Source organism: Manis javanica, chromosome 6 (genome assembly GCF_040802235.1).
Source record: "Manis javanica isolate MJ-LG chromosome 6, MJ_LKY, whole genome shotgun sequence".
NCBI classification, from domain to species: domain Eukaryota; kingdom Metazoa; phylum Chordata; class Mammalia; order Pholidota; family Manidae; genus Manis; species Manis javanica.
In genome coordinates, this window is record NC_133161.1 from 24,903,272 (window position 1) to 24,975,360 (window position 72,089).

Sequence of the window (72,089 nt, forward strand, 5' to 3'; positions counted from 1 at the left end):
CTTTCCATCTGTTTGTGTCTTCTTTAATTTCTTTGATCAATGTGTTATAGTTTTCAAAGTACAGTCCTCTCATCTCTTTCAACCAGGCAGTTGTTCAGTTCTTTTAGAATTCTTTCACTTTTCCCTGTCAGTACCCATTCTTGAAGCAATCCTTACCACAAAACATGCAATTAAGGAGAGCATGCAATTAAACCTTTAGTTATAGAACATATAATGCCCCTGTCTTTTTCTATGGACAGAGTATCTTACTTAAGAATGGTAACAGAGGAGGGGGTGTCATCACCAAAGAGATTTCAATTTCCATAGAACCCACTAGCCCATCTTCCTTCATACTATGACTCAATCTCTAGCTTAAATATGTGCTTTCTTAGGGAATCCACAAACTATCTTTTTTTTATTCCAAAAACTATATTTATCCTGAGATAAATAGCTAGAGCTTCTTCAAAAATATTTATTTTCCCTTTGTTCCAGTTCTCCCAGGCCACTGGCTCTTGATTTGACTTTCCTCTTGTTTCTCTGGGTTCAGCCCGGCTCTCCTACCTGTTCTGTGGCTTCTAAGCTGGAGTCCTTTAGCTCTGTCTCTGCCGAGGCACTGCTTGGTTTTTAGGGAGCCCTCATAAGAAGTGCTCCTCCTGGCCACCCCACTGAAAAAATCCATGCTTTTATGGAATTAGGCTTTCTGGTACCACCACCATTTACATAAAGGGTACTTATTTGTCTACAGTAACAAGTATCATGCATAATTAAAATAAAAGATCACTTGTGTTTACAGTGGTCTGGACTACAAAATTGGAGACAGATCGATTTGTGAAGATAATATTACTAACGTGTGACAGTATATTATGGTATTATATTGTAAAACATGGACTTGGAAGATGGAAACACCTTCATGTATGCCAATCTGGAGATGGTCCCTGATACCTCCAATCCTTAGTTTCTTAAACTGTGAAATAGGGATAACAGTATTTATCTCTCAGAGCCATTAGTGTATTTTCCATGCCACATGTCTGACACAAAATAGCCTTTAAGCAGATCAGAAAAGGATAACAGTATCCTCAGCACAAAGAGAATATTACAGTAATACATTTAAAAGAAGTAAACATATTTGTCCCTAAACACAAAGGTACCTAGAACACACTTCCTGATTTAGTCAAAAAGATTGAGAGATACAGGTTATCTTGACTAAAAAAAAAATTCTGGGAATAGATATGTAAGCAGATAGCCAATAACAATATTTTGGAAATATGAAAGACAACCCTTCACATAATTAGACACTCTGGGACTATGGGTTCCTACTGATGAGTTATCTGATTGAAAAGCATGGCCACAATATTTTATAGCAACTTCCTTCAAGAAGGGCAGAAGAATTGGCCCAAGTTCCAAATCTTTGGCCTCGAGAAGCACTACAGCTTCTACTCTGTTGGAATGCTGACCTGAGAGTGCCATTAAGGATGGCAGTCTGGCCTATTGAATATGAAAGGCTTCACGGGGAACTGAGGATGCCTCAGGAGACATTCAGCACCAAGTGTCAAAATTGTGAAGGACCATTCAGCCCAACCATCCTTCTGCTCAACAGAAACACAGGAATACACCCAGTGAAATTTACCTGCCCAGCCAAGCCATGAAATCATGAGAAATAAAAGTGATGTTTCAAACCACTAAATGCTAAGACAGTTTTTTATGCAGCAATAGATAACTGAATCACAGTTGATAAATAAATTTAAAAATAATTGAGAACCTTTTCCCATGAAAGGGTCTAAGTAAAGCAGAATATATAGCATCTTTGCAGCATTTTTTAGTAGTAGGTGTGGTTAGAGAGCCCTTGCTTATGGAAATCTTATAACTACAAAATAAAAAAGGTTATCATAGGACTATAAAGTAAAATAAAGTGATTAATACCTACAGATTTATGCATTTAATGTGTCTCTTCTTAGAAGTCATCCCATGTGTAGCAGTATCACCAGTAAAGCAATCCTTATTGGCCTCGACAGCTAAATAGCATTGTGTCCCTTTGGGATCTATTATAGTTCCATTTAAAAACTGTAAGGTGCTTATAAGCAGTTCTCAGTTGAATTTTTTTTTTTTTGGTGACTTTAAAAAATCTGAGAAAGAGAGAGACAGCAATATATAAATAGACACACAGACATAAATCACTCAAAGCTGGTCTCAGAATGTCTCTAATCGTATAATCCCTGGAATGCAATTAGGAAAAATAGTCATTCTTAAAAGAGAAAAGAAGCTGAGATAAAGCTCAATGCTCTACAGCTATTAGAACTGGTGGCGTCATCTGCTCCTTCTTAGCTGCTCCGATCCTACCTATAATCCTTAATAACATTATAAGAATGGTAGGAGGCAGAGGACCAAAATAAATTCAGTCTAGTTTAAAATATTCAAATTAATGATGGCATTAAATACAGAAGATGTTTAAAATGCATTTTACTATGTAAAGGCTTTTGGTTATTTTCTAAACCTGTAAATTTGAGTTGACCTTAGTTAATTATTTCCACAGTTTTTCTTGTTCAAACTGATTAGGAGACTTCACCAACATGGAGGGTATCAACAACACTATAGCCCATGATTTCTGTCTATGTAAATTGAGTAAATTCACTCATTTTGATGTATGGTGTATGAATTTTGACAAGTGCATAAAGTCCTGTTATCTACTGTTACAGCCAAGATGCAAAGAGTCCCCTCATGTTGTTCCTTTGTAGTCAACCCTCTCCTACTCCCAGCCCAGCAGCACTGTTCTATTCTCTATTCCTATAGTTTTGCCTTTTACAGAAAAAGACTATGAATTTTAATTACATGGCATTTATCACGTAGAGATGATAGGTCTTTAATGAGATAAAACAGATCTTTCCCAAGTGCTGAGCTGCCTTTGGAGGAAACATTTTCCTTTGTAGCTCCAGCAAGCTGTGATTTTTTAGTTTGGGGTTGAAAATCCTTTACCAGGGATTATTCATGAAGATAAAAGAATCCTCTAACTCTGAAACACAAGATTTTGGGGGGCTGAAAAGAACTGTTAAAAGCTACTGGAAGCAAAGGCCATTGAGCTGTTGCTTTACCATAGGCCAGCTAGCTGCTCAGTGTGAATTCTACCTTTCCTCATTTAAAGAACAAAAAGGCTATGAAAAATGTCATAATAAGAGTAAGCACAATAAAAATACCAGTGGATTATTTACTATGTGTTCACTCATGGATTCAACAATAATTTAGTAAAGCATTTACTACAGTGGCAAGGACTTTTCTAATTGGAAGCAATGAATTTGGGAAACAAGACCTCTTTCCTCATGCATTTTATATTCTGGTGGAAGAACATAAGACAATAAGAAAGCAAGATTCTTTTATATACTATTATATAGATTTGAGAACCTCTAAAAGCTCACAAATGCAAGTATTTGAGGACAATTGGTTTATCTGGGTAATGAACTTAGGAACACCAGTAGGTGACTGGGGAAGTGGATTAGGGACATACCCATAAATAATGAGATCAAAGAGCTAAATCCCTCTTGGAAATTCTAGGAGAATGCATAAATGGTCTACAGATTTATTCTAAACTAAAGGTGAGAGAGCTAGTGTTTTTACCCACTTCTACCTATTTTTCTTTCATTGCTTTTCTCTGTGTTCTTAAGAGTGAAGAATTTCTGATCTATCTTCCTGTCCATTATTTTTTTCTGGTATCTCAAATCTACCATTGGACCCATTTAGCAATTTTCATTTCAACTGTAGAATTGTACTTTCCAACTCTAGAATTTCCATTTTTTAATTTATGTATCTCCTTTGAGTTTCCCTATTTACTAAGCCATTGTAAATGTATTTTTTCTATAATTTTCAAACACGGTGTTATTCAGTACTTTAAGCACAATTAGAACAATTGCTTTGATTTCCTTGGCTCAATCCAATATTCATTGCGCTTACTCAAGGTTAGTTTATATTGACTTTTCTTAGTATCTCACCATTTATTTTGCAGTATTTATTCTATTTTGTATGTTAGTGGTCAGCTAATGATTTGGGCAAATACTGAATTCAAAAACCTCAAGTCCTGCATGCCTGCTGGGGAGCTCACTTTAACTTCAGACAGTGCTCCAATCCTCCGGGACTTTGCCTGTACACCAGGTTCTCTCAGTTCTCCCTACGTAGGTGTGGCATTTGCTATCAGTCAGTCAGGTTTGGATGGCTTCTGTGTGGACCTCTCATTTCTAAGCTCGCCTGAAACTTCTGGCAAGTCTGTCATTTGTCCTAACTGTGACTGCAACTTCTAGTTGGCAGACAGGAGAGTTAGCAAATTTTGCTGATAATGTCACCAATATAAGTTTCCACTTATTGCCCCAAACGGAGTCCACCCTCTCTGCACATGATTGCTGATTTCCATGGCCAGGTCCACCCTGGGAACTTTGAGGGGGTTGATAAGAGTCATGCCAAGAAAGAATGCCACAGACTTCACCACTCTTACCAAAATTGCTGGCAGGTTTTATAAATGCAAGACTTTAATTTGTTTGGTCATTTCTGGAGAACATACTCTGGCTGTTTTCAATCATTTTGCCAGAACTTAGATTTTTTAATTTTCAGGAGAGAATGTGCCTTTTTTATGTTATTATACAACTTATGTACTAGAAGCACAGAGTAAAAAAAACTAAAATAGAACATAAACTGGTGGCAAATATTTATTCCCATATTTATTTGTTTCTTTTCTGATAGTCATCCATTAACTTAGTATATTTGAATTATGTTCCAATTTTGTATTCCTTTCTGCACCGAGAATACATACCTGTGAAATGCACCTTATAGACCTCTTATATTCTTTGCTACATTAAATTTCTCTGAAAGCTTTTAGTTTGTAAGCTGTTTTTTTGAAAATAAAATTTCATTACACTAATCCTCTATTTATAGTCATCCTTATTGAGTCACATCTTTTATTCCTTGTGCCTTCTTTAAGCCATTTGCCTTCAAACAGCAAAATTAGTATTTCCCTTAAATTTACTAGATTACTTCCAATGGCAGCGTTTATGCAAATCAAATAATTACTAGCATATCTGAATTGAACAAAGATAATTTAGGGCAATTATGAATCAACTGAGACCAGAAGAAGGGAGACGTAATTGGGAAGCAAAGCAATCTGGCAAGGTGAATATATCTTGAAGTATCCGGAGGCACATTAATTAAAATAGGGCATGCATGTTCTTTTCCTCATAGTGCAGAGTGAACTAACAAAACTAGTAAGCATATATGTGTGTATATATGCATATTTATATATTGTGCATATATATTTATATATGTATTGTATCAGCAGGCTTATCAAATAAAAAATTGTAGAACTAAGAAAACACATGTGTGTGTTAACAAGACTTATCAAAGAAAAAATTGCAAAAAATTTGAAAAAGGTACTGCCAAACCCTCCTATATATTAAAACTTGTAAAAACAATACTAAGGTATGGGAGAATTTTAAAAAAGGAAAGTCACAGTGAAAGGTACTTAAGAAGGTAAGATGGCATCAAGTGTTTAGGCTAAAATGAAAAATAAAAAAGTTGGTTGGATGAATTACAATATTCCTAAACTGACCAAAATAACACAATTGCAGAATCAAGTTCTCACAAGAGAAATGGAAAGTATAAATGGATATGGAAAGTCAGCCTAAGTTGATTTCAGCCTAAACTGACAGCATAAATGCCACCATGTGGGTGTACAGGTCTAGTGAACATCCAATAAGCTTAATGTAGAAACGGAAACTAGACTATGAATGGAGAAAATGAAGGAGACAGTAGGTTAAAATCTTAAAACTAGAAAAGGAAAAAAACTGTATTAAGTATTTTTAATAGGGCAGTGCATCATTTTTCCAGAATACATTAGGCCAGAATTACTTTCAGAAGCTTTGAAAGAAACTAATTTTTGACAGCCTTTTTGAGCAACCAGACCTAGTCTTATTCTAACAGTTAGGATCTAACTCTTCAATAAATAAAAATTTCAAACCAAGAAAAAAAAATTATGTCTAGGTAACTTTGCCCCACAAAGTTTAACAATGGTTATTTTCCATATATTTTTTGAAGTTACATTATTATAAAGTATAGCATCTTATTCACCTGACTTAATCAGCATAATATCATTAATATAGTTGATCTATGTACTATTCCTGCACAATGACAAGATGGTCTAGATTAAGGGTTGGCAAACATTTGCTGCAAAGGGCTAGACAGTAAATATTTTGGATTTTGCAGGCGAAGAGCTTATGCTACAAAAAGAGGTGGCAGGCCATAGTCCGCTGAGCCCTGATCTAGATCTCTTTGAAATACACTATGACAGAGCGCAAGAAAATCAATACAGTCCATCACAAAGAGTAAATATACTGTTGTCATGAATACAAACTGTTCCTGACTCTTTCCTGATCAGAGTAGAAAAGAATGTATTCCCTAAAAAAGTTAACTGCATACCATTTCTCAGAACCATGCTAATCTGCTCTAACAAAGATACCACACCTGGCATGGCAGCTGCAATTGAGAGAGTACATGGTCATCTACTTGCACTCTCCAAGATCCATCTGATTTATGTGGGGACCAGAATGATGTATTAAATGGAGGTGTAACTGGAGGTATGATGGTACCTACCATCCCCACATTCTTTAGAGATCCTTAAGGATGGCACTTATCTCCTTCATGTTTCCCCCTACAATATTATCTTTATTATCTTGACTGGGGAGGGGGTGTAGTTTCAGAGGTTTCCCCTTGACCTTCCCAATCATGGTAGCCCACATCCTATAACAACTTAGGCTGACTCCTGATACCAAGTGTATCCATCCCAATCACATATTCTGGATCAGGCATATTGATACAGTGAACACTCTATAAGCTTAAGAGAGGCCAGGATTCCATCAAATAGCTGGACTTCACATGCTCCCATTCCAACAGGTGACCATGACAACACTTTGGTTCTCTAGGTATCAACTTGGACCCTGTGTCTAATGGTCCTTGAGTATTTCTTTCCTCAGTGTACAGTTACCCAAGTTAATGGCCAGAGATATCTTTGAGGAAGGACTGGGGAAATCATTTGTAATTACTGTGGTGCTGCAGGCTCCTTTTTCTTGGTGATGAAGTCTTCCCATTCAGTGGGTTCCAAGTATCAACAGTGTCACAGGAAAGGGATGGTGACATGCCAGTGGGATGTCCCCCCTCGGGCTTCTGATATTTCATCATTGATACCTCCCTGTAGTGCATGCGTAGGTGTACCTTTGTTGGCTGACCATATCTTTTTCCTTTTGACAACTGGTGCTCTATCAATCATCTTCACAACTCTCTGTGGGCCAGGCCCCTTGGCTAGCACTCGGTCCTTTTGTTTCTCTACAATGATTGTAGCCAACAAAGCTCTGGTCAGTGAGGCACTGACTCCCGGCCCCTCCAGGGTCTGAGTCCTACAATCCTCCTTACTTTCATTCAGCCTCATTATGTCATAGCCTCTGTTACAATCAGCCCTAGCTTATGAAGAAAAGCCAACAGGGAACATTTTAGTGATACTGAAGCCAGCCCTTCTCACTGATTTTCTAACAATCTTGTTTTTCTCAAATCCTAACACACACACCAAACCTCTGCCAGTTAAACAGTGTAGGTCTATACCACTGGCTTTCTCTCCCCCACAATAGTATACTGCCTGAAGAGCTGCCCATTAGAATTTCCTTCCTTCAAAGCCACATTTGGAATGGATCTGAACTGCAGCTACTTACCTCTGTCTGATGCTAACATGTAATACACACCCATTGTAAACCAGGTTTCCCTATATTTCTATGTCAACCTGTCACAGCTCACTTATGACAACATAGTATAGACTGAAGGATGTTAGAAATACAGCAGGAATAAGTATTGTGGGAGACTGAAACACATATGCATGTCTTTTTTTTTACTTACAAAGAGGCCATCATTGTATTATTTATACATTGTGAGTAAATCCAAAGAATCCTGACATGCATATATGCTCTCTGGGACTACTTTTGACAGCATGACCTTGATAAGAAGACAGGGTAGAACTGGAAAACAGAAACCTCATGAGGATTAAAATAGACTCACTTTAATTTAGGGAGCTGGTTGTATATATTATGGAAACATTGAGAAATCTAGCAAGGGACACATGAGTATATCCATTAATAAATTCAATTATTTGAACTATCACTGAAATTACGTTTTTCATCCATTTGAAGGAATATCATACAGGCTTGCTTATTATAAGTGAAGTGAAATATATAACAATATTTCAAGACTATAGATTTTGTATGCCTCATCTCATAGAGCAATGACTTAAAAAGCTCGGTTTCTAAATAATTCCATAGGAAAAAACATTTATTTTTAATGTCAGATCTACTTTATAGATATCTGATTCTAGTTATCAGTATATATTTGGCTTTGGATAAACTTCCAAACTTAGATAATTTGACTTTTTCTTGACCAAATCATTCTGAAAAAGCTCATGTCAGTTGACTAACGGAAAGAAAAAATACATAAAACTATTCATCTCAAACTGCTATTCCACGTGTCTTGGTTATTTGCATACTACTTTAAATTCCAATTTAGCATCCCATTTGCAAAACTGGCTATTTGGACCTTTTTACATTCAAACCTGTTGTAAGCTATTATTAATACATTTACAGCGCACTAGCTAGCAATGGCACCTTGATAAATTGTAATCGGCATTAGCTAATTTTCTTTTGTAAGAGCTGTAACTTCTACAAACTTATGGATATTGATCATTAACACAATGATCCATGTCACAAGCAGCTCCATTTATCACGACCTCATTTTCATTAATGACATTAGTAAACACTTTAATTCACTTCCTCAAGTCAACAGTATGTGTTAGAGCTTTGTAAATTCATGGTTTTGGGGGGAAGTGAGAAGTATTTTACTTAATCTAATGGCTACACAAAGGCATATAAATTATATAAGCATCATTCACAGCATATTACCATGTATGCTGGATATTTAAAGAAGCAGTTTCAACCTTTAAAATTGATGACTCCTTCTTACTGGTACCTGCAAATATGTCATAAATTCAGCATGTTTTCCAAATGTAAATGGACTATAAAGCATACATGTCACATCCTGAAATAATCCTTTCCAAACCAGGTGTGAATGAACCCATCTTGAGAATGACTGTTTTTTTCCGTAGAAAGTGCTCTCATTAGTGGGTAGTACAGGTATGTTGAATCACTTCAACACACACATCTCAGATGTCTGTAGAAAGGGAGGCTTCCGTTTAGAGTATTAGAATAGGTAATTGTATTTCCCTTTACCACTGGAGAGAATGAAGAAAGAGGATATTGTTTATGATGAGAAACAAATTAAGAGGGTACATCTAGGCACACTTCTGAACCATCATTTTTTTTCCTAGCAATGATTATTATGTGGTATGCTGTTAAGAAACCATGGATGAAAATACTAAGCTATGATAGCTCCATAACTAAAATATGGTTTATACCAAAAAGGTAGCATAGTTACAAAGAGAGGCTTTAAAATGAGTATGTTCACATGCATTCATTTTTGTAGACATCTTTATTTTACCTGTCTTCCATCTAGAATATTTATGGAAATTTAGTTCATGGTTCACTACACCTTGAAATTGCTTAAATGCCACACTGACCTGACAGAATCCAAGATAGGAAAAGCAGAAACAGAAGAGAAATGTCTGATATATAAAGCAATATGCTGAATGTCTGACTACAAAATTCTTTATAGCCTCCCTATTCAGATAACACTGGTACAAGCAGTGGTGACAGTAATTTCCATTTCTTCATATACTCTAAAATTTGATGCAAAAGTAACTACTATTAATGATAAAAATAAGTAAACAATAGAATTTTCTATTGTTTTTCACCCATGTTGATGTATACTGTATTGAACAGGCTAGGTAGAAAGTCAGCTAAATGCATGACTCAGACTACCTTAGTTCAACTACTACTTATCACACTTGGAGCAAATTGCTTATCCTCTGTTGACTTAAAAAGCAGTACCTCTGATGATGAAACCATCTGTATATGCAAAGCACTTGATGTGTTACTAAATATTCATTTAGATATGGATATAGAGAACAGACTGAGGCAGGAGCTAAGGGGTGAGCAAAATAGGGGCAGGTGGGGTAAAAGGTAGGTACAAATTCCCAGGTAAAAAATGAGTAAGTCATGTAATGCATAGCATTATACAGTTAAATACAGTAGTGTATATTTCAAAGTAGGTAGGAGAGCAAATCTTGAAAGCTCACATCACAAGAAAAAACTTTTTCTAACTATACTGTGATGGATGTTATAACTATACTGTGGTGATCTTTTTGGAATACATACAAAATTTGAATCATTTCACCTAAATCTAATATAATGTTATGTCAATTATACCTCAATAAAAATTTAAAAACTATATCCTTAGGAACCAAGACTTCAGTAAATGTTGTCATTTTTTATTTTATTGGATTTATCAATTATTTAGTATATTATGTATGTATGCTCTGGAAAGAGAAATATCACATACACAAGGTTTTTATATAGTGATATTCCAGGGTCTTCTAGTGGCTTACTTATTCATAATGTGTCTTCTCTGATTCACAAAACCAAACTTTATTTTACGTTTAGAGAAAAACTATATATTGTAACCTTTTTATGAAATGCATAGTCCTAAGGCTATCCAATAATTACTAAACCACATTAGTGTGTGTTTTCTGAGGATTTAGACATAGTGATGTAAACATAGGAAAAACTATTTTATTCATGAATATGTTCAATAGCTTAAAATTAAGTAGTTTCTTGAAAGAATAAACACAAATCACTACATGTGATCACTATTTCTCAGAGATATTGAGCATCTATTGACTTTACAATGTTTTGCTTTTACATATTTAGAGTTTCCAGAATTGTGTTTAATTTATCTACTAGGATTTGGCAAACATAATTGACACTGGCTTTCAGTTATTTTTCTGGAAAATAAAATGATTTATCTCACTAACAATGTAATTTCTTTTGCCATAATATTCTGTCAGAGAACAATAATGAGATTCACATTTGGCTCTCTTCTAATCTCCATGTTACAATCTGCTGGACTTTACCATTTAAAACCTCACAGTGAATACCATTTATTTGAAAATATTAATTTCAGGTAACAATTGTATTTCCACATTTACACTGGACATTTATCTTTGGGTTGGCAATATAAACCATTACATTAAGTAATGGCTCCTTACTACAGCTTCACTTTGGCCAGCTACCTTTCCTTTTGCACATGAAGGGTTGTGGCTAGCTGTGTGTGTGTGTCTGTGTGTGTGTACACATGCTCTCAGTGTATCACTTTGGCATTCTGCCTTGACATTCCTTGATGGTATGGCATGCAAGGCAGTTAAAGCATTAACTAAACCACTCCAGGTACTCAAAAGTACTCATTTTGGGAGTGGCAAACTTTTTATTAAAAAATATACTAAGACTTTATATCACCATATTTGTAAGTATATTTTATGCAAGGAAAAATAAAATGGTTAATGTGATGCAATACTGCCCATATTCTCTGAATATCTACAGCAAGTTCTCAAAAATTGCTCACATTCTCAAAAATTCGCCATATATTACAATTTTTCTCAATTTGTCTTGCTATTTTTTTCCATGTGGCAGAGATTTAAATATTGCTTTCTTTCCCTCCTCCCTTCTTGCTTTAAAAAAACTGGGCTTTATCCAGCATTTATTCTGTAGCTCGTCCTCAGAATTATTTTCCACTGGCAACAGGCACCTCTCTACTCCAGCTCATGTTAGCCACATTTGATTACTATGATAATACAATAAAAAAATTTAAGCCAGTGATTTTCATACGTTATCTCACTTAATTCTCATCATGATTGTCAGAGACAGGTACTATTAGTGACTTTTATAAAAGAAGGAAGTGAAGTACAGTAATTTGCCTAAAGTCAAATTCACTTAAATTTTGTATGTTCTTGCTACACAGATGAAACTTGGTCTCATGTTCATAGGTTGCTTACTTTATTTATGGAAGACTATTAATATATCTAACCTTTAACCAAAACTAAAAGCTGTTCATTTAAAACCCTCATTTTTTTTTAAGTAATGGGTTTGGAATTATTTATCTTTGCAGTAATTGTCAAAATCTCTTTCATTCCTAATGACAAAAACTTGTTCTCAATTTAACAAAATATATCATGCTCTTTATTGCCAGTAAATCACAATTAACACACTGAAGTAAAGATGGAATTGACATAGCCTAGGCGAAAGAGGTGGCAACTGAATTATTTACATGCTTTTTTCTAAGTAAAATTAAACAAACAAATATACTGAGACAAGTTTTGCCTAAATCACAGTGGCTATTATTTTGTGATTGATTTATGATATAATTCATGACTGAAGCTATCTATATTGTGACTGAAGAGAAACACAGCAGATTGCGGGAGTGAAGGAATCCACCCACACGCATCGCCTCCTGCCGGCTTCTAACTCCCTGTTGGCCTGTTCATCGACATTACCTCGAGCAGCTGCCAGGCAAGTGTATTTCCACAGGGAATTTGTCCTCTGCTTGTGTTTTATGTTTTGCCTGCTGCTTTTACTGGGTTGGCAGCCATGCTAGACACTGATTTTCAGTTATTTATTTTTTTTTATGACAACTGAAAAAGAAGTTGTAAACTGTCAGTTCTAATCCATCACTGTATTATCATGAGCCACTCTAGCCATAGCCCTCATCTAATCCATTCGCTATAGCCTTCAGGCAGTATTTATATTACAAAAAAAAAAAAAGGCAGCCCAAGATCTATTGGATATTTAATCCTTTTCAAAAGCCCCAGGGAAAGACTAGTGAGATGTCTGGCATCCTTTAAACACCATATGCCAATTTGGATGTTCTAATTATTTTATGATGTTGGTAAATAGTTGTTATTTGTATTGGCTTATAGTCAGTGGTGATAGTAATAGGTATGACGAGAAAGAGAAATTACACCTAAAAAAGAGCTAATTAGCCCAATGTGTGAAAGCAATTAGATTTTCTGGTTTTGAAAAAGAACCATGTGATAGCTTAAAAAAGATACTGTGCTATACCACAGAGAGCTGGAAAGGAAATGGTGGCTCAATCTGAGTTTCCAAACTATGGAAAGTACTGTGCAGTACAGTTTACCCAGGGATTCTAGTAGGATAGATGAAAATTAGTCAAACTATATTAAAATCTTTAAAATAAAAAGTACAACTTGCACCCTAATACACTGGCTAATAAATCCTGTTCCTCAAAACACTTACAAATGTGTTCAGCTCTACAAATACCAGGGTCATGCTGCCACACTGCGATTAGTGCTAGAATCATGCGACTCCATGCAGTATTACGTGGTCAAACTGCCTGTGTAGATGGCCCCAGTTCTTTAACCATCACTTTATTGATATTGTTTCTCATGTGCCTTTGCTATTCCTCCCACTGAGTGCAAGGAGTATGCTTCTCCACACCTTGACTGAGTTCAGCCATCTGACTTACTGTGTCCAGTGAAATGTTATCAGGTAGCAAAAGTGTGTGTGCACTTGGACTATGTCCCTTGTGACTCTGACATCTTCATAAGAAGGCCCTCTTTGGATAGTGTCTGCTCCTCAGCCAGGATCACAGAATGAGCACAGAGAGAACACATGCAGAGGACATCTGATTTCCGACTTTAGGAGAAGCTCACTCAGATACATTCTTGAAAACAATCTAGCCAGGGCCAGCTGACCCTTGTTAATCCACAGCCTCATAAGCCAAATGAATTAATGTGACTGAAATTTTGTAGTTTACATTGGGACGTTATTGTGGCAATCAATAACTGGTTCACTGCCTTTCCATGATTTCTGTTTATTACTTGAGTAGCTATAATCTTAATATCTAGTTCACAATTACTAAGTATTAAATAAACCAACATATGACATGAAAGTTCCAGAGTGCATGTGTTCTAGAAGAAAATCTCTAATTATGATCTAGCAGTAACATTAGAACAATATTGAAACTATTGATTTTATGTGTTCTGCTTCAATTATTAAAGATAATTTATGTACATGTGTATGTTTTTAAAATATCCTATAAGGATGTATAGCCAGGGTATTGTGTTCCAAGTTTACTTGAAGATATTTTTCTTTCTCTTGCTATTGTTTAGTTTACAGTTAGCTTCACTGGCTCCTTTTTGTATTTGACTTTAGAATGTGCATTTTGGGTCCTGTATAAGAAGTCTCTTCTTGAGTTCTTGGGAATTGTACCAGATTATCTTCTAGAAGGTATTTAGATTTACTTTCACAATTTGATCAACAACCCTCCTGAAGTTGATTTTTGAAAATTTTAGGTAGGGGTCACCCTTAATGTTTGTTTCCAAATAGCCCCATGACAAATTATTTTAAAAAATTTATGTTGCACTGCTCAGATATGTCACCTCTGCTTTAAAGTGGTCCCTGTATATGCAGGTATTTGGGGATTCTCTGTACTCTTCAACGATTTGCTCATCTTTGAGCCAGTAAGATTCTGAATTACTGTATATTTATGACTTGTTCTTATACAGATCCATTCAGTAAACAGGACAAATTTACTATGAAGAATTGTTAACAAAGAGGGTGAGCAGGGTTCTGAGGGTCCAGAAATAACAAATACAGAAAGCAGTTACAACTTGCAGGCTAAAAAAGAGTGGGGGAAAAAAAGGTGGGCGGTGATAAAAAAATGATAGGTTGCAAGTTGACCCCTGCTGGTTCTCAAGGGCTGCTGTGGTGAGTGCTGAGGGGCCTCTTGCACTCCAATCATTAGCTGCCATGTAGGGAAAAAGGGCAGCAAGGACCAAACCACTCCCCACCACCATCAACCCTCTCCACCAGCAGGCAGGGGGGGCACCTTCTTTTGTTCTGGGCTGCGGTGTCCTTTCAGGACCGACCATCATCAAAGTTTAATATCAAGCTAGCTGGCAAGGAGAAATATTTACAGACACCAGCTCCAGTATCACAAATCAGAGTAAAAATGGGTAGAGTTGGAGCTGAGAGATAATAAATTGATAACAGTTTTGATAGCTAGCAGATTAATTCCTCCATTCTTGTTCTTATTCATGCTTGTTTTGGATGTATTTGGACTTTTACATTTTCATATACATTTTTCAAAGACTGCTAATGTTCAAGTTTTTTAAAACTTTAAAATTTTAAGAACTCTTCGAAAATACTGACCAATTTGGACAGAACTGATATATATGCAAACCTGAATCTTCCAATTAATGAACATGATGTCCCTTTTACATCTTTGATTTCTCTCAAATTATGTAATTTTGTATTTAGATACATTTTGTATGCTTTGTTAGATTTCTTATTTTTAGTTATAATCTTCTATAGTTAAAATCTGAGATTGTTTTTTATATGTAGAAATATAACCTACTATGGCAACCTGTTTAATCAATTTCATTTATCTAAGACTGTTTTGTGCTTTTCCAAGTCCACAGTCATATCAGCTAGAGATGATGGCAGGTTTAGCCTTCCTTTCTATTTACTAATTGTGATTATATGTTTTTCTTGCTCTGTTGCACTGGCTAAGAATGGTACAGTGTTACATGTACAAAATAACAGTAGATACCCGTATCTTGTTCCTTATTTCAATTTGCAGCATTTTAAAATTAACTATGATTCCTTCTAATTGCACCTTTTATCAGATTGAACAAATTTCCTTTTGACTCCAAATGTGCTAAAGACTTTTATCCCAAATAGTCCTTATTTGATTAGTTTCCTTGGTTTATGAAAATGGCCATCTCTTTTATCATTTAATATAGTGAATTGAATTGATTTTCAAATATTAAACAAGCCTTCTATTTCTGGAATAAAGCCAATTTATTAAATTTTATTTATTAATATGTAATTATTTATCTTACATATAGTTATAATTTACCAAAACATCATTTTTTTAATCTAAATTAATGAAATTGACCTGTTATTTCATATTTTATATTTTTTTGAGATTAAAATATACTTAGTAAATAGCAGAGTTCTTAGTTGTATAATCTGATGATTTTTAACAAATGCATATACCTGTGTAATCGAAACATCAACCAAGATATTGAAAGTTTCTTTGTGAATTTTCCATGACAATGTTCCCTACTCCACCCAGAAGTAATCACTATTTTGATTTTTAGACCATAGATCAGTTTTCTGTTATGTTTCATATAAATAGAGTATAATATATGTACTCTTTTATATTTGCCTTCTTTCACTCAGCATACCTTTTTTAATAGTGTTGCATGTTGTTGTATACATTAGTTGTTCATTCTATTGTATTGCTGAACGGCAACCCATTGCATGAATGTAACAAAATTTGTCTATCTATTCTCTTGTAGGGTTGACTATTTACCTATTAATCTATTGCACTGTGAGTAATATCTCATTGGACATTACTATGTAAGTCTATGAAATTTGAGCAATGGGTCAGCAACTACAATTTTTTATCATATAGAAGCTGTACGTCCACCTTTATTTTTTTTTAAGTGTATCTGTGTACTAACATGACAGTAGCATTTTAATCTACCAACAGCAATACTTGACAGCTGTATTTACTTGGCATCCTAGTACTTCATGATATTTGGCTTTCAATTTTACCCAACCTAGGAGTTCTGCAACAGTATTTCATTTTGGTTTCAATTTGGACTTTTCTAATGGCTAATAATATTGAACATAATCATATATTCCTGTACCTACATCCTCATAGAAACTGCATATTCAAATCCTTTTCCCATTTTAACTGAAACATTTTTATTATGTTTTTGATTTGTAGGAATCATTATATATTCTTATTTTCTTAAGTATGTTGTGAAGATTTTCTCTCAGTCTGTGACTCAATTTTTCATTTTTTAATAGTATCTTTGATTTTCTAAGTCCAGGTTATCATTTATTTTCCTTTATGTTAAATACTTTGTTTTCCTTCAGTCCATACATCTTTGCACTACTCCTTGGTCACTAAGACATTCTCCTATCATTTCTTCCAAGACTGTTAAATTTTATCTTTCATATAAATTGTGTTTCTTTTGCTTGGAGTTCTTTGAGCTTCATGAATCCATGTTTATAATTTTCCTCAAATTTGGATAATTTATAATGGTTGTACTTTAATGTTCCTCAAAAACAATTTCGTGACTCCAATTACACACACACACACATATATTAAACAGTCATACAGTTTACTGTTTTTTTTCCAATATTTTTTCCTGTGATTCATTTTCTATTGTTGTTCTGTATTGTCAAATTCACTAATATTTGCTTCTGCAATATCCAATCTGGTATTAATTTTATACAGTATATTTTATATCTTAGGTATTATAGTTCTCATCTCCAGAATTTGTGTCTTTCTTACATCTCCTAGTAATCTCCTTAAAATACTCAATATTTTTTCTAGATCAGCATACAGGAGACTACAATTCATAAACTGAACACAGCCTTAAGCTTTTTTCTTAAAGTTTTACTGAGACACAACCCTATTTATTTGTTTATACAGTCTGTAATTGCTTTCACGTTACAATGGCAAAGTTGAGCAGTTGTGATACACTGGCCTATAAAGGTTTATTTTAAATCTGGCTTTTGACAGAAAAAGGGCTGATTCCTGCTTTTAATTCTTGAACATACAAAATACTGTTATAAAATAGGTTCAATATCCTCTTCTGCCAATTCTATTTTCTGTGTCATTTTTGGTGTGGTTTGATTATTCTTATTGTGGGTCAAATTGTCTTGCTTCTCTGCATGCACGTCAATTACTGAATGGATGCTACACATTTAAGATTTTACTGTTTGGTGCCAGTCCTTTTGTATTCTTATACTTTTGAAATTTGTTCTGGGAAACGGTTTAGTTATTTGTGAACAGTTTTATTCAGGCTTGTTTCTTCAGTTTTGTTTCTTTTAAGCTTTGCTTTGTGGGTCATAGTATCATTGAATCCAAGTCTACTTAGGCAAAACATTTCTGAGTGGTCTACCTGATAATTTTGAATATGAAGATTTCCATTCTGGCTGGTAGAAATAGGAACTATCCCTACTCCCTGAGAAGAACGTATATTTTTCCTATTTCTTTTCTTTTTTTTTTTTTTTTTGATAGTTCCTGGGTTTTAGACTTTCACTGATACTTGTGGGAAGTCTGTTGTTCTTCTGAAGATAATCTACCTTTGTTCTGGTGGCTTTTAAGACAACCCTTTGTCTTTCATTTAATCAAGGTATGTCTAGGGGTGCTTTTGAAGATCAGATTCCTTGTGCGCTTGTGATTCTTAACACTGTGATCTGATGTCACTTACTGGATTCAGATTATCTCAGCTATTACTACTTTGAATACTCTTATGTCCTTTGGAACAAGATTTTTAATACTTTCTGTGATAGGGACATCCTTGACAGCCTTATGAATCTCTAAACCCATGCACTAGCCTACCCCTGACCTGATTTTTCATTTCCTCCTGTGCTCTTTGCAATTTTGCTTTATTCTTTCCATTTTTTCCTTATTAATTGTACATGTTTTGTAAATTGTTGTCAAGTAAATGTATTCAATAAAAAAATTTTGTTAATTTTTATGGCTTACCACATTTACATTATCACACTAACGTCTTCATGAATATTAATTTGAGTATCAATTAAGTGTCAATGTAAATGTATAAATTAACAAATTCTCTACATTTGAGCATTTAGCCAGGTAAACCGAAGTTTATTCTTTTGTTCATAAGCGTACAAGGGTACACCTCAGAGACACTGCAGGCTCAGTACCAGACCATAATAAAGCAGCTATTGCAATAAATGAGTCAAATGAATTTTCTTCATTTCCCAGTGCATATAAAAGTTCTATTTACACTATACTGTAGTCCATGAAGTGTGAATAGCACTATGCCTACAAAACCAACAGCATACCTTACTTTAAAAATAATTTTTTGCTAAAAATGCTACCATCATCTGAGCTCTCAGCTCTAATCTTTGGCTGGTAAAGCGTCTTGCCTCTGATCAGGGTGGTCGCTGCTGCTTCACCTTGTACTTTTCTGTTATGGAGATGGCTGCCTTCCTTAAACCTCAGGAGCCAACCTTTGCTAGCTCCAATTTTTCTTCAGTTTCCTCTTCTCTCTCGGCCTTTACTGAATTGAGGAGAGTTAGGGCTTTCTCTGGATTAGACTTTGGCTTAAGGGAATGTTGTGGCTGGTCTCATCTTCTATCCAGACCAGTAAAACTTACTCCATATGAGCAATAAGACTGTTTCACTTTCTTGCCATTCACGCATTTACTGGAGTAGTACTTTTAATTTCCTTCAAGGACTTTTCCTCTGCTTTCACACTGTGCTGTTTGGCTCAGGAGGTCTAGCTTTCAGCCTGTCTCAGCTTTTGACATGCCTTCCTCATGAAACTCAGTCATTTCTAGCTTTTAATGTAAAGTAAGACATGTGCAACTGCTTCTTTCACTTCAACACTTAGAGGCCATTGTAAGGTTATTAATTGGCCTAATTTCAATATTGCTGTGTCTCAGGTAGAGGGAGGCTGGAGAAGTGGGAGAGAGACAGGGGAATGACCAATTGACGGAGCAGTTTGATACATACAACATTTATCATCAAGATCACTCTTATATGGTTGCCCCCAAACAAAAACAATAGTAACATAAAAGATCACCGATCACAGATATACCATAACACATACAACAATAATGAAAAAGTTCAAAATACTGAAAGAATTTCCATAACATGTCAGAGATATGCAGTGAGCAAACCTCATGAGGTGATAGACCAGCTCAACTCAAGGCTAATGCCATCTTCCAAGTTGTAAAACCAGTTTCAGCAAAGTGCAACAAAGCAAAGTGCAATAAAATGAGGCATATCTGTATGAAATGCTACCGAGTACTAGAATAATTTAACCATTCAATTCTGTTTAATATATTCAAAATCTGATCTTTCTTTAGCCGAAATAGATGCTACTTCAAAAGACTATTATTAGAGGCAATTCTAAACATTGACTTTTTTTTTTTAGAATTGCTCTAGTAGTCACTGCATTCACAGATTAGTAACAAGTGGAGAGCTAGCATCTAGAAATATATTACAGGAAATAAATCAAACATATTTAAAGAAAAAAATGATGTTAGGAAAGAGTTGCATAGCTTTGTACCTCTTATACATAGAAATATGTGTAAGACAACACAGGAAGGAGAGGCTATAACTAGGAAATAGAGGAAATATATCTTTAGCTTGATCTTGGCAGATTTTCTTTTATGACATTCAGAGGAGAGCCAACATGATTACATAGATACCTATAACACAGAGAAAAGTCAAGCTGAGAAAAAGGGTCCATAGCAATTGGAAGATTATCACTAACTAGTCATATCATTCATCTTTCAATCACAAAAATGCTGGAAGTTTCAGAATGCAGTTATGTTGGAAAAGGAAATCTGAGGTAAGGTTCAATGATGAATTATAAAAATTATTTTCTCAAGTTTGTGAGTGGAAATTTGGGAGAATTGTAATAGCTGTTTGAGGGAATACAAATTTTGAAAACTGTCTATTTCCATCTAGGCTTTTATTCTTAAAATCATATTTATTATGCACACTCTGTGCTTTGAATGCCTTATTGGTCATTTGGTTTGATCACTGTTAACTTCTTCCTCTGCATATCTTCCCCGAAGAAAAAAAATTCCATGACACACAGGAATAGAGCAAATGATATAATGAAAACTCATTATCAATCAAGAGTATGGTGATTACCAACATTCTACCATTCATTTATTTATAGTCCTATGCTACTGAATTTTCTAAATAATTCAAAGCAATTTTTCATATATTATTTTACCTATAAATGTTTTGAATATATTTCTAATAGAGAGTTTACTTTTCTGAGGATTTCATAGACATTCATATAATAAAACTAATCAACTCACATACTTCAAATATGTATAATTAATTTTATGTCAAGAATACTAAAGCTCAACTCTAAGCATGCATTAAAATATAAGCATCCTTTGAATTTGCTATTACTAATGTTTTTAATTTTGCTTTTTGCTTATAAACATAGATTTATTTTTATATCAACTATTTAGCAATCTTGCTATATTCTCTAATGATTTTTAATGGTTTATCTATTGAATATTCTGAAATTTCTGTGTATAATGATAGTTTCATTTTTTCTCTCATCTTTATATGTTATCCTTTTTAACCTGACAATCCACTGCCTAGGACAGATTTCCAATAAAATACTGACTAAAAGTTAACTAATAGAAAACTGACATTTTCCTAAATTTAGTGGGAAAATCTCAATATTTCATCAGTATGCTATTTGTTGTAGGTTTTTCCTACACGCACTTTATCAAACTAAAAAAAAATGTTCTGTTCTGTTCTATACATTTTTTTAATTTGTTAGTTTGTGTGTTTAAGAATGTATTTAATGTTGTCAAAAAATGTTCATTTATTAAAAATGTTTTCTTTCTTGTTATCTTGAAGTTGTAAATAAATATATTGACAATGTAAACAAATCAGGCATTCCTAAAATAAATCTCATTTTGTCATAATGTATAACTGTTTTTTATAAATTAATGAACTCGATTTACTTTTGCATCTATACTTGTGAGAGATACTGTCTTGTTTGTTTTCATTTGTTTTTCTTGTAATGTCCTTTTCAGGTTTTTATATTAAAATTATGCTGGACTCATGAAATCAATTTAGAAGAGTTCCATTTTTTTTTCAATTCTTTAGACTATTTTTTAATGATTTTTCTGAAATATATGGAAAATTTGAACAGTGAAACTATTTAGGACTACAGTTTTCTCTACAAGAACTGTGTCATTACAGATTTAGTTTATTTTATAGATACAGGACATTTAGTACTTTCTCCTTTATACTTTTCTCAGCTTTTGATGGAGTTTCCAAGGAGTCTCCAATTTCTCAAACTATCAAAATTCATACAATATTTAGGGGGCTTTACAAATTTACTCAATTTTCTTATTTCATAACAACAAAATGGAAAGTTTTAAAATATCTGTATCTTTCCTTATACTTTCTACTTTCAATTTATATCATCTGATGTCAGAATAGCTACCCTTGCTTTCTTCTGTTGCTTTTTGCAGGCATATTTTTTTCAATCTATTGTTTTCAATCTTCTTGTGTTCTTACGTCTAAAGAACATATCTTAGAAAAGCAATTGTGTGAGGCTGAAGGAGTTGATGATGTAATGAGAGCAAAAGGTAGAAAATATATATGTATTTTTTTTTCAGTAACATTCTTTGTTTTTTGCCTGAAGATTCAGAGTATTCTTTTTTATCTTTAAAGACTACTAATTTTATCAGGGTAAATCTCCAGATGGCCACTGTAGGCCAGTTTTCTAAACATTAGAAATTTCTAAAAATTTGAATATGAAAATGTAGGTACTTTATCTTTGGAATGGTCTCTTGGAGTATAGTTTTCAGGATTTTGTTTTTCTTTCTTTGCAGGGATTCAATGTATAAGTATGGCCTTTCCTTGCCTGTCTTCTATATTTATCATTTCCTCTCTGATGGTGTTTACCTCTTTATTTCTTCTTGTTTGTATTCTGCCTTTACTAAATGACATATGTTTTCAGTCGAATCTACAAATTCAACTGTATAGTTTAGTCTTCATTTGTGATTTTATATTTTTCTCCAATGTCTTTCATTAGTTTGCCAAACCTTATTTCCAATTTTATTTATTACACATTTCTGATAGAGCTTTTGAATGTCTCACTAGAAGCAGTTTATTTGAATATAGATACACACAAATGATTGCTTAAGAATATTTAATGAATACTGGTATGTTCCTTTGACTTTTTTGGGAAGAGGAAGACATTAACTAAAACCTTGTAGTTCTCATTTTATGTTTTCTTCTTGTAGTTCACGTGTTTTACAAGCAATTTTCTGTCCATTGGGAAAGTAATCATATTTTACTGAATCAGCAATACCAAATGGATGAGAGGTTCTGACTGCTTATTAAATTGATGAGTTCCAGTTCACTCCCTTCTGTTGTTACAGCAAAGTGCAGATTCTATAATGGCAGCTTTATTCTGGGGGTTGGTGGAATCACTGTGTCTTCTACTTCTGTGGTTCTCCTCTCCTCCTGTTCCTTTTCCTCTAGAAGACTTATTTTTCTCTTGCTTCCTTCCCTTCCATTCACCACCAACCATCTAAGGAATGCCTCTGAAGTTTTCTCTTTTCTGCCCCATAAGTGATGAATTTCTAACATTGTCATTCCACTCAAGGCACTTTTTTGAGTTCAAGATTCAGACCTGTTTTCAATAGTGTCTACTTGGAGTAGGCTTTGCTCTTTCTGATGGTATATTCATTTGTGTCCCAGTAGAATTTTGCAGCCACAACTCTCTCCTACAGTTAGCTTTTCTAGTTGTGGATATTTGTTTCTTTACTTAAGTGTAAACTGAAGTGTGTGTGTGTGTGTGTGTGTGTGTGTGTGTGTGTGTGTAGTGTGTGTGCATGGATTATGCATAGTTTTATTTGTTTCAGCTTGTTAATCTATATATTTTTTGAAATACCTGTGAAAGACTTGGATATAAGGACATTCATTTTCCTTCACAGTCATCTAAAGCTTAATTTTCTAAGAAATTGAAAGAGAGTGAAATAAATCAAAATGGAATAGAAATAAAAATGACTGAGTTATATTCACATAAAAAGTAAATGGTATTGCAAATGCTTGCATGTGAGCAATAAAATATAATCTCTATTTACTAAATTTTGATATATAGTCTTGTAGAGGTGTGGTTTAAAAAAACAGAAAAAAAATAGAAAAGATAAAAACACTGCACTAGAATACGTCTGGGATTTTTTAAAGGCCAGATCATAATGAAGGAATTTCCAATGGGGAGAGGTAGAAAGAGAAGCAATGAATCAAGTTTGGGTGCATAACACAGAAATGCACTTTGCACTAACAAGTATAAGTCATGAGAAAAGCAGCATATTGGGGTAAAATGGAGTTGCCCTTCTTTAAACAATGTCTTGAATGTTACACCTAGCTGATCATCATAAAAATTCTAGAGAGAGCAAGTCCATCAAATAAAAACAAATCTTAGATTATGTGTTCACATTAGAATTTTTTGCTTCCAAAGTCTCATTTTTACTTTGAATATATTAAGATGTAAATTTATTTCATCATCAAAACAGAGTTTGCAACCTTGAACAGCCAAAACAATCCGGGGAAGGAAGAATAAAGTGGGGGGGATTATGTTCCCCGACTTCAAGCTCTACTACAAAGCCACAGTAATCAAGACAATTTGGTACAGGCACAAGAACAGACCCATAGACCAATGGAACAGACTAGAGAGCCCAGATATAAACCCAAGCATATATGGTCAATTAATATATGATAAAGGAGCCACAGATATACAATGGGGAAATAACAGCCTCTTCAACAACTGGTGTTGGCAAAACTGGACAGCTACATGCAAGAGAATAAAACTGGATTATTGTTTAACCCCATACACAAAAGTAAACTCAAAATTGATCAAAGACCTGAATGTAAGTCATGAAACCATAAAACTCTTAGAAGACAACATAAGGCAAAAGTCTCTTAAACATAAACATGAGCAACTTTTTCCTGAATGCATCTCCTTGGGCAAGGGAAACAAAAGCAAAAATGAACAAATGGTACTACATCATACTAAAAAGCTTCTGTACAGCAAAGGAAAGAACAAAAAGGCATCCTACAGTATGGGAAAATATATTTGTAAATGACATATCCAACAAGGGTTAACATCCAAAATAAATAAAGAACTCACAGACATCAACACCCAAAAAGCAAATAACCCTATTAAAAAATGGGTGAAGAATATGAACAGACAATTCTCCAAAGAAGAAATTCAGATGGCCAACAGGAAAGTGAAAAGATGCTCCACATTGCTAATTATCAGGGAAATGCACATTAAAACCACAATGAGATATCACCTCATGCCAGTTAGGATGGCCAGCACAGGAAAGACTAAGAACAACAAATGCTGGTGAGAATGTGGGGAAAGGGGAACCCTCCTACACTGCTGGTGGGAATGTAAACTAGTTCAACCATTGTGGAATGCAGTATGAAGGTTCCTCAACAAACTAAAAATAGAAATACCATTTGACCCAGGAATTCTACTCCTAGGAATTTACCCTAAGAATGCAGGATTCCAGTTTCAAAAAGACATATGCACCCCTATGTTTAATGCAGCACTATTTACAATAGCCAAGAAATGGAAGCAACCTAACTGTCCATCAGTAGATGAATGCAGAAAGAAGATGTGGTGCATATACACAATGGAGTATTATTCAGCCATAAGAATAAATCAAATCCTACCATTTGCAAGAACATGGACGGAGCTAGAGGGTATTATGCTCAGTGAAATTAACCAGGTGGAGAAAGACAAGTACCAAATGATTTCACTCATCTGTGGAGCATAAGAACAATGTAAAACTGAAGGAACAAAACAGCAGCAGACTCACAGAACCCAAGAATGAACTAACAGTTGCCAAAGGGAAAGGGACTGGGGAGGGGGGGTGGGAAGGGAGGGAGAAGGGGAATAAAGCACATTATGATTAGCACTCGTAACATAGGAGGGGGAGCACAGGAAGGCAGTATAGCACAGAGAAGACAAGTAGTGACTCTACAGCATCTTACTATGTTGATGGACAGTGACTGTAATGGGGTATGTGGTAGGGACTGGATAAAAGGGGGAATCTAGTAACCACAATGTTGCTCATATGACTGTATGTTAATGATACCAAAATAAAAATAAATAAATAAATAAATAAATAAATAAATAAAAGGAGAGGTAGAATGACATAGATAAGACAGTATGATTTACCCAAATTAAAAGTAGATGCACATAATGCAGCGATACATAGAAAACAGAAGATCATATTAAACACTTTAGAAGAGTTGCTTATGGAAGGAGAGAAACAGAAATGGAATACAAGGATCAAAAGGAAGAATAAGACAATGAATGAATCAATCTATTAATGATGACAATGTGCCAAGAGCTAGCTTATGAATAACTCAACATGCTGTCCTTAGGGTCCAGAAAACAATGAAAGGAACGTAATTTTGAAAATCTTTTAATGCCAGACCTGCAGTGGAGGACCCCAGCAGCACCCCAGTGCCAGGGTGGTCAGCTCAGCCCACATCCTTCCATGCTCAGGGTCTTCACATCCAGATGCAACAGAAGACAGGAGACATGCTTCCAGGGAAAGTGCATTCCAGAACAGGACGACGGCATCAAAGGGGGCTGCCTTCTCCTCTCCTGACCATGGCCCCTTTTCCCGACCTTGTGATGAGAGTTGTTATGAGGCCAGGGGCAGGCTGAGCTTCAGTGTCACCATCTGTAAAGTGTTCTAATGCCAGCACCTCCCTCAGAAGGCTGTTGTAAGGCATCAGTATATAAACGTCTGCTCTGCTTTCAGCAAAACGCCTGGCTTATAAAAAGTTCTTGTCATTGTGATCTTAATCATAGTAATGTTTGCTAAAAATAATAATAAAAGAAAGTAATAATAATAAAAAAATAAGAGTTTGCTCTGTATGACAGAAAATTCTTTACATGCCCTGGAACTTTCTATATGTAAAGCTTTCCTTACTCTATTTCTCTCAATTGTTCTTTTTATTTAGTCCCATGATCCTGAATTAAAGTAGTTAACTTGCATATGTGATGGCATTCAAATTACATAAGCACCCATAGAAAGGAGAAATTCATATAGCTGAGAGTCATACAAAGCATCTTTACTCTGTAATTTTATTCTTTAGAGTCTAAATAGCAGTGTGCAAATAACATAGAACTCCAAGATTAAGTTTCTTAATTAGACCTACTGGATAGCTAATCCATAGTTAAATGTTTTCTGCTGTTGCTTATTATGAAGTTAAAATGCAAGTATGCATTTTTAAGAAATCTAAGTTACTAGCTGAGAAAATTATCTCACTACTTTGTTATATTATTTAGGGAACCTGTAAGATTCTAACCCTAGGTGTGAGTAAAATTACAATAACTACAATTTCTTGAACACTTTGCATGCATCATGTGCTATGTTACGCATTAGTAGTCTGTTCTTAATTCCTATAATGATACTCTGAGGTATCGTTGTCCCCACTTTATATGTGAAGTAACTAGAATTTCAACGTGTTAAATTATTTGCCAAAGCTATGCAGCCTGGGAGATAAAGACAAGCTCACAGTCTCAACTTCCCTTCTGCCCTCACTCTTTCCAGGTGGGCATTCAGCCCATTCCTCCTTCCCCAAACTGGGACCTTGTCTGTTCCCCTCAGCGAATGAGTCCCTAACTTCATCTTCACCCTCCTGGTAGTAAATCTGCAGAACTAAACGTATTCCATAGAATAAACCCTACTGGTTCACTTTAAGTATACGTACCATCTTTAAGGAAGCTAGTGGTTTGTGTGTCATTTTTAAGATCTATTTTCATTGAGCATGAATTCAGCCATAATGTGAAAACCTGATCTTTGGGGTGAAAAGCAGTAACTGCCAGAATGAGTGTCCTTCAAGCAGTCATTTGCATCGCCCTGACGAGCTACCACTTTGTAGTGCTCTCTTATGGTATCAAAAACTCTGCCACGCCAAAAGAACAAAAGAAAAAAGTTTTCAAAATAAAGAGCTTTAACCAAGAAGGAACGGGGGTGAGAGGGCTGCCCAGCATATTTTCGGAAGGGAAAAGTCTGTGTCTTGCACCTATATTCTTGGAAGATGTATCAAAAAATCACTATATGATGAAATATTCAAGAAGCTTAACAAACCACAAGGAGTAAACCACACGCATGCATATTATAATCAAGTTGCTAAAAATCATAATAAAGAAAAAACTTAAAGCAAGTACATAAGAAAATTTCTTAGATATAAGAGAATAAAGAATAATGACTTATCTTAAAAAATGGAAATTGACAACAGTAGGAATTGAACCTATAACTTCTATCCTCTACACTAGGTCCTAACCAAGTAATCTAATGAGCACCTGGCCAGTATCACTAAAATACCTAGATTTATCTTAAAGTTCTGGATTTTGTTCTCATACTTATACAAATCTGAAATGGAATAATGTGTGTAGGAGAGGGCCTGTAGATACAGTGGTCTCAGTGGATCTGAAATGTGGCATAAAATTTCTTCATCAATTCTGTTTATATTTCATTATCTCTGTAAGTCTAATAAGGTAATAGTATTTTTAAGAAAACCAAAACCCAAGAATGTAACAAAACTTTGCCAACACTAAGCAGAAAACATTACAGAAGTTAGATATATAATCATAGAACATTTTTTAAAAATGCGTAAGTCTGAAGAAATAATATTTAAAATACTCAGTTCTACCCTCCAGAAGTGAATAACACTACTAAATGGGGCCTGTTTTCCTCCAAACTTCTCAAAAATACAGTTAAACTGAATTCACAGTTGAATTGAATTTACGTATCTGCAAGATGATGCAGCTTTAATATTTGTAAGTCTGAGTTCATGCTATTCAAAGAATGCTTCTGAGATAATATATCTTCATTTAATTTTCTAAAGCAAATATTTATTCATCTAGAGCTGAGCACACTGTTTAATATTCAGCACAATTACACAATTCAACAAGTAACTTTTGAAATTTAAAAAAAACCTATATAGCTTGTAAATGGAAAAAGCAAAATTAAATCCAAATCTCTCGGATTCCAGATCCAGTGTTCATAATCACTAATGCTATACTTTCCTCTAACTAAATTGTACCTGGAAGACACTATTAATGATCCTGGAAATAGCAACAAACGATTGATATTATCAATGATGTAAATGTCATGGATGGTGAAAGGTACACTGGAAGTAATTTTATTTTATGTATGTAAAAGTAAAGATTTATATATATATCTTTATATATACTGCCTGGCTTATAATGAATTGTTGTCATTGTGATCTTAATCATAGAATTTCCAAGAAAAATGGGTATTGTTACCTCTGGTGTATTCAGAACTTGATTTTTTTTAACTAGCAATATAGGAATTTTGTAAGGCTGAACTGGCTACTTAGTAAGTAAACATGAGAGCAAAATATATTCTTCTCTATTTCCCCTGTCACTGTTTGAACACAGTTTTTTTCTTTTTTCTTTTTTTTTTTTTTCCAGTAAATCAGCTAGCAACACTGATTAGCAAGCGTTAACAATTGTGGTGAGATTTTAACCTTTCTAAAGGAAGACAATATGTACTCTGACATTTGACTTTTCTCTACAGTAAGAGAGAAAAACAATCATCTCTTAAATTTGTACAAGTTTCCTAGAACGATATTTGTTTCAATTTTAAAATGCATACAGTGCATTTTCAAAATTACTTTCACTGACTCTTTACTGCATACTTTTGAGGTAGACAATTTGTTCTAATTTTGTGAGCATATATTCAAATTCAGATGCAGAAATTCTTTTGTGAAGTTATCCAGAGGATATAGGCTAGAACAATGTGTGCAACTGAACAATATTATCTCTACTTCACAGATGACAGAACTGAGACAGAAAAGGAAAATGACATGTTCAGTGTCACAGAATGAGACACTGGCAAAACTGGGATTAAAACTCACTGTCCAGGATTTCTAAGACTGAATGTGGGCAGAACTTCTCCCATATTTGAGTAGACACAGTTAGCATTGCAAACTCCAAAACAAACACGAACTTATTTATAATACTGGTGTGGAAATAAGACAAACATCGATTAGAAATAACCATGATAAGATTTTTATCATGACAGAAATAGATTGGAATGTGACATGTATTCCATGGCATATCTAATTTGGGTAAAATGAAGTGTACTGTAAGTAAAAATATATCTGTATTATATTTTCACCTTTTCATTTAATTAAAGCACATCCTATTTAGTCTGGACCATATTTCTAATGTTCAATGGCTCAGATTTAAAAGTGAAAATATCATATGGTTCCACCTTATATATGAATAGAAGAAAAATCATGTAATGAGTTTATTTTCTCCCAAAAATGAAGTTTTAAATTCAGAGCTTTCACATTAATCCCCAACCCCCAAACTCTAATGACTACGTATCTCATTTACATAACAATGCATGGTCTGACCTGACGGTAGTGCAAAGTTCAAATCCTCTACACTACTGCTGCTGTAAATGGTCTCACAAGGATTTCAGGACCCCTGGGGGCTCTGGGGACCGTTTGTGAAGTCAATGTGGTCAAAGCTCTTTTCATACTACTTAGATATTTATGCTTATTTTACTCTCGTTCTCTCATGAGTATCTCTAGAAACTGCATCACAATTTATGACATCATTGCTTTGAGCTTGTGAATTCTGCCTTAATATTTTTTCAATTCTAATTTCTAATATAATAAATACTGATAGATATTGCTATGCAAACAAAAATTCTTTGAAGTACTTGACAATTTTAAGACTAGAAAGGACACTTTAGATAAAAAATTGAGGTACTACTTTTCTAAAGGAAATCAGAAATTAGCAACAGAAATAGACATGCAAATGATTGAAGGGAATTATAATGCATGCTAATACAGCATTACATAGAGAGTTCAATGTGGATACTGAGGGGCTTGCTAATTCTGAAAACCAGGGAAATTTATTAAAAGAATACTTGACCCTGACCATTTTGACTGTTGAGAAAAGCTGGGTACTAGCCTATAGGGAATTCACTGTGTTTATGTGGCCATTTCCATGATAGGAGCTGGCATGGCAAGGTTTGGGGACTTGGGGCAGAGTTCTGATGTGGCAACTTCCTGACGTGGTAGCTTCCTAGTTATTGTAGTGTGGAGACATAATGTATAAAAAGTTTCCATTACAGAAGATGACTTTATAAATGTAAAAGAGGGAATGACCCCCTGGTGGTCACTTTTGAGGTGCAGCTTGCTTTGAGGATGCTTCTGGAAAGTTTCTTTATATTTATATAGGTTTTCAAACAATTTTGTAATCTGTTGGATAACCTGAAATAAATTCGTTTCCCTATAAACTAGCCACAATGTATACACTTGTCTTCATCCAATAAACCACATCTTTTCAGTTAGGAGAGACATATTTCCACGGCAGAAAGGACGGAAATTCATTAAGGAACCATTGTGTTCAGGAAATGGTGAAAAATCTAGACTAAGGTAAATAAATCTCTGGGAATAGTGAGGGAAATAGATTAAGGATGATAAATCTACAGCAGTTTTTTTTATTTGCATCTTCCAGGCACCAAAGGACAATGCCAAACTTGAATCACATTTTTGGCCAGGTTTTTTTTTTTTTAATAAGAAAATGAACCAGCCAAATCAACAAGAACAGTCCATTAATTGCAGCTTCTCAGAGAATTCTACCACTGTTTTCAATGAACAGGTGAAGAAACAAGTTTCTCCACTGAGATAGTTTCAGGAAGGCAGACTTTCCCACACATACCCTCTCAAAGCCTCTCAGTGAGACTGCAGGACTCGTGGGTGCCCCGCATGTGGGAAAGTGTTTCTTTACAGCCCAAACCTGCCTGGGGATAAAGCCTGAATTCCAATTTCCACTGGTTATTATTCTCACAAAGGATGATTTAGCATTTGTGTTAAGTTCTTATTGCTATACTTTATACTTCAATTAACAAGAATGTCTGTGTTCTCTGACTTGTGATCAATATTTCCTTGTTAAAAATAAATGTTTGTTGAATTCTATGTGAAATATGCCAGGTGAATTACAGACATCAACTGTCCTGCAGTTTATAATCTATTTAGTGTTATGCACTACTCGTGTCTAAAGAAATATCACATATATCAAAAGATTCATTTTGAAAGTAAATGCTGTCTACTAGCTTATGCAAATACAACAGGCAAAAAGTAAAGGTAGAATTTAATTGGATGCAATTAATTAGGGATGACTATCTTGTGAAATAGAAGATCAAATGTGTTTATAAAAAGGCAATAAATGTAACGTATTTTCAAAAAATTATTTTCCAGGATCCTCAACTATTATGTGGTTGTTAAAATTCTGTTTTCCTAGTACCTCAAGCTAGTGTAGGGATGCCTGGTTGCTAACAGAAGAGATTCTGTTTCATTCCATTGCTTTCTTAATGTACTTTGAGGTATTTAACATTTTTTCTCATTTGTTGGTCTGTGTGATTATTTACTTCTGAAATTACTTCAAACATATGAACATAAAAAAATGATTGATTTAAAACACAGAATTTGGCAAGTGATTATGCATAATGTGTCCTAATTACTTGCAGTGGAGCTTTTATTCTATGAATTTTTCATAAGGATAAAAAATGCATGGTAAGTAATTGATGATTTTTTTTTCACTTTAACAGTGAATATGTTTGTAACCTATAGATTAAGACAATTGTCTGGTTGACTGAAATTATAATACATTTTTAAATATTACATAAACACATCATTAAAGCTCCTAGGATCTCCAAAGTAAATCATATGAATTTAATTCAAACAACTAAATTATTTTTACAGATGGGCTGTTAAAAATCCCAATGATATTGGAAGGTTTCTATTCTATATGCACATATTATAAATTTTCCCCCATATATATGTATTTTTAAGAGTAATATGGAATTTTAAGTACTGGCCAACTGAAATCACATCTCTCTTTGGTCCAGAACTATAATTCATTTTTTTCATCTCATGAATTAGTGGTATCAAACTAGGAAGAATTAGAAGAGAAAAAAAGGGAAAAAAAGAGAGAAGAGGGAAAGAAAGAAGTTGCAGTGACCAGAAAGATATGCCAAGTCCATCATAGCAGGTTTTAAACGATATAATTAAAAATTACTATTATTTTCTCAATATAAAGGTTGCATTTATTACTTTTACTTTTATTTAGAACATGTTATACCCAACAAAGTCAATGTTTGAAGTCCACAACCACCTTGACTTATAAGCAGCATATGTTTAGCATTAGAGGACATTTAAGTTTAAAAAATACAATTTTAAATAAATATCTAATTGTTAACTGTTCCAATAAGCTCTATGAAATGTCTTCTAGGGATGTCATAATAAATTATCACAAACTGGGTGGCTTAAAACAACAAAAATATATTTACTCATTCTGGATGCCCAGAGTCTATAAGTCTATAAGATTATAAATCAACGACACTTCAATTTAAAAAAAGAAAAGTAGTGCATGTTTGTAGCTGATTAATTCTATTAGTCTATTTCCTGCCTGTGGAATGCCAGTAATCTGACAGCTTTCCTTCAGTTGCCCTCTCTCTGCGCCTTCAGTATAAACTGTAAGTGTGTCTGCTAATACAACATTCTCAAAAAACATGGTCTTCTGTGGATGCCAAGGGGATTGATGCCATTGCACAATAAAGTTCTTCACAGATTCTCCCTGGATAACCCCATCTCGATTCCTGGCTTCTCCTGGGATGGTTGACTGATCCATGAAACACAGGACTAATCGCTTGAGCATAAGATTGTCCAGCCACACCCTTGCCCTGCTTCCAGACTGCACCAACTGGCTGAGAATTTTTCAAATCTTCATGTGCTCATTTCTTTATACTCAACGGTTCCTTCCTCCATTTACCTCCTTCCTCTCACAGTTTACTATAAACATCAAGGAGAAATCACACTGCACCTTCCACACTTCGCCTGAAATCTCCTCAGCTAAATATCCAAGTTCAATGATTGCAAATTCTACTTTACACAAAACAGAACTCACTTCAGCCATTTTTGCCACTTTGCAACAAGGATTACCTTTCTTCCAGGGTCCAATAGCATGACATAGCATTTCTTATTCCCTTTAATTTCATATTTCCATCAACATCTGCTTATGACAATATATGTGTTCTCTAATACAACAGAGGCTTTCTCTACCATCTTCTTCACTTCCTTCGGAGTTTTCAGTAGAAACGCCATAAAGATTTGTATTTATCTTCAAGGCAATATACAGTTTTTCTATCACATGCCTCAAATCTCTTCTGGCTTCTACTATTATCCAATTTCAGAGTCACTGAAAATAACGTCAACTGATTGTTCATATTAATTACAATGTACAAAATACCTTCAGAGCAACACTGAGATTAGCATTTGATTAAATAACTGGGTAATATATAGTCTAGCCAAGTCAATCCATAAAATTAACCATCACATTGACCATGTCACAAAATAAAATATAAATTCTGCTATTTTAAAATCTTATCCTTAACTAATAAAGGAATCTCTTCTAGAAAAGGAGTGACAATAAATATGACTTTTCATCAACCCACTTTCATGCCTTCAGCAAAAGTATCTCTCGCACTGGATCTCTACTCTATCTAACGTATTCTTTGTGTTGCCAGTGTATTTTCAAAGTCACCACGATTTTGACCAGAACTGACATTTACTATTACCTACCTATTCAGATGAAAAATAAATTAACAAATGGTGGCTACTATTTGGAACCAGTTTTAATCACAAAATTAGCAATTACAAAAAATTCTAATGTCAACCTAATGGAGTATACATTTTTGAGAATATTCGAGAATGTGTGACTTGCTTTGATAATGTTTTGATACCATATATTAACTAAAGAAGGTAGAAAATAAAGAAGTACAGAATGTAAATAGAGTCTATATAACCAATACATTTACATACAAATGAAGAAAATAAACTAGACAAATGCTGAAATTCTGAGTACGCTCTGGTGAGACCACAGAGGAAGTAATATTTCGGAGAGAGGAGATCACTTATGAGAAGAATCAAATGAGTGGAAAAGCACCATGAATGTTAGATAGAAAGGGAGCGGCTATTTAAGAGTAAAAGAGTGAATTCAGGATAGAGGTAGAAAGTGACTGGGAAGGGTAGCTGATAAATTTGGGGGAGAAGGAATTGGTTCAGGAAGAAAACTAAGAAGCTACTGGAAATCTGCAGGAGAGAAACACAAAATAAATAAGCGGAGAGACTCAGATGAAGACAGACCCCTCAAGTCACTATATTATTTACCTAGGAATCAATATAAAGTGTTTTGAGCTGCAGCTCCCAAGAAGATCTGTATGACCAAATCAGCCATTTCTGTGACCTGCCCTGTTGGCCAGTTGTAAACTTAGAGTATGAAAGAACTGTTACATCTGCTTCCAAAAGTTTATCCATTAATAGAGATTTGTTATTGGATCAAAACCCACAATGACACATTAGCATCATAGCTTTATATTACAGTGAAAATAAAGTGTACCTGCAATTATTCAGTCCATTGTTGTAGCTTTCAATTTTGCAATGCCCCACATTCAACAAGAAACACTCACTGGTAATACTCAATTATTTTATCAAGTCCAACACAGTCTGTTCCCATAGTTAGAGCCGAGTTTTGATATGTTCCAAACTCATAACATATCACCATATTTATCACCTCAAAAATTGTAAGGCATAATAGCAACATGAATTGAGTAACTTTTTCCATCTCTAGGATTCTATATTTAAAAGAAATTGGCATTAGCATATGTATTAGTCTGCTTGCATTGCTGTAACTGAGTAACACAGACTAGGTAGCTTAAACAACAGAAGTTTACTTTCTCACAGTCCTGGGGGCTGGATGTCCAAGATCAAGCCACCAGCAGTGTTGGTTTCTGGTGAGACCTCTCCTTGGCTTGCAGACTGACCTTGCCATGTCCTCACTTGGGCTTTCCTCTGTGTACATACACTCCTGGTGTCTCCTCCCTTTTACACGGCCACGAGGCCTACAGGAATAGGGCCCCATCTTATGAACTCATTTAACATTAATTAACTTCTTAAAAGCTTTATCTCCAAATACAGTCTTGTCAGGGGCTAGGGCTTCAACATATTAATTTTGTGGGGGGGGTGGGATGCATGCACATTAAAGTCCCTGACAACATGAATAATATAACAGATAGTGATTTTATATTAGTGGCACATGACTATAATAAGTTATGATAATAAGCTCTTTACATTAGCAGCAAAATTAGTCTCTTGCTGATAGTCAGTATTAACAGATTTTTCCCACAGCAATGGGTCTATTTCTTCTAAAGACATTCTGTAAGCCTGTGGATTATTAAGCAAAACTCCCTCTATTAGAAACATGATGCAAAAAATATTCCATACTAAAAATTCCCTAGTACAAAATTGTATTCCAGTTCTATACTAAATGAAATTACAGTGGCCCCTCTTATCTGTGGTTTCTGTTATCCTCAGTCAACTACAGTCCAGAAGCAGATGATCCTTCTTCTGACATATGGTCAAAGACCAATAGCAGTCTAACACTAGAATGAATAAAGAAAAAAAGAAAGACTCATTTCAGACCTAAATACCTTCAGACTGAAAGTGAAGGGATGGAAAAAGACATTTCATGCAAATAATAGCGAGAAAAAAGCAGGAGTAGCAGTACTTATATCAGATAAAATAGACTTCAAAACAGAGAAAGTAACAAGAGACAGAGAAGGACATTATACATAATGAAAAAGGAATCAGTCCAACAGGTGGATATAACCATTATAAATATCTGTGCATCCAATATAGAAGCACCTACGTATGTGAAACAAATACTAACAGAACTAAAGGGAGAAACAGACAGACCTCAATCATATTAGGAGACTTAACATCTCACTTACAAGAATGGACAGATCATCCAAACAAAAAATAAATAAGGAGACAGAGGCACCAAACACCACATTAGATCAGACAAATGTAACAGATATCTATACAACATTCTATCCAAAAGCAGGACACACATTTTTCTCAAGCGCACATGGAATATCCTCCAGAACAGATCACATACTACATCACAAAAGAGCCTCTATAAATTATAAAAGATTGAAATTATATCAAGCAGCTACTCAGACCACAATGTATAAAACTAGAAATAACTTACACCAAGAAAAAAAAAAGCCTACAAACACATGGAGGCTAAAACAACATGCTTCTAAATAATAAATGAATCAATGAACAAATTAAAACAGAAATCAAACAATAGATGGAGACAAATGAAAACAGAAATTCAGCATCTCAAAATCTGTGGAATGCTGTGAAGGTAGTTCTCAGAGGGAAGTTCATAGAAATACAGGCCTACCTCATGAAATAAGAACAATTCAAAATAAACAGTCTAAACTAAAAACAAAAGAAACTAGAAAAAGAGAAAATGAATTCCAAAATTAGTAGAAGGAAGGACATAATAAAGATCAGATCAGAAATAAGTAAAATAGAGAATAAAACAAAAGAAAAAAGATCAATGAAACTAGGAGCTGATTCTTTAAGAAAATAACAAATTACATAAACCCCTAGCCAGATTCATCAAGAAAAAAAAGAGTACACAAATAAACAAAATCAGAAATGAAGAAAGGAAAATCAAAATGGATACCATAGAAATACAAAGAATTATTAGGGAATAGTATGAAAAATTATATGCCAATAAATTGGACATCCTAGAAGAAATGGACAATTTCCTAGAAAAATACAATCTTCTAAGACTGACAAGGAAAAAATAGAAAATCTGAACATACCAATTATCAGCAATGAAATTGAACTGGTAAACAAAAAACTCCCAAAGAAACAAAACACCTGGTCCAGATGGCTTCACAGCTGCATGCTACCAAAGATTTAAAGAAGAGCTAATATAAACACTGACTCCTTTTTAAAGTATTCAAAAAAGTAGAAAAGAGAATATTACCAAACTCATTCTATGAAGCAAGCATCACTCTAGTACCAAAACCAGACAAAGACACCACAATAAAAGTATAGACCAATATCCTGATGATAATAGGCGCAAAAATCCTCAACAAAATATTAGCAAACTGAATCAAAAAATATATCAAAAGGATTATCCATCACAACCACGTAAAATTTATTCCAGGGATGCAAGAATGGTACAATATTCTTAAATCAATCAATGTGATACACCACATTAACAACAACAACAAAGAGATAAAAACCATAGATCATCATAACAGATGCTGAAAAAACCATTGCAAAATTCAACATATATTCATGATAAAAATTCTCAACAAAATGAGCAAAGAGGGTATGTATCTCAACATAATAAAGGCTATATATGACAAGCCCACAGCTAACATCATACTTAGTAGTGAAAAGCTGAAAGCTTTTCCTCAAAGGTCAACAAAACATGGGTGTCCACTCTCACCACTTTAATTCAACACAGTACTGGAGGTCCTAGCCACAGCAGACAAAATAAAGAGATAAAAGGCATTCAAACTGATAAGAGGTAAAACTGTCACTATTTGCAGATAACATGATACTATATATAGAAAAACCTAAAGATTCCACCAAAAATATTATTAGAATAACTGGATTCAGCAAAATTGCAGGACACAAAATTAGTGAATAGAAATATGTTGCATTCCTATATACTAATAATGAACTAGAAGAAAGAGAAATCAGAAAAAACAATTCCATTTACAACTTCATCATAAAGAATAAAATACCTAGGAATAAACCTAACCAAGGAGGTAAAATATCTATACTCTAAAATCTATAACACACTTATGAAATTAAAGACACAAATAAATGAAAATCTATCCCATGCTCATGGATAGGAGCAATTAATATTGTCAAAATGGCCACTCTGCCTAAAGCAATCTACAGATTCAATGCAATCCCTATCAAAATACCAACAGCATTCTTCAATGAACTAGAACAAATAGTTCTAAAATTCATATGGATCCACAAAAGACCCCGAACAGCCAAAGCAATCCCAAGAAGGATAAATAAAGCTGGCAGGATTATGCTCCCCAACTTCAAGCTCTACAACAAAACAAATCCTACCATTTGCAACAACATGGATAGAGTTAGAGGTTATTATGCACAGTGAAATAGGCCAGGTAGAGAAAGACAAGTAGAAAATGTTTCACTCATTTATGGAGTATAACAGCAAAGAAAAACTGAAGGAACAAAACAGCAGCAGACTCAGACACCAAGAAGAGGCTAGCAAAGAGTTACCAAAGAGAAGGGTGAGGAGGGTGGGTGGGGAAGGAGGGATAAGGGGATTAAAGGGTATTACGATTAATAACATAATGTAGGGGGGATCACAGGCAAGGCAGTATAGCACAGAGAAGACAAGAACTAACAAATGTTGGCAAGGATGTGGAGAAATGGAACCCCCCCTACACTGCTGGTGGGAATGTAAATTGGTACAACTACTATGGAAAGCAGTATAGAGGTTCTTCAAAAAACTAAAACTGGAAATATAATACAACTCTGTGATTCCACATCTAGGAATTTACCCAAAGAAAACAAAATCTCTGATTCAAAAAGATATATGTGCCACTGTGTGGATTCCTGCATTATTTACTATAGAATATATGGATGAAATCAAAGTATCCATCAGTATATGAATGGAGAAAGAACCAGTACATATACACAATGGAATATTATTCAACCATAAAAAGGAAAGAAATCCTGCCATTTGTGATAACATGGATGGACTTAGAGGGTATTATGGTAAGTGAAATAAGCCAGGCCAGAGAAAGACAAATTCCATATAATTTTGCTTATTTGTGGAACATATAAACAAAACAAAATGAACAAAACAGTAGACTCATTGACACTGAGAAGTGACATGGGGGAGGGATCAGGATAGGGGAGGGGGAGGGCCATAAAGTGGCACAAAAAGTCTCAATCATAAATTTGTCATAGGGATGGTAGTATAGCAAGGAGAATGTAGCCAATGATTCTATAACATCTTCCTATGTTGACAGATAGCAACTGTATTAGTTGCGGTGAGGCTTTAATAACATAGGTAACTGTTGAACCACTGTTGTATACTTGAAACCAATATAAGATTATATATCAACTATACTTCAGTAAAATAAAATAAACAATGAACAGATTTAAAAAATAGTAGCCTAACAGTGCATCACTACACTGTGTCAATGTACTTCATCTCATCATGTAGGCATTTTATCATTTCACATCATCACAAGAAGGGTAAGCACAGTACAGTAAGATATTTTGAGAGACAGAGCATGTTCACATAATTTTTATTACAGTCTATTATAATTGTTCTTTTTATTATTAGTTATTATTAATCTCTTACTGTGTGTAATTTATAAAGTTTATCATAGGTATGTAAATGTAGGAAAACTACATATATGTAGGGTCCAAGTACTTGGAAAGTATGGCCTGTGGATAAGGGGGAACTAGTTTACACTCTAACTGCAAAAAATGCCATCACAAAAATGATCTGAGAAATCAGAAGCATTATTTCAGCATATTAGACAACTCTAATAGGATATCTTTGATTTCTTGTATTTAAGCTGATAATTCTCTTAATTTTTGCAAAGATGTCTACTTAACTACAACATAGAATTATATCTTTAAAATGTTGACACAATAGTTCATAAGGACAAAAATAGCAGAGTGGACTTCTCGTATAATATGGAGTTCTTCATAATTCTTTCATTTCTGGAATTGGGAGAAGCTTTGGTTATGTAGATGTAACAATACAAATAACATTGTATGGCTTTGGAAGGCTTTGAAATGTCTGCCCACATGGATTGAGGCATCCATTGGCCTGAGGCATCCATCGCCTCTGAGGAACAATCAGATTTGAATGTGGATTCCTGGCAGAGGTATGTCAGAAAGTACAACAGGATTTGTGGTATAAGTGGTGTCTGAAGCAACAGGACAAAAGAGCTGCTGAACTGCAAGGCTTTAAGTATTTGCATTTTCAGAAGGATATCCTGAAACCAAAGCTGTCCTTAAGTATATAAAAGTGATCATATTTTCCAACTTTTCTTCCCCACATTCTTAATCTGTATCAAAGAAGCAATAATAATTCTTAGATTCATGGAATATATGGGGAACTCTGTTGGGAGCTTATTTTCAGAGTATCTAAGCATTGTTTTCTTGGGCATAAAATATGCTAAAACCATTCTGCAGGGTAAACTATTAAAGATGCATATATATTATCTTACTAATGCTCATTGCTCACTATAATATCCTCTGAAATGTATCTATTACGTCTAATTTAAATTCTATCACCTTCCTCTCTACTAGATCACTATTACTGGGTGGAGATACCTGTAGATAACAGCTGTTACAAATCCTTTCTTTCTTCAAACGGGGTTCTTGGTATATTTCAGGTCCCCAGTTCTCCTGAACAGAGCTATGTACACATCTTTCATGAAAGCATTGGAGTGTCTTCTTGTACAAGGAAACACTATGTTACAATTCTAAAGAGAGAAGACTCCTGTTTAAGGTGTCTAATGATATTGCACATGCCAGAGAAAAAGTTTTTTATGATTTTTAAAAGGACATTGTGGCTAAATCTACATATGTATTGCAATTTTGATATCAGAATGTAAGTTCTAATGACCCATTCTCTTATTCCATGAAAAGGGCACCAGACAGGTTATGGGGACTGTTTTATCTCTACATCCTTACTGTCCTGAATAAGATTTAAAGATGTTTGAGTAACTGTGGGTCCCATTACTAGACACATACAGATTAAAGAAGTTTGGGTCTTTAAATACTTTACACGCTAGTTTACAACATAGAACTAGGGCTTTGGTGCACCATCTGTAGAAATGACATTTTATGGCAGAAATATTTGGTGATAGAATCAGATGATAAATTGTAGTTCATTGATTCATTCATATTTATTTATTCACAATATTTAGTGTCTACATGCCAGGCAGTATTCTAGATATTGGAAATACAGAACAAAACTGAGAAAACCCTGCCCTCATGGAGCTTAGAGTCTCACAAGAGGAGGCAAACTAAATGCATTACCTTGCACTGGTAAAATGTTTTTAAAAATCTTCTCCTAACCCAGAAAACTTCTCACAAAGGTAGAAGACAAAGAGAACAATTTTGTTACTGAATAAACATTAAACTAGAATGTATTGTGCATCACAGGTAATCTGCTAAAACACTGCAAAGAAATCTCACCCATTCATAAGACAAAGAGATCAACTCATTACACATATGTTCTCAAACAATAGCTGGACTTCAGGTAAGAGGGCTTTTCAACACCATGTTCATGGAAAGTTCATTCAAAATTTACTGGCAATTCACAGGGTCATCTTGTTGGCTAATGATTTTATCCAAAGGAAAAATAAATTCTTCATATCTTTATAACAAGAGATACTTTCACAACTTGGAGGGAAAGACTCCTACCTTCCACAAAAACTGGGAGTAGGGTTGTTCTCCTCTTTGATGATTATTTGGGAGAGATTGCTCCCAAGTGCTTGAGGAAAACGTTCCTGGATCTTAACGTTGGCAAGAGACTATTTTGCCTTTTATCACACTTATAAACATTTCAAAGAGATAGAACTTAAAATTTAAAGTCTTCTCAATGATCTAAGAAAACAGACAGGTGAAAATTTTTTATCTTGTTTTCAACAGAAAGAATTAATCTTCTTACTTTAAATTGCATTTACCCAAATGAAATCCTCTCTGTTACTATAAAACAACAGCATTACAGTTTCCTAATAATCTCCTTGCTATATTTACCTTTCTCTGAAGACACCTAAATATCTGCAAGTCCAATGAAATAAAAGAAACACTTTCTTTGAAGTTTTTGAAAAAACACATCTTCTGTTATCTATTTTATTATTTTACCTTTTTTTTCCCTGGAGTAAACAAGAGATTTATAGCTTTCTCTCCTGCTAGAGAAAACTTAGGGGTTAAAAACGAAAGTTCTGTTACAAAAGGAATTTTATTAATGTTATATATTTTGCAACAATGCCTTGGAATTGAAATAAGATGTTGCACCTTCAGATATTGAATCTCTTGTGATCTCTCTCTTTCTATGGAGAGAAAAGTGTTGGGCTTGGATAGGATGACAACATCCCAAGGCAGGAAAAGGAAAAGGAAACAGTACCATCTGTTTCTCACTGGAATTTCCAGTTGTCATTTCCACTCCTAGCAATTAACTGGTAATACCATCTAATTAAGAATATGATCAGATACAGACCTCGGTCCATCTGGTAATGTTCAAGTTCTAGAATTCATTTAGAGAGCTGAAGTCTTCTATTATTTATCAAGTGGTCCATGTTCCAAATGCCTGTGGTTATGGGGATGCACATTTAGGGGAAATAGTCATAGATGAAATGTGTGGTTAAAAATAACCACCTTTCTAATCTGCATTATTTAAAAAGATTATTAGCCAAATTAATCAAAGCAGTTTGGCATAGTGCCTGAGAGCTGTACTATTTTGGACTCACTGGCAAGACTGGGAATGCTACACAATTTGCAGTGTGACTCATCTGCAGCCTCTTAGCTCAATCTTAACAGTTGCACTCCATGCCTTTACTCCCTCTGTTCAGCCCCACCAACCTCTTCCCATTCCTGTAATTCAGTAGTTACACTCCTTACTCTAAGCCTTTCTACTGCTTGCTCTCTGCAGGGAAGATCCTACCCTCCCACCCCTCCAGATACCTACCTACTCACACAGCTTCCTCGTCTTCCATTAGGTTTCTGACTAACTCATTATCAACAGCACCTTCTTCAATGCCAGCCCTTCCCCATCCCATTGGTTTGTACTTGTCAGCACTCGTGTTTCCTTTTATTTCCCCCAGCACTCAGACAAGCCCTGACATGTGTAAGGGCAAATTGTGACATACACACTGATCACCCCTTCTCTTGTGACCTCTACTGGACCGTCCTCTACTCACTAGTGTTCTACAATTTTCTCTGTAGATCTGGACATAAAGTTGTCTTCCCCCTCTTCTCACATTATCACATATTTTCATTTTCCTAGACTACTGTGTGCATATTTATCCTATAGCATTTGCTACTTTCAACTGTTTATAGCAGTGAGCATATGCACAAGCCTCTACTACAAGAATTAAAGGCCTCTGAAGGCAGACTGTATTGTCTCTCTTTAAGCCCTGAAAGCTCAGTTGCTAAGAGATAACCTGGTATATAACATATACCGAGTTGTTACTAAATATTAATATTTGTCCAAATATGACATATACATATTAAAATCTATAATTTTCTATGAAGTTGAAATGTTTTATAATATGGAAAATTTTTTAAATGTGTAATGGAGAATGAATTAACTTTCCCAAGAGACTACTGGAATTTGGATGGTGGAATTTACTACCCTTTTCCAAAGATAAACTGGGCTTGAAAACCTATTCTTATGGCTATTTGAGGACATGGAGATGATCAGATTCTTCTTATGTAACACTGTGTAGACAGTCTGCTCCTCTGTTTTCTAATGATAATGGACCTATTATTGTGCTTCTAAATAAAACTCCCTTTTGAAGTAGCACCAGTCTTCTCTACACTGTCCATTATTGTTTGAGATTATTCTGTAAACCCACAGAATTTGTTACTAATGGCACTGTTCTCTTTCTTTTTCCTTTTTCTACTTTTGGACATTGTCACATAACCTGAAGCAATACTTTTCACTCCATGGAAAGGTAGACAGAGAGAAAAAGATCCAATATCTGAAAAGGCAATATTCTTTCAATCCTAAAGCATTGTTACAACATAGATAATATTGATAAAATTGTTTTGGGGGCAGAACTTTTTCCCCTAGCCCTGAAGTCTTCTCTGGGAAAAAAGCTATAAATATCCTATTTACAACAGAAAAGTATAAGTCAAAATAATTAACAATACATTCATGTTACCTCAAACTCCATATACCATATCTCTGAAATGACTGAAAACATGAAACATTATTTTCAAGCCTTTGAATATTAAAAGAACACCCCAAAATTGAACCACTTTAACAATTATATTCATAAAATATTAAAAGAATTTAAAACTTCTATATCATATCTGGACTGTTTAATATTTTATGTGGTAAGGTTGAGAGATATTTTCTTTACATCAGATGAGGATAAATAGTGTCAGAGTTCATTATTAAAGTAATTCAAGCCTCTTTGGATTATTTTTATCTGAGCATACGTTGTTGTATAGTTAAAACCCCCAAAATGGAGGAATGGATAGAAACACAGAAATGGCATACTTGTGTAAATTTATGTAAACTTAGTAATTTTAGAAACTCAAATATTCTGAAAATATGTTGTGCATTGGCAACAGTTTTAAGTCTGGTAGAGGGGACCAGGATATTACCTCATTATCAGAAATAAATCTGGTTTCTTTCATCAAAGTCTTACAGGCTTATATCCATTCCTGCATGTCACAGAAATAGGACAATGTAACAGAAGAGCTCCACTGTGGAAGTCCATGACCTCCCCTAGTCAGGGTCCCAGCCAATCAGTGATTTAATTATCCTGTGGCTAAACAGCCATTCTCTCTTGAGATTTATAGTGTTTGCTATTGAGAACTGAAATAAATATGAAGGGCCATGCAGCTATAAATCACAATTAAATATTATTTCTTTTTAGTCTTTCCTTTGAGGTTTCTTAGCCAAGTCTATGCACCAATGTAGAAGCTGAACATGATTATAATCAATCTCCAAAACCTGCTAGATTGTGCCCTTCCACCTAGTTTTATTCCAAAGCAAAAACAACTTGCCCCCAGACTCAAAAGGAATTCCTTCTCTGAAAAGAGGCCTGGTGAAGAATCTGTTACTTAGGCTTTTTAATAGAGGTAGAATTGAGGGATTCATTCATTAGATTTTGTTAAGTGGAATTTCCTTTTTATTAAACGTACAATTTGGCATGTCTTCAGTGCCCTAGTAAATAGATGTAATACTGTCAGAATGTCAGACTGACTATCTGTACTTGCATAAATAGATTGTCTTAGTCCAATTGGGCTACTACAACAAAATACAACAGAGTGGGCAACTTACAAAGAACAGAAACTTTTTGCTCAAGATTTTGGAGGACAGAATTCTGAGATCAGGGTGCCTGCCAGCATGGTTGGGTGAGAGCCCTCTTTCATGTCCTAGACTTCTCACTGTGGTGTCACGTGGTACCAGGAGCTAGAGATCTCTCTGGAGCCTCTTTAAAAGTCATTCATTCCATTCATAATGTTCCACACTTGTGATTTAGCATCTCCTAAGAGCCCCATATCATAGCCTTTGAGAGTTAGGATTTTAACATTTGAATGGGGTTGGGGAGACACATTCAGACCATAGTATGGGTATAAAGCAAGACAAGTAAAAATCATGAAGACATTGAATCAGATAGTGGCAAAGGTAGGATGAGTTTATATTCTGGTCTCTTACAAGCTGATCACTTAAACTGCCAGTGAAATATATTCCTCTGGCAGCAATTCTAGGAATCTATAATTGTGTCACAGAGAAATCTGAATTCCTGTACTCCATTGATAAAATGGAGAAACACACATCGCCACACACACAAAGCCTCACAACTTTATATGGGAACTTTAAGAAAAAGATCCATACATGGTACTACAATACAAAGTAACATCTGTGGCACTGAAATTAGAATGACATAATGCCATGGCATGAACAGACTAATTTAAATTAGACTGCTGGATGCAAGATGTGTGCAAGTATCATACTGAGCATAGCCTGTCTTATTACCTTCCCCATAAAGCCTTACTAAAGGATTCCACTGAACTTATAAAAGTAAGATCAATACTCAAAGCATTCTTCTATCTATCCTTCTGGAAACAAAATACTGGCTATTTTTTTCCCCTTCTGATTATATACTCTAAGTCTGACATATAATATAATAATTTGTAGTTTTTTTTAAAATGGGTGCTAATGTGTGAGTGCTAGGCTTACATGTAAAACATCAGAGTTAATAAAGTCAGAATGATTCATCTTTAAAATGTGCCCTGTTTTTCAGCTGTAGAAAATGGAGATGGGCAGTTTCATTACACCTTAGGAATTCTCTCCTTCTTAAAACCCAATTAATTATTGTCATTGTTTGATCTAAATTATACTTTACTCCTAAAGAAGGTAGGGCAAGACCTTTTCTAGACAGGTAATTACTACAGTACTTTGGCAAGAATGGACCTACGTTTGTTTTCTCTCAGGAGACACGAGGTTTATTTGTTTTCTTTATTCTGGCCTCTGGTTTTAAGATATGTTAAAGACACTTACAAAGATTTATGTTCACATGATACTCTTCTCTAAAACCTCAGCAAATTTCTTAGTGAAGGTCACTTCCTGATCAAGAACTGGAGGGTTTTATAAATATTCCTGAGACACAGGCTACACATTCAGGATATCCAAAAGAAAAGGCCAACCTATCAAAGGTTTGTATAGAAAATAAATTTGTGGCAAGTGCTATTTCATGTACAGCTGGAATGACACAGCTAATTACTGAATCAAAAATTGAATATACATATCCTTTAACTTCACCATGTCATCTGCTCTACTAGATTCACTTTACCTAATTAATGAAAGGATTCTGTTTAGATATTTGTAATGAATGTGTAAGCTGAAAGAATACCATAAATTCAGGATTTCATTAACTTCTTAGATAAATAGACAATTACTTTGCACCAAAAACTTAAATTCCTATCAACATGAATTTTTCTCAAAATTAAGGCAGTCAGTAAGTAGTCAAAACAAGTAACAAAAAAGAATGTTGCTAAGTAATACATGGTAATAATAGAATTTGCAAGAGACTGCATGATAAAATCAATCTAAACTATTTTGTAAACAAAAGGTCATTGTAATCCAAGTGTTCATCAATTAAAAACACATAGAATTAAGAATAGATCTTCATGAAGTTCTAATTTTAGAGACCAATAATGCATGTTTGAAATATTTTTATTTATTCATAACTGCCACTGTTTCAGAACTGGTGTATATATATAATTTTAGGGTAATTTAAGTCATATTTTTAAAAATGAAACATTTTCAGCATTTTGAAATGATTTATGTATTCAGTTTTTAATTTTTTGTAAGAATGCATGATATATAAGTGTACATACATATGTATTTAAATATGTGTGTGATACACACACATAGCTATATAATTTTATCACTTACCTAAAATGTTTTTCTAGACTGATAATGGTAATGTATATATTGTTAAACTATTTGAGATCATTGTCTGTGGAATATAGATTTTTTAACACAAGCTAAGCATTAAGTATTTGTTCAAAGAAAATTATAGTGAGATCAACTGTAACATTCATTTTGCATATAATATGTCTTTCAGAGAGTAATGGAAATGGATATTTCAATTTAACAGACATTTTAGTTTTATATTGAAGGATATAAATTACCATCTTAAGATACCTGGAATGTTTTCACTTGTGAATAGAAAATAAAACCACACACAATCACAGTATATAAATTAGTGGTACAGTATGGAAAATATAGTCAATGACTCTGTAACATCTTTCTACGTTGATAGACTGCAACCTCACTAGAAGAGCTGAGTATCTGATAATATGGGTAACTGATGAACCACTGTGTTGTACATCTGAAACCAATATAAGATTATGTATCAACAGTACTTCAATTGAAAAAAAAACATCAAAAAAATAGTATCACTGAAAATATAATTTCAGAGTTGTTCGCTCTCTACTTATAATCATGTATGAAATTGAAAAAATGAGTTGCAACTTTACTGAAAGAAACACAATATGGAGAATACATGCTACATATAGAAAATCATATACATAGATAAGAAAATGTTGCATTGTATTATATAAAATCTCCTAAAATATTACAAAACTGAAATAGAAAAAGACTGAATGAAATATACAGGGGAAAAAATTCAACAATGTGGATTTTCTAAGGAATGAGTCATACTGGCAAGTTTTTGAGAATACAGATATACTTAATCAGATAAAGAATTAATACTTTAAATTCAAAAAATTCTGAAATTCTAAAATACTGCAATTTTTTATATGAAAAACATATAGCAGAATTTAGTACATTTTGCAGTTAAAATAATAGAATGATAATGAATCAAGGCCACCTAAATTCAATCTGATTTTTTTATCACTGATTTTTAACCGATTTTAAAAAGAACCTCAATAATAATCATATATAGAATGCAATTTTACCCATTCCTTTCTATATCAGAAAGGTATCATATCCTGTTCACTTGTCCATTTTATAGATTCCTCATATAATTTTGTTATGGAGACATTATTTCCTCTGAGTTAGATTCAGTGTGTACAAACACACCTTATCTATCCCCTAGAGTATAGATAAATAGACAATTACTTTGCACCATAAACTTAAATTCCTATCAACATGAATTTTTCTCAAAATTAAGGCAGTCAGTAAGTAATCAAAACAAGTAATAAAAAGAATGTCCTTATCCCACATTATGTGTCCAGAGGTCATTGAATTTGTTACAGGAGTTACTGGGTTATGAACAGAGGGACTGTCTTCCCTGGAAGGTCATTCTTGATGTCAGTACAGGTATAAGCCTTCAGGTCAATGCAAAAATAATCCTCCCCCTAAGTAGCAGCTTCAGTGCTTCAGGCACCGCAAACAACAGAAGGCAAAACCAAGTGGACCTGAGATGTCAGGTTCCATCTAAAGCATTTGAATTCCTAAGTCTGACATTTTTTTCTTCTCATAATTTCTCCTCTTTGAGTATGACCCTTTCCTCTATTCCTTTATAATTAATAAAATGAAGCTTACTTTGCTTATGTAAAATATAAATATTTGACCCATCAGTAAGGGGCTGTTCATATTAGAATTTATTTTCCTTTGCTAGTGCTAAGGAAGCCCTTGAAATTAAAAAACATAAGGCCTATGTATTTTCTGGAAAGCAAAGAGAAAAATATCAGTTCCCTCATGGTGACTCAACCTTTCTCTATGAAAAGAATGGGAGAGGGAGTTTCTCATCACATATGTAAAAGCAAGATGAAATGAAACATCCATAAATTGACTTCTGAGCAAATCACCATACCAGTTGATATTTTGGGGGAAAAGGAGAAAGCTAAGAAGCTCAGTTATAATTGTATATTCAGACTGATAAGTCAATTTAAAGAAAAGACAGCTATAAAACAAGAGGTAAGTATTCAAAAGGAAGCTAATGAAAGCTGAGGACCAATCGTGGATTACTATATCAGCCAACATGTATTACGTATTTAATGAATTTCCTGGATTTTTATTCAATAAAAACGCATGTGGAAAAGTAGTTGTAATGCAAGCATAACGAAGGTTAAAATGAATATATAAGATGTTGGATCAGCTTGAATTAAAGTTATTTGGTGTGATAAACCAAAAGAAACTAGATTCTCTAAAGCAAAGTGCCATGGGGCAAAAAAAGTTCCAATAATTGAACAGGGAAGATAGTATACTCAGTTTAATCAGCATTGAAAGCAAAGGAGGTTATGAATTTGGCTTTTAACTCACACAGAAAGTAATTTTAGTAGCTAAAGCATCTTGAAAGACAAAGGAAAATGATCTATGTGGAAGTCCAAGAACAAATATGAGAGTTACTTAAGTAGTGTCTCATGACAACAAGGCAAACTGTGATATGTGAGACTGTAAACTAGATTTTGGTAATAGAGAAACTGCCATACCATTCATCATGGGACTTAGAATACAACTGAAAGGGAACCCCTTAGATTAAAGGTAATTCTTTCTCTATCTCTGCCTCATCTAGTTGCCAACTGTCTGTAAATCTCGTGTGAACACAAAACTCCTCTTGTCTTTCTCCTCTCCTTGGGCATTGCTTTTAAAAATGGTTTTAGCTCATCTTCACAACAAGAAAATATATTTAATTTCATAAATGTTCTGGGGAATTTTTAACTTAAAAAAATACCGTTAAAATGAATAATCAGTAGGCTCTTAAGACAATACAGTTTCAGTAAATTAGATTCAGTAATTAAAAATTATCAACTTTTGGATTCCATTCAGGATGTCGAGGACTGGAAAGAACATTATCCTAGCCTCACAACAGCACCAAAATTCAGGCAAACTGCAAGTTCACGAGTCCTCCTGAGCTCCTCAGAGAGCTCAAGTCCCAGGGCAGTCAACTCCCCAGAAATCTAATGAGAGAGGGACTCATCAGGGAAAGATGCCACACAAGCACCAGCTTCCCTGGGGCAGACAGACTCACCTAGGCCTTAATGAGCTAGTGGGGGCCGAGTGTGGAGCCCCTGCTGTTGGGGTGGGGGTCAGAGCAATAGGGAGACTCCATATCCTCTTGTGCACTACCCCCATTTATACAACCACAGAAAGAAGGAAAATGAGGGAAAAGGGGGAGGAGGACAAAGAAGTGGGGGAAGGAAAAGAAGGAGAAGACAACAAAGAAGAGCACAGGAGACTGGTGAGCATGCTGAGAAAGTCTCTCTCTTGACACATGCTTCAGAGAGGGGAGCAGTCCATACAGGAGAGACAGAGAACTCCACCCGGAGCCTCTCCTTACCTCCACTAGAGAACTGAAGCTTTAAGCTGTGGGAGGAAGGGCAACAAAAACCTCCACCCTTAGGACACTGGGGAAAAACCATTGCAGATGGAGTAATAGGAAACTCCCCTCAGGAGAGGCAGGAATATATTCTGGGTCCAAACATGATCTGCAGGAAGGTTCCCCCCGAAACACAGAAGGACAGTGTCTAAGACTGAGAATTCACAGAAGCAGTGGAGAATGCTCCCCTGGCTGGGCTAGCAAGTGTGTCTTGGGACAAGTTAACAGTGGGAAATACTGGGAGAGTTGCAAGAGTGGAGAGACAGACCCTATCTGAGGCAAAGCATTCTCCCTAACTGAGAGCCCAGCCAACAGGAATTGGAAAAAAAAGGAAAGAACAGAGCATCCAAGAGTTCTAAAATAATATCAGGTGGTCTAACATACATGTAATTGAAATCCCAGGTGGAGACAGAAAGAATGTGGTTGATAAAACATTGTAAGAAATAGCTTCTAGAGTCTTTTAGCTTAGTAACAGACACTAACACAGATCCAAAAGGCTCAGAGAACATGAAAAACAATGATACCAATAAAATAACATTTGCACTCATGGTTCCAGCTCTGATATTAGGACAACTTAAAAGTTGTCGCTCCCATTCTTGCAACAAGAAAATGCTCGAGTAACTGAAAATCAGTAACTTTTCTTGGATACATCAGAGAACTAAGGCTGCAGGACAAACTGTCATCCTGATACCTGAAAAGATGGACAAATCATGAGAGTCACAGTTGAGATATACTTACCTGGAGAAACGGCTGCTGCAGCCATAAACTGGTGAGAAGAGTTCAATGGTAGTTCTGAAGAACTGTGCGAGGCTGAGTTATACTAGTGTGGAAATCAGAAACCTCTGAGGGCCATGTTTGTAGAGGTAAACTTAGGTAAAATTTCCATGGGTTTTTACCCCCCAGATTCTCATTAGGTTCTGAAGGTAAGAATTCAAGAAAGATGCCCATGTGGATCTGGCAGCGGGAAGAAAAGAGAGATCATTTGTGAAGTACATCTCAGAACAAAGGCCCACTCTCCAGGGAAAAAGATTTTCATCAGAGTTTTATCCAACTGGAAAGACATCATCTCACTCCAGCTCCCATCAGCATTCTTGCCTCACCTAAGGTCTGTGAACAAAGGGGAAGCTATTCCATTGGGAAATGTTTGTGAAGGTCATGGCCCCAGTCATTTGCTCACTAAAAGACTGAGATTTAATCACAATGTATGGTAGTATGATAGAATGTTTCCCCTTCCCCTACACTTAAGAAGGCCCAACCATAAGAGATGAGACAAAAACAAAGCCTCTAGATGAATTTGAAGCCTCTAGTACCTACACCTGGAACAAACACTAAATATATCAAGTTTCTATCATATTAACATTACCTGCTACTATATATCTGACTTTCAATTAAAAGTTGCAAGGTGTGACAAAAGGCAAGTACAAATGGGGTCTAAAGATACAAAGCAAACATTAAAGTCAGACTCAGACATTACACACAGAATGTTGGAAATTTAAAGTAACTGTTACTAATATGTTATGGGCTACAATGGGAAAAAAGTTAAACAACATATAAGAACAGATGGGTACTATAAGCAGAGAGATACCCTAAGAAACTCTTAGAAACTCTAAGAAATAATAAAATAAAATGGTAGAAAAAAAAAGACAAATGAAGAAAGCCTTCGAAGAGCTCATCAGTACACTGGATATGGGTAAGCAAAGACTCTACAAGCTTGAAGGTGAGTCGGTAGAAACTTCTCAAACTGAAATGCAAAGAGAAATACACACACATACATGCACACCAAAAGGGAACATCTAAGAAATATAGGGGACTTTCAAAAGGTATAACATAAGTGAAATTCCAGAAGAATGGAATGGAGGAGAAATACATGAAGTGATAGTGGCCAAGACTTTCTAAGATTAATGACACAGATAACAAACCACAGATTTAGAAAGTTCAGAGAATACCAGTAAGGATCATAAAAACAAACAAACAAAAAAATGAAACCCTACACTCAGGTGTATTACATTCAAACTGCAGAAAACCAAAGAGAAACAGAAAATCATGAGAGAAGCCAGATAAGGAAATATAACAAATTATTATAAAAGAAAAAGCATAAGATATATAACAGACTTCTCATCAGAAATATATATAAACCAGAAGAGAATGAAGTATTTGAAGTACTGAAAAAAATCAGCCCTAACTTAGAATTCCATTTTTGTTGAAATTATCCTTTTAAAATGAACGTGGCATAAAGACTTTCTCAGAGAAACAGAAACAACAAATTTATGACCAGCAGACCTGACCTGCAAAGAAATGGTAAAAGAAGTTCTTTGGGCAGAAGAAAAATGATGTAGATCAGAAATTCAAATATTCAGTCTACCCAAGAGAAGTCTGAGACAAGTAAATGTAACCATGGGATCCTTTTAAGAGAAAAAGGACCTTATGTACAAAATAAGAAATCTGAGTAAAGTATACACCTTAGTTAATGATGATGTATTAACGTTTATTAACTGCAACAACATATCACCTACTAATGTAATTTACTAATATTAAAGAAAAATAGGTGTGGGATATATGAAAACTCTATATTATCTACCCTTACAATTTTTATGTAGCCTCAAAAATGTTCTAAAATACAGTATTTTAAACTGATAAATAATAACACCTTGGCATATCATATTCAAAATGTTGAATGTAAAATATAAAGAGAAAAATCTTCACTGTAGCCAGAGAAAATAACACATTACATAGAAACAAAGTTATGCCCACAGATTTTTTCATCAGAAACCACATGAACCTGAAAACACAGAGCAATGACTTATGTTAAACACTAAAATACACACACATTAACCATCAACCTAAAATTCTACATCCAGAGAAATGGCTCAAATGGAATAATCATTCTATTTTAGTTCTAAATCTTCCACTGATAAAACTAAAAACTCTGGGAAAGAACAAAGCTATGTGCTTAGATTCTGAAAAAAACACAACGGGAGGTGAATTGGAAGGGAAATCAAAACCCAAATAATGGCTGATATGGTGACGATATCTTTTTTGTTGTTCTTGTTCCATACTTTCAGGCTTAGACAGTAGACACTGGCCCAAAACTGTGCAGCGAGCACAGATGAAACGTCTTCAAGAGAAATCTTATCTTTCTTGACAGAGGTCCAGAAAGGGAGACTGTGGGAGTAATTCTCCTTTTCTTGTGTTTATCTTCCTGTCCTTAGTAGGTTACAGTAATGAGGCTTTGCTCTGAGATTAGCAGAGGTCAAAAAGTACCTCAAATTATGAGAGAAAATCCTTCCATTTGGCTGGAGGAACAAGGAATTGAACGTCCCTATGATCTAAAGTTTGTGTTCTCTCTCTCTCTCTGCTTGGCCCCCAAAGCAGACCCACTTAGAGGAAATGTGTGACTATATAGGGAGGTGAAAACACCACACTTTCAGCCAGGGAATCAGGAAACAGGGGTCCGAGGAACCACAGGATGTGATGAATCCTGAGGAGGAAAGGAAGGTGGAAAAAGAGAGCTCCTAAATTTGTGTACAAAGCCTTGAGCTCACTGCTGAGCTGCATGTGTGGACCTGACTTAGGTACTGGGATCTCACCGTAAACAGGCTGACTGCTAAAGGACAGGAAAACAAACAAATCTCAAGCCTAGACTTTGCTTGCTACAACCAAGAGCCACTTGCGGTAGAGAGCTGTGCAGCTTGGAGTTTGAGCTGTCTCCCCCACTGCTCGTCTCCCCCACTGCTCGTTTCCCCCTTGAGCCTGCTCTGCTGAGCCTGGTGATGTGCAGTGATGAGTTGTTTGCTCACAGACTGAACAACTGTGGTGGTGAGTTTTCATTTCAATTGTTATTGTTCTTCACGTTATATTGGTCTGCTGGTGTCCCTTAAATCGTCTAGTTTCAGGTTTTAACAGTTAATTAGCAGCCATCCTTATTGTGTAGCATATTAGAAAGGTTTCATACTCAAAGCTGATATCACTATGTTAACCTTTCTGAAAGGGGGTATAGGCGTGGGGGGGAGGTAATCCATGTACTCCAAACACTAGTCTCTTATCATCCGTTGCATCCCAGAGAAGCTATGATCCTCACAGGTGTCCTTATCCTTGGCCAGACTCTTTGTCAAGAAAGGAAGGAAGGAGGAGAGAGGGAAGAGGAAGAGGATTGCCTGCCAACCATTTTCTTTCTTTCCTTCCTTCTAGGCTGCTTACCTGCCGCCTGCCTTCCTGCAGTGTTTAGTAGGCACCTACAAGGCAAATCATTTCAAATCATCTTTTAATAATCAAATAACATTATTGGTGGTTCTCTGAAGTTTCACTCTTACTGAAACATACAATCAGTAATATTCAACATTTGAGTGCCATCATTACAATTATAGTCATTAAGTCTAGAAATGTATACAACATGTTTGTTTATGATGCTAGTTCAGTATTTCAAAATGTATTTGGGCCCATAAGACACATCTTCCATATGTTTCTCTGAAATGCTAATAAACTTTTGCTCCATAAGATCATATTTCATAAAACCCTCCAAGCTAAACCATGAAATCAGATCAGTGAGAAGATTTAACAGAATCAAATTGTGATTTTACTAAGGTCTTAATAAACCTGAGAAATATCCCTTGGTTTTAGCAATACAAAGATTACTAGGATTCCCAGCAAACAGGAAAGTCTGATGAATATACATTACAGATGGTCTCTGTAAAATTTCTGAAGCATCTGCAGAGAGACTAACAGAAGATTCTGTCCACAAAGCAGACAATGCCCTCAAATCTGGCATTGCCTCAATCTGTTGTTCAGAAACCAACAACTCAGTCCACTGAAACACAGAACCTCCTTCACATGTTCTAGACTCAAGTTCCTAAAACAGATCACCTCTATAAACTGCACATCCATGGATAAAATCCCTCATTAGCCATTATTCTATGAAAACACCAATAAAACTATTTTGCAGTGTATCACAAGAAATATTATAGAAATTGTTTGGGATTCTTTAAAAATTGGGATCTTAGATTTACAGTTCATTTTTCAATTTTAGAAAAAACACATATAAATACAGATGAATATAAATACTGATGCAAAAAATTCAGTAATTCTGATGTGAATTGTTATACTGAAGAAAAGATATTAAGGAACATTTCATGTTTGGGGAACAGAAGACTGCTAAACAGTTACTGAAGGTATCTGGACTTACAAGTGCAGTATCTCAGCAATGTCCTATGTTCAACAGATAGCAAACTGAATTCAACATCTTTAACATCTGACCTTCCTTTCAACACACACACATATAAACACAAATATACAAAAGGAAAATATACTGATATTTTTGTCCTCTTATTTCTTTGTTTTTTAATCGTGGCACAACCACCGTTATTCATTCTCCCAGGTGATAAGCCTAAGATACTCTTAAAGTCTTCCCATCCCTCTGTCAATGTCCATCTTCATCAAGATACTTTTGCTCTTCCTTCTCAATAAATTTCTCTCCTTTTGCACTGACTTCTTTATTTCAGATTCTCATTATGTCTTGCTCTGGGTTATTACTACAATATTGAACTGGTCTCCATCTCCCTCTCTTTCTCTCCATTGTAGTTTCATCAATAAATATGTTTTCTGTCAGAATAATCTTTTTTTTCAAATACCAAATGATGTAATTCTCCCTTTAATGGTTCTTTATTACCCTTAGGATAAAATGCAAGCTCATCATGGCATACAAACCCCTTTTGAAATGTACTCCTTCATTCTCTTAACACCAAATGTGCTTCATGTTTCAATCATGCTAAATATATTTAAGTTTCTCAAATGTATCATATTCTTGAACACCTCTATAACTTTCCTCTGCCTGGAATCATCTTATTCCCTTTTTTACCTGGATAGTTTCTTGAATAGAAGGAAAAACATGTTCTGTGATATCATCTCTTGGCTATAATAAGTATTCCAGCAGCATCCTGTAAAATTTTTTTAAATCAAATTTGATATACATGTTCTTGTAATTTCTACTGTCCCTATTACATACAGAAGAAAAAGACTAGTACAATACAATTTCTAATTTCAAGAAACTTATATTCATTTGGGAGAAATGTTAAAATATCTCAGAAAATAGTTTATATAAGGACACAGCGTATTTTATTGCTGGTGCTTAACAGCATTTTTTATTGCTGATAATTCTGTACCAATTTTTATAAAACCTAACTTCTAACTCTCTTAAAAGCAACCTCTCCTTCAACCAGTCTGTGTCAATATCCTCTCAAGTGACTACCAAAACTTACTCTCATATCCCTTTAATGCATTATCTCCACTGCTGGCAGACTGATGTTTCTAAAATATAGATTGTATTCTATAACTTCCCAGCATAAAAGCTTTCAGTGGCACCATGTCGTCTCTGGGATAAAATTCAAACTTGGGTGACACTGCCTTCATAGCCTATTAAAATCTGACTCTAAATTACCTTTCATGCTTTATCTTCTACAAATCCTACTCTGGTTCTAGCAACAAGAAGTATCATTCTCTGAACCCACCATTGCTTCTAACACCTTTTGACTCTGCATGTTATTATTTCCCTTGAACATCATTTCCACTTGGAAAGTCAATGCTAACAAAACTATATTTTCCTCAAGTTTTCCTTGACTTACCTCTCCCTGGAATCATTATTCACTACACTGTAACCATAAATACCTACTAAATATTCATGTAATAGCACTGTTATGTTATATTCTCATTTTAGAATATATGTCCATTAGACTGGAGACTCCTCAAATGCACAGACTATGCTTATTCATCTTTGTGCTTCCAGGGCTTAACACAGAATAGTTTATAAGGGATTAGTACATTTGTGAAATGAATGAATGAAAAAGAATGAATGAATGTATACATGCTCATACAAACATAGCTTTATCCATTTTGGTTTTTATATTGAAATGTATTGTTCATCCATATTACATATACACAAATATGTTATACATACAAGTGAGAGTATGATATACAGAGAATTTAAACAATAAGAACATTCACGTATTCACAATCAGAAAATGGGTACTTTGGTTTAAAGATTATACAATGTGTCATGGTATAAATCTGATATTTTGTAAGCCCTCAGATGGAGGTAATACTGCAAAGGCATTGGGGTAGGAAAAGTAAACCAGTATCTGGAAAAGGAGCCAATGTCAATAAAGATGGACTACTACTGTCCCCAGTTTGGACAGAATTGATGTACTCAATCTAGGATGTCATCAGGGTACTCAATCTAGGATCCAGTGGTTGACCGGTCCCATCAGTTGACTCTGCCCTGCTGAGTGCTCCATGCTCATTTCCAACATTGGCAGGTGAAACATTCAGCAGTGGCAGGAGCCAGCTTTGATACTGGAAAGGGAACCTCTTCTGGTATCCATTGCTCAAGCACTGGAGGGGCTAAGAACAAATGCTGGCTAATATCTGTAAGAGTTCTCTCATCTCTCCTGTTGCTAAGGGCCTCCTCTACATGCAACAACTTTAACCTGGATCTGTCTGACACCACTGAATTTAAGAGTCATTTGACCCAAGTAGTATGTCAGTTTGCACTGCATCAGTAGTTCCCAGTGTGAAGACCCACGAAGTCCTGTGACTCTGTCCTAGTGGTGAGATGTATGAGGAGTACCTTGTGTCCTTTATTTCAGAAAGTAAATTCTCATTGATGCAGCAGGCCTGTATTCTTTTAGGAGTTTATTTACCATTTCTGGAATGCATGTAACTAGAAAAGTTGTTGAACACCAGGTACAGTGAGCATAATGAAATCAATATGAACTATTGTGATGCCCCATAAAATTAAAAGAGATGCCCAAAGCCTCAGAAGAGTATAATATGATAACAGCAAGAGAATTATGAAGCCCTGGTACAAAACTGTAAATAAATATTGGTTCCCTTCACTTGATAAAATGTATTACATCAATACTCTTCACTGAGAGAGATTGAAGAGAATGAATCTTCCACATTAATAGTGACATCCACGTACCAGAATTTACATTCTTCTTTTCTAGAAACACATCTGGCAAAATGGTTCTAAATGTGGTATCACTATTTAAGTTTAGAATAATCCATTACTCACTAAAGATTATCTGTGCTTTGAAAAGACCATACAGATGGACTGAATAGAGAGATCATGAAAACAATCACCTCCGACTCCTCAGACATTGAGGGTGTCACTAACATTCACAATTCTTCCTGGGATGTGCTATTCTTTCTGCCTTCTTATTTTGGACTTAAGGGTGACTGGAAGGATGTTGGGCATTTCTCTGTTTTCTCCTCCAGTAATAGCTTTCCCTCAATAGGTCAGGAACTAACCAGATTCTAAATATATCCACCCTAGTGTTCAATTTTCTGAAGAATATTTTACAATCTTGATAAAATTTACTTTTTCATTTTACACATGATCCTTCAATCAAACCATTTAATGTTTAAACAGCTGAATTGAAATATAATTTACATAAAATAAAATGTATGTAACTGTACTTTACACTGCACAATTCAATGATTACTTTGTTTGTAAATTTACAGAGATTTCCATTGAATTAGTGTTCTCACCTTTAGGGCTAACCAAATGCTACTTTCTGTCTCTTTCAATTTGTCTCTTCTGGGTAATTAATATAACTATTCAGGTAAGTTTATACTAAGAATTTTGATAAATATTTTCTAAATTTAGACTCATAATTTTAAACATTCATAGATGTCTCCATAATTTAGTTCAAGTGTAGAACTGACCATCAAGACTCCACAGAAACTTCAAGAATGCATAAGCACTACAAAGGATTTCATAACTGAATCAAACCCAGTAAGAGTTCTCACAATGTAGTACACAGCATGACACCTCAGGACTGTGCCTCAAGGAGGTTACCATGTGTTTTGGTCACCAGTTATGTCCTATGTTGCTTGATAATGAGTGCTAAACTCAGAAGTACTAAAGTGTTATTTTCTTTCCATTGATTTTTTTTTATCTCAAGGTGACCCAGGCTGATGCATGCCTTTACCAGTGATACAAAGCTCCCAATATATCTTAGCAGGCAATACTAAAGGTAATAAAAGCTGCAGGTCATCTATCTAACACTACCTGGATAATGAAAGCTCATTTCAGGGAGCTGAATGGATAAGATATTGATTCTGGTGAAAGACAATGTATGCTCAACTCAGGGTCTGGTAATAGAGGGAATGGAATCAGAGAGGCTGGCTGTCACCACAAATAACTGAACCTCCTCATGAGCTAAGATGGTTTCTAAATTGGTAAAACTTTTAACTTGGAGGAACTTAAAAAATACAGCACTGCCAAATGAAGCAGAATGAATGTACAATGGGATTTCATTATTTAATTACAATCCAGACACTTGATGTAGCTCTTCAATTAGGATTTGCCCAAGTTACTATTCCGTATCACATATTCATCTGAGGAAACTTTCCTTTCTCCATATCTTGTTGAAGAGAAGCTGTTTTTTGTGCATTTATTTTGTTTTATTTTTAGTTCCTTATGTCCCCAGGCATTTTCTAAGTATTAGGAACTCAGTATTGAATAATGAATGAAACAGAAAATGCACCTGAGTTTACAGAATTTATATTCCAATAGAAGGAACACAAAATAAAATAAAAAGCTAAATGCACACTATGATTTTTAATAGTAAAAAATACTACAGAGCAAAATGAACAGTGTAAGGAGAGAGTCTTAGGAAAGTAGGGATAAGTTTTTTGGATTGGCTTGTCAGGGAAGACCTGGAGGAAGATGATATTTGAGCAAAGAATTAAGCATAGTCAAAGTACGGCCATATGACTATCTGGGCATGAGCTTTCTAACCTGAAGGGAGATCAGGTGTAAAATCTCAGAAGAAAGTGTGATAACCCTTTTTTTGTGGGGGTTGGGGGGTGGGGGAAAGTCCACAATATGTGAACAAGACCATGAAAAGTCAGACATGAGGCTTCAGAGCTATCTGGAGACCAGGTCGACCAGGGCCTTACAGCAACCGTGCTAAATACTACGGATGTTGCTCTAAATATGCTTGGAAAGCCATGCAGATATTTGGGTAAGAATGACAGACATTAGTTTAGACACCTTTTACGAGGTTAAGCAAGCTCTAATTTCTTGTTGACTAAGTGCTTCTTTTGTTTGTTTAATGAATGAGTGTTGATTTTAAAGTAGGAATTTAATTTAAGATGGTATTTTTCTCCTTTCATAGCTTGGTATAAATCCTTCCATGGGAGACTGACTTACACATTTATTTAATTTACATTCTTTGTTTGGCTTGGCTGTCAAAGTTATATTATTCTCATGAACTGGCATGCAATTCTTCCTATTTACAAAAGATACACTTTGTAGCTCAAAAGATACACTTTGTAGCTCACAGCTCCAGCTGTTCTCTGCATCGTTAATAAAAATCACCTGCATGAATGTTTGAGCTTCTTATATGTTCATTTTTGTGAGAAAAAGCAGAATTAGTGAAATATTTAAATTTTAATTCCATTAATGGATATTGTTTTACACAGGTATTATATCAAATCTTCATTAAAAATGGACAATAAATAAAATTGGATATTTTTAAATATATTTGTTTCCCTATTTTCCTTATTCCCTTCTTCATTTGAACTGAGTCTTATATGCTCTCACCACTAGTTTCACAGTTTTATATTCTCTCATTATTTTACCCTATTCATTTTATTAAACTAGTTTTCTTTATGTTTCCTCTCTCATTGATTACACTTAAATAATAAATCTATATTTCTTGATATATACATATAACATGCAATTAAATTAATATTAGACATTAAAGTTTGGTGTCTGGTCTGGATTTAACTCAGGCATCAACATGAACTCGTGTTATTAGAGAATATTAATACATATACAGATAAGCAGATAACCCACACATATATACACACATATGCAAGTGTGTGTATATGCATGGGTTAGTATATATACATTTCCTAGTTTTCTCCACTAAGAGGGCCTATAAATAATGTCACTCCTATGGCATATCTAGTGCCCAGATCATGGTTTCTATATTCCATTTACCAGTAAAAGGAGCCAGAGCAAATTGCACAAGTGGTTAATTCCAGACCTCAGCCAGGTAAATAACACTATGAGATTTGGGTATGTTGGGGTGCTAGAGGGAGTTCATAGTTTATGTTTTTGTTTGTAAAAAATTAAAGAAAAATTATAATTAATTTTGCAATCAAATCCAGTTTTGAGTATATTATAAAACTTATAAAGAAGACAAATCTGAACATCTACACTGCATTTTACCCCACTCATAATATACCCTACAGGGAAGGCTGCCTGAAACGACCCACATCCCAACTTTCCAAATTAAATGTCTTCCTAAAATGAGTCCTTGACTCCCATCTTGCCCCTCTCATTCTATATTATATATCATGCAGAGGAAAAATATAATCCACAGGTTATCTGGACAGTTGCTGACTTTAGACATTTAGTTATACATTAGCAACTTTTAAGTCTAATACTGTTAAACCAAAGTTTATTTATCTTATATATTCAAGAGACCTCTGCATAAACTTTTTAATAATTAAAATTAGTTAGACCTCCAAGTATAAAACAGCAATTTTCACTTCTAAACTGATGTGTGTAAAAGAAAAGGATAATGCATAATTATTTCCAGGTATGTATCCTCTTCCAATACCCTCCTTCAAATAGAAATCAGCCCTTTTGACTGTTGAGCATTTTATTAACCTAATCAAATTCATGATTTGAAAAAAATACAAAATCCTAAGCCAATGATAACTGGATTGGAGTGGGAGATAGCATTTTTCAAATACAAAAGGAAGAAGATACATGTGTGTGGGGTACATAGCTCCCCCCACACAATCTCCCCACACACATACATACTTGGGGATTTCTGAAAAACCTAAGTAAAATTTTGTAATGTTTACTTCTAACATACTGTTCTTTCTTTACATGGTGGGTCTTATGAAGCATAGCACCAATATCTCCCGTTAAATATTAGTTTATAGAATATAAGCCATGATCTTAATGAATTTGATGAAGTACCCAAATTTATGGTTGTTTAACTACAATATATATATATATATGGTTCATAGTTCAGTATTCAGAGGAGCCTTATCAGAGAAATGGGGAAAGTGTACCATGAAGGCATGTTCTGATTTTGCTTTAGCTCTCTTTAATGAGTATTTAGACAAGCCAAAGCCTTAATTTAAGATTTACATAGTTATGGAAAGAGAATCTATACTGCATAAAAGTTTCCAGGTGCTGGAGGCGGGAAATTTGGGATAAGATATTGTGGGAAACCCTAAGGAAGTTGGTAAGAAGCTAAGTTAAAGGAAACCCTGAGAGACATGCTGATGAAAAACTTGATAGTACCTGGACTGTATTTATGAGTGAAACCAAAGGGAGCCACTGAGGCAAACATATTGCTAGAAATGTCTCCCCAGCTATCACCCTAAAATAATTCCCTAAAATTGCACCCTCTCAAATATGTTTTTCTTCCAAAATTATTGGTTAAATGAGGGGGTGGGGGCAATAATATAAGCTTTTAGAAGTATATGATTTAATGTGACTGAAAGTAAGAATATTAATGAAAATATTTTAATTCCTAATATACATAAAACAAAACATGATCTTACACAAAATATAGTGTGGACACTAGCTTGAGAGAATTAAACTCCCATTAACAGAGTAGAAAGAAATATGTACTTAGAGGATATAATCAATCTATTTAAAAGGCATAAGCACAATTTAGTTAATGTGGTAATAAGATTCTAGGAAAGGATTCAAGGAGAAAAATGTGTTTAAAGTCAGCCTTTAAGGGTTAAGAAGAGCTCTATTATAGGATAAACTGAATCTGCTGCTTCTATTAAAATTGATAGAGAGAAAAAGAGACTTGATATTAGGGAGAAACTGTTAGATGTGATGTGCTCTTCTGCTTGAGAAAATTTAGCTAATCATTAATGTGCCATTCCTTTCTAATAACAAGAAAAACGCATATGTAGCTCTAGCAAAATAAGTCCTAAACTACTGCATGTCAAGGGTCAAATTCACGTAAGGCAGTTAGAAACAAAACCAACTACAGCTATGTTGGTTTCAAGATAAACTTTCAGCTTCTACTATCTAACAAAATTGGCTAGCAAATCCAAAGAGTTTGTGAAACTCAGATATTTAAGTTTTGGTCCAATTCTAAGGTCAAAATTTCAGGCTATCTAGATCATGGGGATTAGGCACAGGTCACACCTTGTCCAGAAGCCATATCTCAAATCCAAATTAATTCAGTGGTTGGAGCAAGCATTGTTTAGATACTTTAACTAATCTATTTTAATTTTCATTTGTATGTAACTCCACTTCATGTGTTAAGCGTCCATCTGACCTCTATATGATTGTCCAAGTCTGTTTCAAAGCTGGAAATGTGTTCCTTAAAGTAATCCAGCAAATTGATCTACTGAATTAAATTCATCCAGGAAATACTTGTGCAATCCTTCTCAACATAAATTGTTACAGGAATTAAGGAAATAAAACAAAATAAAATAATTCAGTTAAGTAAAATACAAAAATTAAAAGGTCTGTGATTTCATGTACTCATTGATATATTCTATTATGAATTTCAAGGCATTTTATGAATCTGTCAACTACCTTCTTTTGATTTTGAACTGCTATATGAATAAACACTTCTGGTCTACAGAGGAAAAGTGTACATTCAGATTAAAGATACAAATACTAGAAACGGACAATTCTTAAACAAATAATCTAGGGTTTACTGAGAATTTATCAAGGCCTTGAAAAATATATACACTTGAACTTCATTATTGTTGCTTTTACCTAATTTTGCTTTCACTTTATGTTCTCTGAGCAAGCAATAATCATTGAGGTAAAAACTCATTACAGTGCTTATTGTAAGGATATTATGAATAAATGCATTTGACTCTATTTTATATGTTTTAAAGTGCGGACCTAAGCATGTAGCCGTATTTAATAACTATGTACTATTAGATACAAATTTTTTATCCTATTCTATAGTAAATGCTGTTGGAAGTCACTTAAACATTTTTATTTTGGAATAAATGTGATGTATAAGTAAACATGCAGATATTCACAGCTTTCATTTTTTATATCAAAAGCCCAACTTTATGTGGACCCCTTCACATGGAATTAGAGCCAAATAAAAGGTTAGGAAACACCTGCTTAGAACCTTCACTGATCCACTACCTTGACACTTCGTCCCTTTATACACTGAGTATCACACAGCTCTCCAGGGGTGGAAGCACTGATGCTTTATTTTCAAAACAGCACAGACATCAGTATTTCTCACAGTGTCTGCCGTGATAAAAACTTTCTGACAATGGAACAAATAAAAGCAATAGTTAAGCAAGGTCCGGCGTTAAGAAACACGATAAATAAAGAGAGTAAGAAAGTGAATTAACAGACAACAAGGAAATTCTATGTTTCAGATAAACAAAATGCTCTTTTGAGATCATTAATCTAATGCCATGAAGAATATAGAAATCAAACTTTACTCCCATCTTCAACACGAAAAGAAACAACCCTACAAAACTGATCAGCTAATCAAGAACTATTTTCTCATTTCCTTCTTAAAATTATCTTATCAAAAGCCACATCAACTACATGCAGCTATTTCTCTTGCTTGGTATTCTAAAAAATCTCTACACTTGTTTTGCCTTTATCTTCTTATTCCAAGTGAGAATGAGTGTATTGGTTGTACCCTAAATACATAATTGTTCCCTTACCACCCACTAAATGCAGGCTGAAAGAAACTGCTTTTTCTTCTCTCCAACTACCTCAGGATATAAAGAAGTTTTAAATGTAAAGAAGCTCTCCCTTTGTTTTTCTATTTTAAGACTTTTTTTTAACCCTTCTTCCTCCTTTAAAAAATTCAGGTCTTTAATAACATGTCACTGTCTTCAACCAACGTATCTTCTCTTTGACCACCACTTTTGTCATCCTTTATGGGTACATCAATACCCATATAAATGATCATTTCAAAACACTGCTCTTTTGGGGTCTTCCTTCTTCCATCATCCAGTCACCTCTCTATTAGGTTGAGTCTCTCTTCATCAAGAGCAGCACTGTCCCTCAGCTTGCGCTCACACCCCACTTTCTGATCGCCATCTCTGGTCCTTCCAGTTCACTGACTCCAGTCTGCCCACGCCACCAGCTGCCCACCCCCTCTCAGAATACCATTCCACCACCACGTGGTAACCATATCCTTGAGAGCATCCCGACTCCCTTGCCTCTCTCTTCCATTACTGTGGTAATAGGCAAAAACCCCAAACCTGTTGATCCAAACTGCAGGCTGACCCCATGTTTACAACCAAGCAACTGAGCATTTCTGGAGAAAATCAAACCTATACTATCGAGTTTGCTTCAAATTTGTAGCCACCAATCTCAAATCACTCAGAGACGATCACACTGTTACAGATAAATTGACTTTCCATTTTTTGATACAATTTCCCTAATCTTTTCTTTTCTCCTTCATCTTTTCTCCTAAAAAATCTAGTCCACAGCTCAATCATACTTCAAGGACATAGTTACCATTAGATACAAGTGGTTTTCTTATTTCCACCACCCAATCTACACCAACCTGTACTGCCTTCCCTTCAGCTCTGTGAACACAGAAGTATTTCTGCTACTACTATGGATACTGGCCTTATTTATATGCAGGATCCCATTCTTTCCTTCTAAAAAAATAAATCTTCCCTGTAATTCCCATCTTCACTGTATCCCCGCTTTCTATTCTATTGCAGTATTTTGTGGGCATGCAAACATCCCCTGATACCATTCAAATTAAAAAAAATGTGACCATGTGTCACAATCCAGCTGCTTCCCCATTTCACAGCCCACTCAAATGCAGGCTGAAAGAAACTGCTTTTAATCCACTTTCTCATCTCCCATTCTCTTCCAAACCACTACACTCGTGTTCTTATTTCTAGAACACACTTAAAAATAACACAAGTTATCAACATCCTGCTGGATCTATGGGCAAACTTTCACTTCTCTTCTTGACTTTCAACAGCATTTTATATTCCTGACTACTACTCCCTTCATCTTGTTCCAAAGGAAAAAATCCCTCTAGATATAGATAATCTCTCCAGATATCATGACAGCATTAATCTGACGGTTCCCAACATCCCTTCACAGTCCTCTGCAGGCTCTCTTCCAACCAGTCCTTAAATGCTGGAATTCTATCAAGGTTTTCTTTTCAACCCTCTCTTCTATTTACACGCTCTCATTAGTTTTTCCATGGTTTTGTTTTTCAATATTTTACATGTTTACTCTTTTATATATAAACATGTTTACCAAGAAACTTTCTAAACATAGATAAAAGTTCATGAACCTCACTTTTTATAACCTAACTATGTAGTGACTCATCCCAACCAAACCATTTTAAACTAGGTGTGTATAATTTCTCCTTTAAATAATCCAGAATTTTTTTTAGGCATAGGCTTAAAACAATTATTCTTTCTTTTTTCTTATATCCAGTGTTAAAATGTCTCTGATTGTTCCATTTCAGTAATTTTCTTCTTACATTTGCTTTCTTTAAATCAATATCCTAATAAACCTCACGGATTGATTTTTTTCATTGTTTTAAATTTCTTTTAATATGGAACAGATCTCTCATCTTTTCCACAAATTCACTTCTTGAGGAAAACACTCCTTACTCCTGTAGAATTTCTAGCATCTTCTATTTGGGTTAACTCCACCCCATGGTGCTAACATGCTCTTAATCTCAATGCTTTCTGTAAACATAATTAGACCTAGAGATACGATGAGACTTATGTTAAATTTTTAGGTAGGAATATGTCATAAGTGCTGTCATTTATTTTTTGTTGCTATGCATTTCAAATCAAGAGATACATCACGTCTATCTCTATAAGCAGTTGAAATTGACTAGCAGGTTCAGATCATATCTATCTGTGATAACAGTTATCTACCAACCTTTCACCCAATGATTGTATCAGCCATTTGAAGATCATTGCTTATCATTCATTCCCATTATCTACATGTTTTTAAATCTTATCTATATGTTGGTGACTGATAGAATATTCACAGTTCTTACCTTCTTCATTTATAGCCAACTGTTTGCAAACCATTTCTGCTTGGAGATCTAATACATAAATTCAAGTTCACTGGCCAAACAAAAAAAATGAGGTTAATCTTGGTTAATCTATAACCAAGTCTTCTCACCTCAATAAATGCAAATATCAGGCAGTGAGCTTCTCTTCCCAGAAACTTAGGAATATTTCTTAATTTTTCTCTTTCTCTCATTCTGTATAACGTATCTATTATTGTATCCGATTGGCTCTACTTTACAAATATGCCCTGAATATAACCAAATTATGTTGTTTCTCCTGTTAGCAGTTTTGCATTTTGCTCTACTCATTCCTAATCTAATACAACAGTCTTCTACTTTCCCTGCTTCCATTCTTTTCTCCTGCATATGAGCCAAAGCAATCCCTTCAAAAATATCTTTTCTTTATAAAAACCCTCCAAAAATTTTTTACTTCAATCAGCATACAATCCAAACTCATTACTATAGGCAATCATATTCTACCTAACCAGGTCCCTAATCTCTCCAAAGTAAACTCTGAAACCTCCCCTTCTGTACACTCCCCCACACACTTGTCCTTATCCTGCTCAGACACAGCAAATATATTCCCATTCAAAGCTTTTGTACTTGCTAGTCTCTGTATTTAGAATGCTCTTCTCAGTCTCTTCAAATGACTCTCATACCATTTTAGGGTAAACTCAATAGATCTTTCCTGAATAGCAGTCTCCCCACCCACTCACCCCCTGCCAGCTAAAAGCAGTGATCCCACCTACCCCTAATCAATCGCTGTATTGCCATAATTCTTCTGCATACATTTATCATTATCTGAGTTTGTCTTACAAACTGATTAATTCATGTATTTCTTACTTGTTTTCCCCAAATAAAATATATCTTCCACCTGTTTAAAGAACTTTGTGTTTTTCATCACTGAACCCAGAACAGTGCCAGACACATAAATTGCAGTAAGAACTCAGTAACTAATGGATGACTGATTTGCAGTCTAAAAAATCCATTCAAATAATTTGCAAACAAAACTTTCCAATGATCCAAAAAGTACAGGATATGATAAATTTGATTAAAGTTGGGCTGAGAATTACTAAAATTAATCCCAAAGGCATTAAATGAAAAAAGATGTCTCAGCATTAGATGTTTGAAAAAGAAAACATCTCAAAAAGAATGCTTCAAAACAGGATTATTTAAAAATCATAGGATTAAGGAAATACTTTGAGAAAACTGAAAACTTTCTCAAGTATGTTTTTACAAATAATTTCTTTATGCCTTTATTTTGCAAGTCAAATATGACATTAAATATATCTTCCCTAATACAAGATAGTTTTCATAACAATTATGCCAAAAATTAGATATACAACTAAAACCTATTAAATGTATTTTACTATATACAGTTTTAATAAATATTAGCTAAAAGTCACAGTTAATATCTATACTTTACTGTACATGTGTTATTTTACATAAGGTGTTATATTAAATTTTATTGTATGGAAGGTGTTATTTTAAATTTTTCAATGTTTAATAAACTCCCAATGCAAGTTTATTATTGCTAATTACTATGGCATTTCATTCCCTTTTTTATTTTGCCTTTCTACCACCAGTCATCTGAAAATAGTATAAACTACCTGCACATATTTCATATTTTGAATTAAAACTAAATTTTCCTTAGAGTTTTTTTTTCCAGATTAAATAAGTAAAAATGACAGGAACCATGCCAGGCACATAGATGTGTTCAATAAATGTGCTTCCTTCACTCTCAAATAAATACACTTAAGTGACACTGTTACAATTAGGCTTCATCCAATACTCCGGGTTTAATTGTGTGTCGCATAACATAGCTTTTGTGTCTTTTCCTCAAACAGAAAAGCCTTCTTTACATGCACTTCTAACACGGGTTCATAGAAGACAACATATAGCCTTGTACCCTACCATATAGGAAATGGTACATATACTTACTTCTACTATGTACAAGTTGTCCAGCACTGCCACACTTCGGAGTAAATGCCTTGAATTATTTTAGTATGTTTTATTACTTATAAAATGAAGATAATTATCACCATAATCTCATAACACTGACATGGTTATGTAGCCCATATGAAATCACAGACATGTATGAATTATTGCATCACTGTTCATAGTGCTGTTATTGATTAGTATTTTAACAATTAATATACTAACTGATTAGAAGAAAATGGCTCATTTTCCTGTTTCTTGTTTCAAGTTCAGTTCTGAGGTAATCTGTAACACCAAAGGGCATCTTTTTGTGGCCATAAGACTTAATTTTTCCTAAATTTGCATAAATTCTGTTTATCCCTGCTGATAAGGAAGAATTTCTTTTCCCACTGAAACGTCTTGCTCATCTGGGTTCTGAGTTATGTTATATACCTAGCCTATCAGTACTAGGCTAGACAAGGTATATTATGAAAGAGTAATTTTTGAGAGATCATTTTAAATGAGTGACTAAATATTAGGGCACTTAGTTTTATGACTGTTGAAGATTTTTGTACCACCAGACTGGGGAATGTGTTTCCGAAAAATTAATTGCTCCCAGGCCTGGCTGTCAGTTTCCATAGTAACCAGATAATACACTTAGAAGTAAAATATTTAATTTTTGATGATAGTGTTTGCCACAGTTTCTCTTCTAGAATAGTTCTGGAGTTGATAATATATCCAACAAGCAACTGGAGTTGATAATAAAACATACGTCTTTTCAGATTGAGACCAGTAACCAAGCTACTGGTCATACTGCATTGTGGCTGATTCATGAGGGTTTTCTTCCGTACATAGCTACTGTTGATATGACAACCAAAAACAGTAGACTAACATATAACCAGGATGTATTTATTTATTTGGCTAAAATTCCATATGGTGCAGCTTGTTTAGTATTGGATGTTGGATAATTAACTGTGTGTGGCTTGGTAATATTTCTAGAAACTTTTCATTTAGTGTTAACTCGATCTAGAACAATATTCCCATCAAATACAGATTTCTTTCACTGTCATAAATATATCCAGAAGTTTGACTCTAAAAACATAACATAATGGACTCCATTTTCAGTAGAGCTAGAATTCATTAAAAAATATGTAACCATCAAAAGGAAGTACACTGTCTTATGAACTTTGCACAAAACTAGCTTATACTAAAATTCAAAGCAAAAACACTTTTCCTACAGCATACACTAGTCAGTTACTGTGGGATATTTTCAAAGTAACATAATTTTAGATGGTTTTTATATGCAAAGAGAAGACCTCTAGGTCTTTTTCCCCCTAACTCCCTTTACTCAACTGGGAAAAGGCATTGTTACAAACATGCAAGTCTCTGGATCCCCTGGCAGTACCGCGAACAGGGCCAGGCACGGCACAGTCATTCCATAAATGCCAACAGGAATTTCAGGCTCTTGGGCCTCCAACCTCGCTTGTTCTCTAAAGCAGGATTCCACTGAAATCAAGCAACAGCTCATACTCCCTGTTCACAAAAGTCCCAGATATCTCTATTTACCTCAAGGGTGGACTGCCATGTCACAAATTCAATTTTAACCCACTGTAACATTCAAAACCCCTGGTGCATGAAAATAACACTGGTATAATGAGGAGATACGGGGCCTGCCTGATGACCACAACTCTGGATGCCAACATAGGAGAAAAGCCATGTTCACTAGAAAACAAATCCTTTTCTTCACCGCCTAATGCAGGGCCGCAGAGACCTGAGATGGGACTAAACCAAAGGGCCACGAGTCAGCTGGCGCAGGGTGGTGCACCTGGTCTGGCCGCAGCCTGGCACCTACCTTCCTGCGCTGCAGCCACGTCGGTGGTCGCGGGGCCTGCCGCTGGAGACCAAGAGCTGTGGAGGGCCAGTGCGGCGGCCCGGACCAAACCCTGGCCCCAGAGCCGCAGCACCGAGAGAAGCCGCAGCTGCCCGCCCGGCAGATCCAGAAGGCCCCGCGCGTGGCAGTCACGCGACGCGCGCTGGGCAGGGCCACGCAGGTGGATTCATTCCT